The 71,476-nt window shown below is 43.7% G+C and overlaps 5 protein-coding genes across 5 annotated transcripts in view; 4 read left to right on the top strand and 1 right to left on the bottom strand.

Moving 5' to 3' along the window:
* Positions 1-12,463: 12,463 nt before the first annotated feature.
* Positions 12,464-31,985, top strand: ikzf1 (IKAROS family zinc finger 1 (Ikaros)). Its single transcript, XM_083657979.1, has 8 exons — positions 12,464-12,791; positions 17,719-17,763; positions 17,927-18,040; positions 25,168-25,446; positions 27,678-27,845; positions 28,904-29,029; positions 29,600-29,734; positions 30,264-31,985. Exons 1-8 carry the CDS (start codon positions 12,491-12,493, stop codon positions 30,974-30,976), a joined length of 1,881 nt encoding a protein of 626 aa, XP_083514105.1. The 5' UTR covers positions 12,464-12,490; the 3' UTR covers positions 30,977-31,985.
* A 4,406-nt stretch (positions 31,986-36,391) lies between these two features.
* Positions 36,392-40,384, bottom strand: fignl1 (fidgetin-like 1). Its single transcript, XM_083658059.1, has 3 exons — positions 40,341-40,384; positions 38,057-39,687; positions 36,392-37,659 (listed from the first exon to the last, which is right to left on the bottom strand). Exons 2-3 carry the CDS (start codon positions 39,668-39,670, stop codon positions 37,384-37,386), a joined length of 1,890 nt encoding a protein of 629 aa, XP_083514185.1. The 5' UTR covers positions 39,671-39,687; positions 40,341-40,384; the 3' UTR covers positions 36,392-37,383.
* Positions 40,385-41,603: 1,219 nt separating this feature from the next.
* ttl (tubulin tyrosine ligase) lies at positions 41,604-45,797 on the top strand (the record flags this gene model as incomplete). Its single annotated transcript, XM_083658047.1, has 7 exons — positions 41,604-41,775; positions 42,046-42,124; positions 42,280-42,512; positions 42,668-42,815; positions 42,913-43,182; positions 43,986-44,129; positions 45,593-45,797. Exons 1-7 carry the CDS (start codon positions 41,607-41,609, stop codon positions 45,795-45,797), a joined length of 1,248 nt encoding a protein of 415 aa, XP_083514173.1. The 5' UTR covers positions 41,604-41,606.
* Positions 45,798-53,519: 7,722 nt separating this feature from the next.
* On the top strand, positions 53,520-55,140 carry LOC310796047 (N-acylneuraminate-9-phosphatase-like). Its single transcript, XM_083658204.1, has 2 exons — positions 53,520-53,669; positions 54,172-55,140. The coding sequence occupies exons 1-2, from the start codon at positions 53,580-53,582 to the stop codon at positions 54,811-54,813; spliced, it is 732 nt and encodes a 243-aa protein (XP_083514330.1). The 5' UTR covers positions 53,520-53,579; the 3' UTR covers positions 54,814-55,140.
* Positions 55,141-57,095: 1,955 nt separating this feature from the next.
* Positions 57,096-71,476, top strand: part of LOC310795915 (proteasome activator complex subunit 4B-like) — a 48,314-nt gene continuing 33,933 nt past the window's right edge. Inside the window, exons 1-6 of the mRNA XM_083658021.1 lie at positions 57,096-57,453; positions 59,048-59,188; positions 60,866-60,982; positions 64,006-64,062; positions 65,591-65,635; positions 69,585-69,734. Coding sequence (XP_083514147.1) covers positions 57,257-57,453; positions 59,048-59,188; positions 60,866-60,982; positions 64,006-64,062; positions 65,591-65,635; positions 69,585-69,734 — 707 coding nt within the window. The 5' untranslated portion in view covers positions 57,096-57,256. The remainder of the gene's footprint in view (positions 57,454-59,047; positions 59,189-60,865; positions 60,983-64,005; positions 64,063-65,590; positions 65,636-69,584; positions 69,735-71,476) is intronic.

The following is a 71,476-nucleotide window of genomic DNA, read 5'->3' as shown; positions in this document are numbered from 1 at the left end:
AGAAATGGGAAACATTTATCATTTGCATGTGCTATATGTGTAGCATTTTTTAACATCAATATATCGTTGTTTGATTAATTGTGATAACTTGCTATAAATATTACTTACGATAATTATTAAGAGGATTGGTAGCCTCTATCTCTGTGGTAGGCTATCGCTGGTGTTTCTCAAAATTAAGACTACATTTCCCATAAATCCCCTTGCTTTCTGTCACAAAGAGGATTCCATGTAGCTTTGAGGAAAACAATGTTGGAAATGATTTTTTCATTGGACGTTCAAGTTTATGTGGATATTAGAAAAGACAAAATGTCTTAAGATGCTTAATAAATGGATATAAAGTTGACCTGTTGTCACCGTCCCTTCCTAGTCGATTGGAACGGAGTGGAACAGAGAGCAGCTTAGATCCAGGAGCAACGCCAGGAAACCCGTTTCATTGTGAGCTCTTTGACAGCCGGTAGATCTACAGTACTTCTGTTTTTCAGCACCAATCATGTTCTTGCTGATCTCTCATTTTAACACGTGCCTTCCTTCTCTGTGCAGCTGCAGTCAATTTTCAAGATCAGGTCAAATCCCACTTTACAGGCAAGTACAAGATCAGTTCAAATAAATCCCACTTTACAGGCAAGTACTGCATGTTTGAGAAGTCAATAAAAGTGTCTTAAGGGTGCTTTGGCATGAACTGAGAAACCCAAGTCCCAGGCATGTTCCCTAGTTGTTGACCATGTGTGTGTGTGTGTGTTCGCACGTACGTACGTGTGTGCATACGTATGCAAATGTGTGCCTTTCCAGTGGTACGATTGGTTCTGAGAACATGGACAACATCGACAACATTGATGAAGACTTCCATTCTCTGACACTGCTGAGGAATACCATCCCTCCATACATGCCCACAGCCCGGTAAAACACGCACGCACGTATACACACACACACACACACACACACACACACACACACACACACACACACACACACACACACACACACACAGCGGATGTCACTCCAGAGCTCTACTCAATCAGCATGAAATTGAATTATCACTTTAAATGTTACACATATACACTTGCTGTAACGTTAAGAGTACCTAGGGCAGATTCTGCAAGAGTTGATCCCGTTCAGTTAGCTCAACGCTGTGGTATTCAATCATTCATAAATCACTCCCATGTAATTCCTGGAATGGATCTTTATAAATAGTGTGTAAACTTTCTCTCGTTTTGTCTTTTTTGTTTGTTTTTCTTTCTCGTCAGCCGTACCACCATCCCCGGCTATACAGGCAAGGCTGCCTATGCTAATTCAGCTGCTGATGCTGCGGTCTCTATACCAGCGCTCTCCAGTCTAGCATACTCCTCTGGGTGAGTCTTCACAGTGCCAATATCTCTCAATACCTCTAAAATATACCACCCAGTCTGTAAAGGTGGCATCAATTGGACAGTTAAGGGCTTGAAATGAACACTGTTTAATTCTTTGCACATTTTGTAAAGAGTGTTGTGTTCAGATTGTAACAATATATATATTTTTTACGTTCTCTAGTTTCCACTGTCACACCCTTAGTTTATTTCTGATCCTTAACTCATTGAGTGCCAGCCACTTTTGGAGAACGGACGCTCCCAGTGCCAGAGTTTCAGAGCGTTTTCAGTGATTTCTCGAGGCCCACAGAATATTGTGTGATATTACTATGTAAACACTGAACACGCACAAAGAACGATGAGACTCTATTCTATCATCTGCAAAAAAAAGTTTATTGATCCCATTTTCCGTTCTTTAGTTATGAGCCGGAGAAGATAGCTTGATTCATCCAAAAAAAGCAATTTTTTTCTAGAAGCTGAGATAATTGGCCTTTTGTGAAATTAATCATTTCAAGCACATCACTGACTCTGAAGCTAATCTTTTCTAATGTAGTCACACCTCAAAAATAATTTCCTTCAATAAAACAGTTTAGGCCAGGGAATTTTGTTTGGCAGAATAATATTTTTAGCTACAACCAGCAGCGCTGGCCCCTGCGTGCGCTGCTGGTTGCAGCTTCTTGCTGGTTTTGATTTGCTGCTGGTGGGTATCGGATATTCTGGCTTGCGTTTGTCAATCCTGTCCTGCTGCCTGGGTCTGTCTGGGTGTTGCGTGCTGCTCTGCGTGCTGCTCTGCGTGCCCCCCCCCCCCCCCCCCGCCCCGCCCCGCCCCGCCCCGCCTCGCCTCGCCTCAACTGCACACTCCTCCTCCTGTCTGTGGTGGCTCTCTGCTGAGTTTGCTGTGCGCACAGTGAAGGGTGCGGAACAGCCAGGCTTTTTTACAGCGTTCCGCGTGTGTTTGTCACCGGCAACGATGCTTCCAGTTGAGAATAATAACTCCACGGTGTGGATGTGCAGATGTGCTGTCGCAACCGACACGGAGCGGCTCAATTGTGGGAGCAGATTGGCTGCTGCAGGCACAGCTGCAGTAACGTGCTTCAGCATATCGATGCATACGGATGCGATGCGATTTCCGTTTCCATAACGACTTCTTCTTTGTTTTTTCCTTGCCTTTCTGTTATGTGGAGAGCACTGTCGCCACCTAAGGGTTCTGTAAAATAGGTTATAGACCTCCAATAGCTACAATAGTTGTACCAGAGATGTATCAGGGATTGATCCACGTCCCACCGTCAAAAAACGCAATTGACGACAACCGTCGTCATTGGCACTCTACGTCAGTATTTGAATTGACGACAGCTGTCGTCATTGGCATTCAATGAGTTAACACCTGCTCATCTCCTCAGTTCATGACTGCTTTACAGGTTTAATTTACAACATCTGTCCAGTGGAGGGCAGTCTAATGCACTCCACCAACACACTACCTCAGGTTCAATGCATATGGTCATATTCACTGCCATTCCTACAACAGGGGAAGAAAACTCAAAGTAATCATCATTAATACTAACTCTACTAATTCTACAGTGTGTTATTTTAAAATGAATAATTTAAGTTTGATACATTCCCAAGCTTTTATTTAACTACTGAGATCAAGAACCTATTTGTCCAGAGAGATCTGTCTAAAAAAAAGTAGATATAAAGGTGTAGAAAAAAATATATATATATACAAGATACAAGCAACGTCACATAAAACACAGAGTGAAGTAAAAACTGCTGGATAAGGCAAGGCAGTAGTCCAATATTAAACCAGTAGCTCATGGCCAAATGTATGTAAATATTGACTAAACAATGTCAAGGCAGAACCTCAATGAGCTGTCAATAATAGTTTAAACTCCAGAGCAGATTTTTCAAGTCATTTTGCAGTAACCTGAGTCTGCCAGATGGGGGCGGTATTAGAGTCAGGTTAATATTGCAGTGGGATACAATGAAAAGAGCAGGAGACTTCATTCATGGCACATTTGGTTCTGACCTGAGGCACATTACAAAAACAACTCCTGTGAGAACTAGAAGGGCACTCGAAGTGCGCAGACCTTCGCCAAGGCTAATGCTATTATTGCAAGGAATCTGTATTTATTTTCAGGGAATGATGGGGCACGGTGGCGCAGTGGTAGCACTGTCGCCTCACAGCAACAAGGTCCTGGGTTTGATTCCCGCCTGGGACGCTGAGGGTGTGTCCCCATCCCCATGTCCTCAGTGCCTACGGGCCCAGGTGGGGTCGTCAAAAAGGGCCTTTCTGTGTGGAGTTTGCATGTTCTCCCCGTGCTCCCCTGGGGTTTCTTCCAGATAGGAACCCCTGCAAAAAACACATGAAAAAATGTACATTTAAATGAGAAATACCAGGAATGATATTTATTTAAACTCAAATACAGTTTACCTCACTGTAATTATGATGTTATTATTAACACCTCATTCTAGTGCTTAATGGTGCTTCTTAATCCAGTTTAGTTGCACTTGTTTATTTCCTTTGTGTTTTTGACTCGCATCACTTCCGAGCTTTGTAGGTGTTTTGCATCAGCTCAATGTGTATCTTCTTTTTGGATGAGTGGGCTGGTGAAATACACGTTGGTGGTCAGTTGATAAAGGCTGCAGTAATTGGAAACGCTACGACACGGAAGAACAAATAATAGGTGTCATTCCTGAAGATAGAAAGTGAGGAAATCGGAACTCTTGGAAAACCATGGAAGAAAAGAACAAGATCTTCCCTAATGTAAAGTGGAGACTTTGGTGGGACTATGAACGAAAATGGTAAATACCTTTAATTTACTTTTACCTGCTCCGCTGTGCGAAGCAGACTCAAGCAGTGTGGCCTCCCTGTGACGAGAGCAGCAGAGGCAGCAGCTCCCTCTGCCCGGGAGGCCCCGGGAGCGCTCTGCCTGCCTGTGTGTCTGTTGAGGATGTGAAAAGCTGTTTCCTAGTCGGGCCTCAGTTGAGCGAACTTTACCGGCTTTTGGAGCAGGCATCTCCAGATGGTTGAATCCAGAGCAGCTCGCGGTATTCGTGGTTTTCACAACCCAGATCCATTTTCCTGAGTTCCCCGACCCCTCCCCACACACACCCCCGCCCCTAAGATCTGTTTCCTCTGCTGATTAGGCTGGCCTCCCATGTTTTCTTCCCCAAAACCGAAAAAAGACAAAGTACTTGGATTGATTGACTATCTGCTCCAACGGTCCAGTTTTCCTTTTGTTCACAGCTAACTTCCTCATAAAATGTCTAGTTTTAATCCCAGGAACAATATCTCCTACAAGCACTTCATGCAGCTGGTAATCACGTAATATTGAATGTCAATAATATAATGTATGTTTTCTTTTCTTTTCTTGTGTCTGAGCGCGTTCGTTTGTCTTGTTTTATGCATTGGTTTGAAAAATTGAAAATAAAATATTGGAAGAAAAAAAAAATCTAGTTTTAGTTCTAGTTTTCTGCTATTTTTTTTACAGAACAAACAGAGGATCGGGAAGCGGTGTTTCAGGCCGCGCTGCCCCCCTCTCCAGAATGGTGACCACGGCGGCTCCCGGGAACCCCTTCCTGCAGCCCAAGCCCCTGTAAACGGAACACGGAGGAAATCTCACAGCCCAGCAGATGAGAAAGTTTGGAGGTGTCCGCTTCCTTTTTATGCCATCCAATCTGTTTGTATGAATACATCTATAATGATGTGATGTCAGTGACTGATTCGGAGGGAGTTGGAGAATAATGAGATGCCCCATTAGCATAATTTCCCTGATTTAGATGAGTGGTTTTCTAACTCCGGCTAGTGAGCTCTCGCATTGTCCCCTTAAACATTCTCTCTCTCTCTCTCTCTCTCTCTCTCTCTCTCTCCCCCCCCCCCCCTCTCTCTCTCTCCCTCCCTCTCTCTCTCTCTCTCTCCCTCCCTCCCTCCCTCCCTCCCTCACTGCCCCTCTCCCTCTCATAGTATATAGTCTGTGTGTGTACACGTTCTGTATTTCGGTCATGAAGGGCAAAGAGAGGGACAAAACAAGGAGGAAATGGTGAGAGGGAAGTTGAGAAAGGTGATCTTTTGCATTACTCTTAACATATTTGACATTAGAAAAAAAAATGCGGCAGATATAATAGCCGCATTAAAGGAATAGTTCGCCCAAAAATGTAAATTCTGTCATCATCTTACCCTCGTGCCAAATGAAACACAGGTGAAATGTGTTAGTCCAGATAACACACAGGGAGGTTGCCAGCACAACTTCTGTGAAGCCTTCTCCAAAACAACTGAAGTCAGTAGTCAACCTGTGTGTCAGTCAACTGGCATGAGGGTGCGTAGATGACGTCTGTTCGCTCCATCTGCAACGTATACGTCTTTTAGTGCCGTTGAGAACGTAACGTAAATAGAGATGACTCTGCAGGGTCTGCCAGCTACAGCTTTAGCTCTGTGGTTAGTGCAGCTTCACGCTTACACAGGAAATAGGGATGAGTGGGTTTCCTGTCACTCTTCATCTATATTTTCTCTAGATTTACATTTCCTGAGGATTCAGGGTTTTTTTTTTTGCTTCAACGCAGCGTTGTTGTGATCACTAATCTGACACGTACAATTATCTTCTAAGCAACAAATCATCCTATTAAATGGTTTGTTTGGAGTTATCCTAGACTTTGCATTGCAGTGAATCCAGCGAATCTAGTTGGTGATTGGCGTCTTGTAACCACCAATCCATGTGCTGGACAATCTGACTATAGGTCTTAAAGGGACAGCTCACCCTGAAATCCAAAATACATATTTTTCCTCTCACCTGTAGTGCTATTTATCCATCTACATCGTTTTGGGCTAGTCCCCTGAGTTTTGGAGATATCGGCCGCAGAGATGTCTGCCTTCTCTTCAATACAATGGAACTGGATGGCACTCGGCTTGTAGTGCTTGAAGCACCAACAAAAATACATTTGAAAAACTCAACAGCGTTGTCTCTTTCCAGAAATCATGACCCGGTTACTCAATATAATGCACAGACTTTGTTGTGAGCAGTTTCATGTAGGAACTATTTTCTTTTGCAGTCTCATGTAGGAACTAGCTAGCAGCTAGCGGGTGTAGTTCAGTCAAAAGAAAATAGTTCCTCCATGAAACTGCTCATAACAAGGTCTGTGGATTATCTTGAGTAATGGGGTCATGATTTCTGGAAAGAGACATTGCTGTTGAGTTTATCAAATGTATTTCTTTGGCAGAAGAAACAAAAGGAGGGCTGCAGCGTTTCAAATGGTTAAAATAGAAGGTGCTCTTTGGTCAAAGGGACATAATAGTGTAAAAAAGACCGGAGGACCAAGGCACTTCTTCTAGCAAAGTTAAAAAAGCTTTATTATAGGCTTAATTCATAATGAATTGAATTGAAACACCAACATGTTTCGGTCAAACAGACCTTCGTCAGGGTGTGCATGAAACTGCTCATAACAAGGTCTGTGGATTATCTTGAGTAATGGGGTCATGATTTCTGGAAAGAGACATTGGTGTTGAGTTTTTCAAATGTACTTCTTTGGCACTTTGAGCACCACAAGCCGAGTGCCATCCAGTTCCATTGTATTGGAGAGAAGGCAGAAACTCTGCGGCCGATATCTCAAAAACTCAGGCAACTAACACAAAACCATATAGATGGATAAATAGCACTGTATTTTGGATTTTAGGGTGAGCTGTTCCTTTAATTAGGGATGCACCATATTGGAGTTTTTGCCGATATCCGATATGCTTTTATGCTTATTTCCCAACTCTTTTGGCCGATTGCTGATGCCGATACTATTATATATACGTGCATCTTTTCCCCACCTCATTTCAGAGAACATCAAGTCTCTCCTCTAGTGGAATTAACACATCATTATGCCCACTCTTATCATGATGGCCCACTGGCAGACATAAATACAATGCTTTTCAAAATGTACACATTCACTGGGCAAAATATACATGGCGTCAAGCATTTATCGAGTATTTGGGCATTATTAAAGCCTCATATATTGGGCTGATGCCAAGATTTCATTTTAAATCCATCGGCCAATAGCGATTGACGTGCCGATACCATCGTGCATCCCTAGTCTTAATTTAGGAAGCCTGCATCCATGATCGATCACATGATCTAATGATGGAAGGGATCGGACCTAGCTAACTGTGAAATGAACCATTTCCAAACTAATTATCGTCCATTTTTAAGCGATTTACTGTTTTGGGAGATGTTATTTTTCATTAGTTTCATATACTTAAGAGGTGGTATTATATATCTAGAGGATGCTGCTGTGTTTGTCGCTGCATTTAAGACCAAATAAACCGAGTAAACCTCCTCACGCAGCGATCATAATTCTATTTGCTAAGAAGAGTTCTCCCCTTCCTCGCGTTTTCCAGCGTGGCTGCCCTGTGGTGCGCGTCTCATCACTGGCTCCCTTTCAAAACAGGGTCACAAACATCGTGATTGATTCAGCTACTATCCTGCAGGATCTCTCAATGCCTGCCTCCTCGGCTGGAGAGATTAATTTCCCTTTCCTCATCTTAATTTTTACTCATCGCCTCTCCATAAAAAGGCTAAATGTCAAGCATGCCTGACTCCTTCTAGTGACACGTCTATTCCAGCAGATAATTACCATAAGGAAATTGATGCTTTAGTGTGCAGAGGGGAATTTAATTTACTCTGACATCCCCACAGCATAATGCATTCCTAAAGAAAAGAGTTTCTCAGTTTGCAATTGACTTTTTAGATAAATTGGACTATTTAATGTGATTATCAGCGTTGAACGTCTTTGACTTATTAAGGTGTTGAAACCAATTAAGGGTTACATGCTGCCCGTGCTTCCAAATGCGAAACAGTGAATACTGCTTAAAGATCCATGAAATAAGAACCAGGCGGAGTCTATTGTTCAGCAGTCGGGCGGCTACGTCGCCCGATGATGTTATGAGACTTGCCAGGTAATGATATTAATTACAGCAACATACCGTGTGCAAGGTTGTGGATTAACCTGAAGGGAGCAGGAGATCATGTTTAGTTTGATGTGCAGTCTTTTGGACTGTGGACTATGTGGTAAAAAAAAAAAAAAAGTGTTGCGGCTGTGTAGTGTAGAGAGGTAAAAGCTACCACCATGGAGCCGCGGGTTCGATTCCCCATAGCGGTACTTCCGGCTTGGTCAGACGTTCCCACAGCACAATTGGCCGTGTCTGCGGGTGGGATGCCGGTGGGGGTATGAATCCTGGTCGCTGCACTTTAGCGTCTCCTCTGGTCCATTGGGGCACCTGTTCGGGGGGGGAGGGGAACTTGGGGGAATAGCGTGATCCTCCCACGTGCTATATGTCCTGCCGGTGAAACTCCTCGCTGTCAGGTGAAAAGAAGCAGCTGTCAACTGCACATGGATTGGAGGAAGCATGTGCTAGTCTGCGGCTCTCCTCACTCAGTTTGGTAGAGGGGGTGGAGCAACGACCGGGACAGCAGGGGGATTTGGCCAAGTATAATTGGGGAGAAAATGGGAGAAAAATCTGAAGAGAAAAATAAATCTGTATTATACACAAAACCCTGTTATGGAAAACAAGAAATATGTTTGGAATTGCTTTCATGTGAATAATCCATAGACTTTATGCAGCTTTTACATATTCACATGATGATCAATACAGCAATTGGGTGGCCCAATTGCTGTAGGAGGCAGAGGCAAAACCAAAGATGATGGGATTTCAAGCAGACACCCCAACTTCAACTCACCTCCTGTAATTCTGTCACGTGGGTTTTGCCCATGGTTTTCCATGAACTTTTGGCAGGTCTGAGTCTATTGGAGTCAATCGGAGAAGTGAACATGATCCCAGATTATGACAGATTCTTTCGCCCCATAGTTATTAAAGTAAATATACGGGCCATTTTCCGAAGCCACATATCTTCTGAACATTCTGACACAAAAATTTTTTTCAGACAGACAGATCAGGATAAAATTGTAATTGTTCGAGACCTGTCTCTGTCTCAGCAACACTCTGGTGAGATTTGGCAACAGGAACTCACGTTGGCAGGGAGCGCTTAGCTAATGGCCTGTTCCTTTATCGCAAAACAACTGGGATGTGGAGGCTAAATGACGTTTTGTTAGCCTTCCATTTGCAGAAAACTGGAGCTGGGAAGTTCACTGTTGAATTGCGTCAGCTCTTGGTCAGATCCAGTCGCTAGCCAGGCTAGCAGTTGTTAGCAATAACAGTTGATAACAAGGCATTTCGCTGCATTTTGCACATACAAACACTGCAGCAACATGTCCACACAGATAGTTAGGCAGTGATGTGTGTGTACAGCTGATTAATGAGACACAAACAAGACAGAAGTGCTAATAAACAACATTTACTACGATTGTAGCGTGAGGCCGCTACGAACTCGGGACCTCTGCCTTGCGAGGCTTAAGCAGGCCACACCATACACTGCTCAACACCTTAACCTCTCGAGCTAAAGGGCCAGCCGATAGCTCGAGCGGTAAGAGCCGTGCCATTTCTGAAGCCTACACGATTATAACTACTGTTGTTGCGCGGAGCAGCCATCTTGGATTTTTGAGGTTGGGGATGCTGAGGCTCCTACGAGTTTGGAATGGGAAATACCAGCTCTGGTGACATCACTGTCCCAGCTCATGACCTTTGAACCATAAGATTACCCGTTCCCAGCTATAAAGGAATGCACGCTACATGTGAAGTTTGTTGATGTAGTGGCTAAATCTGGTTGGATTTTTTTTTTTTTTTTTTATCGAATATTTTAGTTACAACTTTATTGAGCTAACAAGGGGCAGCTTTGTGTTATATGTGTGGTTTGTGTGGAGTTTGGGAACTCACGATGACACGATCTCTATTTCAAGTTAGCTTGCTGCACCAGGGTCAGCAGCACAGACCTGCCGAAAGTCTCCTAAGTGGGCGTGTTCGTGGAAAACCATGGGCAAAACCCACGTGACAAAATTACAGGAAGTTTGTTGAAGTTGGGGTTTCTGCTTGAAATCCCATCGACTTTGGCTTCACCCCTGTGCCTCTGCACTTGTTTCTGTTATAAACTCGTCTGAATCATGCTTCTCAATCCGTTGTCCTCATACAACTCTCGGGGCGCACACAGACAGTGGGTGAAGCTGCTGTGTCACTGGGACAGGAGGACAGTAGCCTATCTCTGGGACATGGAAGACCACATGCCTCTGCTGGCCACGATTGGACGGCTCTGCCTGCCCTGATAGCGCCGCGACACGCTGCCAGCATTCCCTCTGCCTGGCGCTTAGGAAGCCGGCTATACTGGAGTATGTCCTAAGTTTAATATCCTCTATCACACCTGCAGCGCGTTCCGGTCCGCTGGGCTTTGAGGAAGTCACCGGGCATTGCGGCAATCCAACATTACGGGCCGTGAAGACACTCCTCCCAAAGTTCCTCCTTTTGCACCAACCGCCCGAATGTGGTGCTTCTCGGGAGATAAGGGGCAGCAGACTCCCTCCCGCGAAAGGTGACTCAGCAAATCCAGCAGCGCGCAGGCAGGCAGGCAGCCTCTCCTGAGATAAGAGCGCTGCGGGGGGCCTGGGGACGATGGGATACTGTCTGGGAAAAACAGTCACGAGAGAGAGGAGTGGAAGGTTCACTAACAAGAGTATCTCTTTTCCTGTATAACCCCCCTGTAGTGTAAGCATGATCACCAGTGAAATATACATCAGAATATATGCCTTATCTATTCACACCAAGTTAGTCAACACATGTTCATTCCCATGGTCACGAGTCACGACACTTTAGATTGAAAAAGAGATGGTGTCATTCTTTCACACTAGTTGGACCAGAGTCAGACAACCAGGTGCTTTAATAGCCTACCTAAAATCAACCTGGGAATAACCCTGGTTGTGAAAGGTAGTATTATAGGCTATCATATCCCCCTTCTTCAACTGCTGTAGGCCTACCATCAGACATCACATCACCTTTTAGAAACGGGAGCTCTAGCAATGATCCACTCTACAACATGTTCGAGACGATAATGACGGAACATGATTGAAAATGAGAGACGTGTGAGAGAGGTGTGACTCATAATTTATTTAGAGGTTCCGTCAATATTAATCCACAATTTCTACTTCTTTGAATAATTCGAGACAAGATGTGTGGGCACTCGGCGGCACCGCAGTATAGTGGCATTAACTAGTTATGATGACGCACCTCGTGATTGACACTTCAAATTGGCATTAGAAGAAAATTGGAAAAGTAAGGCCAGTTATTAAACAACTTGAACATAGTGGCACGCTGTTGCTGCGGCACTCAGCTGCACAGTGAGTCTGTGCGCGTCATATTCATATCAGGCATCAGCAGAGAGGTGGGAGCGAGGTGAAGTGTCGTCCCCCATTATGTGCTGATCCATGGACAGTGCGCATGGTGGGAGTTTGCTCATTTTAACTTGTGTGCTTGGGCCTTTGTGATTTCAGTTTCAAGTCGGCTTTAGATGATCAACGTCACAGCAGTGTTAATAAGTGTTGGTTTTTCTGTGACATTGATTCTGAGTTGTCAAGTGATAATTATCATAAAGGTGACTTATAAAGGTGATGTGGGTGTTCACAATTAGCCAAAGTGTTAAATATTAACTCTGGTGATGTAGCCTAAACATTGCCATAGTGTTGATTGTTATACCCTGAATGAAGTTAGCTTTGATGATTCTGCTGTGTATTCGTGTGTAAAAACAAAGTGGGGAATTCAAATTCCGATAGGCTAATTCATGGCTGTCCATCTACAACAGTACACACATATCACCTTTTTCCTGTAAACATGTGAGCAGTGGTGTGACACAGTGAGAGCAGCCAGTGCAGAGGCATCCCAAATGACTAACTATAAAGAAGTAAATGGAAATAGTCTGTATAGAGGTTATGGTTCAGACATGTGATGCTGGATACCTGTGATAAGGTCTAAGAGAGGCAGCTGCACTGTGAGAGCGCAGCAAAGTGCACCAAAAGAAAAAAGAAAAGAGGGGGAAATCTCATTATAGGAAAGCAAAGAGTTGTGTTAATTTCATGGACTGCTTCAGCGTGCCAGAACAGGTGACAGAAGGGGAGCTGCCCAATATGCAAGTGAGGAGAACCCCCCCACCGCCTCCTCCGCGAGAATGAAATAAATAAACAATGAATGGTCCACTCTCCTTGCGCGCCTCATCCCATCTCATGCATGGCTGCCAGTAATGGTCTACTGGGTGTCAGCTTTTATTGGCACGGTACAAAGCAAGTGCCAAGGGCTTGGTGCGCTCTCGACTCCCCGCCTGTACCCGATCCCGCGGCCTGTGGATAAAAGCAAAGCAAATGCCTCAGACGAGCACAGAGACTTAAGAGACATGATGATGTTGGGCTGGAACGAGGAAGTGCAGTGGAGAGGGGAGGGACCCAGGGCGCAGCTCCATGGGGCCGCTGCCGCGCTGCGACCTTCCTCACATGGAGCCGGGGAGAGTTGGAAGAACTTCATACTACAAACTCAAGGAATAGCAGGTAAAGTGACTTCCACCGCGCTTTCAGCTGCGACCGCTTCTGAATTTTGGCGAAGGGCTTTGGTTTGCGTCATGCGCTCGTTTAGACTTGAGAATAGAGGATTTTGCCCATGACTGGAAAACACTGTCCTTAGTTTCGGTGCAGGTGCGCCACAGCATCAGATCCTGCTGGGTAATTCTCTACTGGTAGCCGACACATAACGGATTGACATGCGGGAGTATTTTCCCCTTTTAATATCTAAAGAAAGACATTCAATTATGTTAACTCCCGGTTTTATTATTTAATAGCCAGCATTTTATGGAAAATTTTGTGGAATGTTCCCAAATTTCCATGCGTATTTTTTTCTTTCTTTTTTTCCTTTGGCAATGTAGGAATATTTATTTCACGCACATAAATATTTATTTTAAATTATCCTATTTCTAAACGAGCCTACATAATATCCAGTCAATCCCTCAACTCAATTTTAACCAGTTTCATCGTTTTTCTACTCTCCATAGCACCTGTTGCAACTGATGTGCGCACCCGAAGTGCTTCAAAGTTTACAACAATATTATTAACACTTTCAAACTTTCAAAACAATTTGGAGTCAGTAGCCTATCTTCGCTAGATACACATTTGCCGGATGCCTAAATCAAAAGTGAGTAATCTTCTAACCAACTTAAACAGGAAATAAGCACGCAGAGAAATGTGTCTAAGCCTGAAATCCATAACCAATAAACCTGATATTGTACCATGTCGTTAAGGAATACCTATCTAGTTTCAAATGTAAAGTCATGTGTGGAGGGAGAGAGAGAGAGGGCGAAAAACACATTTGTAGGCAGGACTCTTGAAACTTTTGACACTGCTGACAGGTGCAAAGACAAGTTGTTCAGCAACACCCATTCACTGTGAAACATTTGAGGAAATAAGACTCCATGTTCTGCTGTAGAAGTCTACAAAATACACCAAACTGCCCACTGCTTGCTTCTGCTTAAATTCGCATATATACAATTTAGACATGTATAATTTTGTAAGCTAATTAAAGTCTCTTTTCAGTGATGCAAAGCATTGAAGAGTTGTCATTAATGTGATCAAATCTTAAATATTGGATTGTATTCCATTAGAGAGCAGGTTGGTGCTGGTTTTTTTGTTTTGTTTTTAGCATAATGAATGTATATTTTGGGGTTTATTACAACTTCAGAATGTCAGTTTGCAGCATTTAAGGGAAGTTGGTTTAATCTTGAACAAATCGGATTTGAATACAAAAACTGTCACTTTGCAGAATATATGCATATAAAGAAATCCGTTTGATATTAGATCAACTTTGAAATAAATCCCAATACCTGCACAAATACGACTTTTTTTCATAGCTGAGTTGGAGAGAGAAGTGCTGAAAACCTGTCTCCAGATGCCTCATCTATCTTGCCAGTGTAGAAACAAGAGTGGGAGGGGGCAGAGGAAGAAGACAGACAGTTATTAAAATGATTGTACTGTGTGAATAGCAGAGTAGTGAAGTGTGTCAGATGCAAATGAAGCCAACTTCTTCTCAGCGCACCTCTAGCCTCACCCTCACCCCCCCCCCCCCCCCCCCCCCCACAATAGGCTCCCAGAACACATCCGCTAACACACCAACACTATCGACCCGCTTGCACCCATATATTTCATGAATTACTGATGAGAATCTCAATATGCATATTTATCCGAATTGAACAAAGGTGACCATGCATCACATAACATGGTGCTGTAGGACAATGTCTTTCCCTAATGGCTGATAAGGAAGCACCCACAGGTTGATTATTATTTCTCATAAGCTGATGGGCTGTGACTGAAAAATAATTAATTCACTTAATATGTGATGGATTGCTATAAGTCGACTTTGTAACGGCTAAACCTGGAAACTTTATATTCCAGGGCTTGTATACGTAAAACAATAATTTGAATTATGATTCATATGATTTGCTTGTAATCATAATAAGCTCAACACCGGGGCTAATACACACTGGGGCTATACGACATGTATATATGTCCAATCTAAACATAACTGTTAATTACAATATAAGATGTAAAATTAAAATATACATAGGCTATATCATGTGGGCATCTGTGGCTTTGAATCCCAGTTATATCTTATATTTATTTATATTCCAATACATGTAACAGACACCATCCAAATATTGTTTTTGTTTTGTTTTTTAACAACTTTACAATTTGTAATGGCTTAAAACAAATTAACTTCATAATTCTAATTGATACACTGAAGCCCTTGTGTCACTTTCTGTTGCCTCCATTTATTTATTTTCTGTGAATTCCCTCATTTATTCATGAGTGTGTTTGGTTCATGTATTCCAAAATGTGACTATTTCTCCTAAACCAGCGTTATGTTATATTATGATACGGAGTAGCTCCCCCCCCCCCCCACCCCCACCCCAATATCCAAACTTTGCTGGTGTGGTCCTTTGTATCTGTAACGGTTTCTCATCTCCACCCTGCTCCCTCTTTGCACCCTGCTATGTGTAGACACCTCTCCCCCCCCCCTCCCCCCACCCCACCACCAGCCAGCCACACACACACGCACACACGCACACACACACACACACACACACACACACACACACACGTACACAAGCGGGAGGACTGAGAATTTTGTCAACCCACAAGCCTCTTCCTGCCTCTCCTCACTCGATGCACTAAGAAGGCCAACACTTTTCCAGTCCTTCAGGCCCTCTGCGCTGTAATAACTTCCACGGTGCTGCTGGGTGAACTGGGTGAAAGATTCCACTTGGCCCCCTCAGTCAGTCCGTCAGTCACTCTGACACATCATCCCCACTTCCCCTCCTGGTTACAACCTGGACGTCTTTGACACGTCAACAACAAAAAATATAAATTTTCCTGCTATTTTCAACATTTGAGTTTATATATTTATATCGATGAGCTAAAATTAAGAACATGTAAAAAACAAAACAAAACAAAACACTGTTGACAGGCTGATTGCATAAAAAAAACATCTGCCTTTGTCAGAAAAGTGTGTTTAGAATATCGTGTTTTATAAAGCAGAACTTTAAAATCCCATTTTGGCCAAGCACAAAATTATCCAATAGGCTACAGGTATATCTAAAAATATCTGAACCTAACGCTATAGAAGCGATATTGGGGTGGGGGGGTGGGGGGCGCTGAGATCCTAAACAACTGACTTCAAAGGAATCTAAAAAGACTAGGTCACACCTAAAAAGCACAGGGGGAAAAGTTTGCTAAGTAGCGTCAAAAACTTACGTCACACGGAAAATAAGAACAGGGTGAAAGTAGCGTCACTGCTCGAACAGACTACTTCCTGAATCATCTTTGTGCACCTTAGTTTCTGCATGCCTAGTTGCCTACACAAGTGTGGGTTGTGGTTGAATGTAGGAATTGTCTTGTTTTTCCTCTGTGCGAAGACCCCCCGCTCGCCCCCTCGCCAACACATCCGCATTTCCCCTCTCACATCTGCCCAGAAAAAAGGGCAGATGAGAGTACCCCCACCACACACACACACACACACACACACACACACACACACACACACACACACACACACACCTCCAAATACTCCAGATGCTTAAGAACGGGCGGTAGGTTCGGCGCAGTAACACGCAACAATCTTCTGCACCAGTGACCTTTTAGCCACCCCCCCCCCATCACCCCCGTCACACTCTTGCATCCTGGGAGTTCTGCGGCCGTCGCGAGCTCAACGCCGCCCCGCTGAGCAGTACCCTCTGCGTTGCGACAGAGCGCCACCATGCCGCTTCCCACTATTTGTTCCAAATGTGTGGAGCCATCTGTCAGTAAAACAGGAAGGCCCAGGTTCCCCTTCTCCCTCGGGCTCGCTTCGCTATTTTCGGGAGCTTCACTTCTCCCTGTGTGGCTCCAGGGACCAGGGCGATGCCGCCGCGCCCGGGCCCCCCGCCGCACCCGGGCCCCCCCGCCGCACCCGGGCCCCCCCGCCGCACCCGGGCCCCCCGCCGCACCCGGGGCTTCTTGGAGTGGCAGGAGCCGAGGGCCGAGGCTGTCGGGTCCATCTGCTGCAGGCTTGAGGGCCATCCATTATTAATGGGGCCACGAGCACTGCCTCAGACATGCAGCCCGGGCCAGAGGAAGGCTTCTGGACTCAGACAACAACAAACAAAAATATGGGACTCAAAGAAAAAAACAGATTGTCTTTTTGGCTCACTCCTTATTCTGTCTCGCTCTCTCTCTCTTTCTCTCCTCCTTCCTGATGCACTTGCTCTTGCTGACTTTCTGACCTTGCCCCCCCTCATTGCTATCTACCTCTCTGCTTCTATCTTTCTCACTGCCTCTGAGGCCCTCCCTCTCCCTCTCCCTCTCTCTCTCTTTCTCTCTCCTCCTCTCTTTCTCTGATTGTGCCTCGCACGCGCCTGTGCTCGGGCGGCGGGCTCAGCGATGCGTGCTCAGTTAAATTAGAGAGAACACGAGCGCCGATCAGCTGGGCACGGCGGACGCCCGCGTCTCCCGCTGACCCGGGGGCCAGTTAATTTTCTGCTTAATTTTGCGGCAGTCAGTTTGCATTTTGGGATGATTACGTGGCAGGAAATTAACAATAAATAACAAATGCGGTCTGAAAGCTAAAACCCACCCCCCACCCACCCACCAACCCCACCCAACCCCACCCAACCCCCACACCCCCCCGCTACATCAGCAAGGCCCATCAGACAGCGGCGCCCGAGCCGCGCTCCACGGGACTCAGTCTCTCTCTGTCAGACTCGTAATGAAAACGTCTGTAATTCTTTGCAATGTAATGTGGGGGGACAGTGTGACAAGAGCCATCTCACCGGGGTGAGGGACTCGCGCGGCGCGAGAGGACGCCCTTTACTCTGCTCCGGCGTTTTATAATGTTGTTTCCCCCAGCCTGCTCTTGATTAAACTTAACACCCGTCTCCCTCTCTCGCCCCATTAGAATACCTGCACCGAATGGAGACAGAGGAGGCCCAGGAGATGCCAGGTAAAACACTGCATGATTGAGCTCTCACAGGGGCCGAAAGTAGATACAATAGGCCCCCCAAAACAGCCTCTCACTCTCTCAGGTAATTTTGGTGGGTCCTGCTGAATGGGACACGTGTGATGGGGGGGGTTTGATGGGTGTTTGCTGGTGTGTGTCTCCCCAGGCAGGGACAGCCCCCCCGCCAACGACACCTCCGAGGAGGCGGAGGAGCCCATGGCCGTCCCGGAGGACCTGTCAGCCGGCTCCACCCACCAGCAGAACAACAGAGGGGACAAAGGTATGGGCCAATTAAAAGATAGCCGATCAAAAGATCATCGTTATGCTGGTGCAAAGTGACAAGTGAATCAACACATACAGTACACACTGTGCCACTGCTACATATACATCTGTCAACTAAAATCCCCCAGTTTGAGTGTCTCCCATGAAGCAACAAAAATGAATACATTCCCAAAGCATCCAAATCGGCGTAAAATTGCTAAATGAAAGTAAATAAATAAATAAAGTAAATTAGTAGGCAAGTAAAATTAATTTATAGCTGCAAAGAGGCACATTTAGGTCATTGGCAGAAAAGGTAAAAAAAATAAAACGGTCTTTGATCCATGGCAAGTCGTTAATAGGTGAAATCTTAAGGAATTGCTAATGTGGCCTTGATGTTGAGTGAGTGAACATCCAGCCAGGGAATATCATGGCGAAAGCGAGGATGAAAGATCACAACTGTGGCAGATAGTTATCTCCACTCTCTTCTCACTTGGGTGGCATCATGTCAGAAAGCAGGAGACGTTATAAGATGGAGGCTTGGAGTCATTACGGTCCATTAGAAGCTAATCGGTTTTACATGTACATGACAGCAAGAGGGATCAGACGTGACACACAGCGCTCATACGATATAGTTTTGTTAGTTTATGACACTTAATTTAATCAAGTACACTGATGATGAGGAGAATCCAGGTGAAGGCCATTATCCCTTATTGATTTCCATGAGTAAATTTATACCAAACACAGAGGAGGAGATGTCCATAAAGGGAAGGATTTTGAAGCTCTAGATTGATCATAATAATAAAATGTTTCCATGTTTTACTGCATGGCCAAAACCGAGAGCGGCTCCTTGACTTATGTCAGTGTTTTTCCACTCCAATCCAGATAACGGTACAGATTCGCCGCCGGGCGCTTTGAAAGAGCAGATAGTCGGAAATCAGATGCGAGAGGAAACTGAAATAGGATGTGTAAGAGTTTCCTAAGAAGAACTTCAGCCTTCAGGCAGTTTCAACACTCCTGGAGATAAAGTGTTCAGGAACAGAGCCAAGCTCACACAGATCATCACCGCGCCACATAGGTCACACACCTGCACACACACACACTCACACACACACACACACACACACACACACACACACACGTGCTCCCGGTTTTACTTTACAACTGTCGAGCTGCCATGCGCAGATCTCAACGCACGCAAGGATCTCTGAACACGGCATCTAATTCAACACTGTTACGAGTTAGTGAGCGTGCATGCAGCCTCATCGTTCATAACAACATGCTTTTATGTGACAGTGTTACTGTTCATCTCATCTCAGTCGATCGATGGAACATCTAGCATGAGCTGGGAGAAAAGGGGGAATAGTCAAAGGAGAAACCTTTTAAATGTACGAACAACTCTCATTGGCTGCGAGGAATACGTTTCTAGTAAAACTAAAATGAGTTTGAGAGAGGAAAGGGGCTGGTCTGACAGAGTGTGTATGTGCGTGTGTGTGTGTGTGTGTGTGTGTGTGTGTGTGTGTGTGTGCGTGTGTGTGTGTGTGTGTGTGTGTGTGTGTGTGTGCGTGCGTGCGTGCGTGCGTGTGCGTGCGTATGTATTTCTGTCCATTTCCTATAGATACAATCACCTTTGTATGTGTGTATAGGCTACATGGGGACAGAGAGAAGAGAGCAGTGTCTGGTGTATCTATGCATCGCTGGCTCTGTGATAAAGCCCAAAATGTGAGTTATAATTATCAGGCAGGATCATGTACTTCTGTCGTGAAGAAGGCGAAAAAGCAGAGGGACTATATGTGGGACACGGGACCTCAAAGTACCGAGAGCTCGAAAACCACAAAGCCAGGTTGTTTCCTGTTCCAGATAAGTCCTCACAGTCTCGCAGTTGGGGATTGCGAGAAAGAATAAAATTAGAATTTCACACTTCAGCTAGAAAGTAGGCTTGTTGCATCTTATTCCACAGTATTCCTAGTCAACCTGACGCTTATTGTATTGTCGTGTGTAGCTTTTAAAGCGCCTATTTGACACTCCGAGCCAGTCAAAATCAGCATTGAGTATCATTTTTACGTCATCATTTTAAGTCACATGGGGGGGTTAAAATGACCCGTCATCATGGTATGAAAAGATTTCTCTTTCACTTTGACTGAATCAGGAGGCGCCATCGCTGTTTCAGAGACATGAAAGCTAAAAGCCGTCTAGTTCCCGAAAACGTGGAGGCAATAAGTTAAAAGAAAGAAAGAAAAAACACACACAAGTAGACTTTTTGTGTGTGTGTGTGTGTGCATGCGTGTGTGTGCGTGTGTGTGTGCGTGTGTGCGTGTTTGCGCGTGTGTGTGTGTTCCTTATCGAGTGCGAGTCGTGTCAGGGGTGTTGCTGGCGTGGTTTAACACATGTGGTTCCACTACCTTGCACAGTGGGCTATTTTCAGGCAGTGAGAGCAGAACAGGAACCTCCACCGGGCTCCCTGCATTTCCACACTGCAGAGACAACACAACTAACTACAAGCAGCTACCTCGCCTCCAAACTGTCGCCTACCTCCCTGCTAATTTCCTCCTCCTCTTGTCAAAACTGCTTGTCTTAACCAATACTATATTTGCTATATCTTAACATTCGCTGTTATCTCATTATTTGTTACCTTTTAGCTACACTGCTAGGTTAATAGTTACCTTATTATCAGTGTTGGGGGTAACTCATTACAAAAGTAACATGTTACATGTAATATATTACTTTTAGCAGTAACTCAGTAATATAACTTATTACTTATAGGATTTCAGTAATATTATACCAGTTACTTTGTCAAGTAACTCAAGTTACAAATTTAGTTTTTTTTTTTTTATCAAAGCACTTATTTTAAAAAAAGACAATAATTTCCTAATCAAACTGTGTGTTTTTATGCAAATAACCACTATAGATGACAATAACAAAGGAAAAGAATAACATTTAGAATTTTGTACAGTTTACATTGACTTCAAGGTGGTTGAAATTATTTTTTGGGATGGTTCCGGGGCGGCCATGTCATTCTGCTGCTGCTGTTGTTTTGGTAAAAGTAATCCAAAAAAGTATTGTAATAAGTAACGAGTTACTCTACACAGACAGTAATATTGTAAAGTAACTTATTACTTTCAAATTAAAGTAACTAGTAATATGTAGTATATTACAATTTGAAAGTAACTTGCCCAGTAACTGCCTATTATCTATAATCTGAGGATAACATTCAACATTAAGCCATTTTATTGCAACCGTTTTGTTTGTCCTCTATGCGATCAGAGACTTGCTTCCCAAAACCAGCAAATCAGGATGTGTGAGCGTGACAAACATGATATAAAGTAAAAGCTCTTCTTCCTATTCCCGATTTAGTCGCAACTTCCCCATATTCCCTGAGAAGATACAGGCCAGCGGTCGTGCTTCCCTCTGCCTAGTGCAGCGAGAACACTGCAGGTCACACAACACCCAACTGATGGTCGGCCAGTCAGAGCTATTATATTAAAAGCCTCGAGGCACATTCGCTTTCTCTGCAAGGCAATAGTCTGACTAAGTGCACCCAAAAATGAAAAATCCGTCATTATCGACTCACCCCCATGCCGATGGAAGGACGGATCAAGTTTTTTAGTCCACAAAACAGTCGTGGAGTTCACAGAAAAATATCGATGTCCAGCATTCTCCTAAACAAATGAAGAGGGTGATGACTGACTTTCAAATGTCAAAAAAATAAATCAACAAATCAACACATGAATAAATACAGAGAAAAAAAACAGGAAAAAATGCTCCATACTGCTCGTCTGGCATTACTCAAGTCTCCACTCCAGAAGCCCCGAGATGCCAAGTTGACTTGAACAGACGTCGTTTACAAAAGAAAATGAGCCAAAAACTTAACTGGAGCTTGTAGCCCTTCTTGGAGCACATGGCTACAGTGAAGATTTCAGCTAAAAACAGGGTGTAAATTATGTCTTTTCAAGTCAACATGGCATCTCGGGGCTTCTGGAGACTTGGATTACGCCAGACAAGCAGTATGGAGCCATTTTCTGTTTGTTTTTTTGTTTGTTGTTGTTTATTTGTTGTTGTTTTTTACGCTTGAAAGTTGGTCAGCAACTCTGTTTCCCTGAAAAACTCCACAAATGTTTTATGGATTAAAAAAACGGCATGGGGGTGAGTAGATAATGACTGAATTTCATTTTTGGGTGAACTTATCCTTTAAGCCATTTTACATGATACCATAATTTGATATGTGCCCAGACCCATAACAATCCAACTTTTTTTTTAATTATCCAGAGGAGAACTGTGTAAATCAGAGAATTTATTGCTAAACCCTTCTACGTACCATCAACTCTGTATTTTCCATACTCCGAAAAGTGTCGACTGCTGCCAGTCCATTTCCCCTCGACCTCCACATCACACCATGAGCTGGTCTCATGTGCAACTTGACCGATGTTCAAGAAATGGAACCTAACCACTGTCTATGAATGCACATAGTATGTCACTGTGATTACACTTAGTTCAACTAGAAGAGCAGAATTGCATTAACATAATCAGAGAATGGTGTTTATTACTTGCCTTATCGTCTTCACGGCAATATAATAATAATTTGATTTGCATGTAAATGTAACCAGTGATTACCTAATTTGCCACAAGTATATATATATATATATATATATATATATATATATATATATATATATATATTTAATGGGACCTTCTCTCTGTAATGGAATTTTAGCAACACTGTGACTGTACAGTTATGAGGAGAATCCAGGTAAAATCCATGATCCCTTATTGATCTCTCTTATTATAAGACTACACCGATCACAAAGGAGGAGATGTAGGTAAGGAGAAGCAGACGGGTTAGAGAGGGATCTTATTATAGGACTATACCGATCACAAAGAAGGAGATGTAGGTAAGGAGAAGCAGGATCTCGAAGCTTTGACACAACATGAGACGTGGATTGTGCAAAAAATGGCTGCAACTCAATGCCAGGAAGACGTCCCCTCATGCGTTCTGTTGTGTGTAGTGTGAAGCACGGCCTTCCCTTCCCCTGTTCGCTGTGTCACTTCTGCAGCGCCGCCGGAGCACTATTGACACATGGCCAGTGTTTCTCTTATCTCATCTGCTCAGCAGAAAGATACAAGAGTTTTTGTCCCAACACATGTCAACAGGCAATAGAGAGCCACAGTGGAACGTCACTTCCTGCTTCAGCACTGTACCAGAGATTTTCATCCGCCATTTATTTTCCCATAGACATTTCGTGTAACATGCGTATAAAAACAGTTTTACGTGTTCAAACCAAACGGTTCAGATATATTTAGAAACAGGAGAGACCACGTGACATTTCACTATGGTCACTATGGTCTCTCCTGATTCTAAATATAGCTGAACCATTTGGTTTGACCCAGTAAAACAATTTTTTATAAGCATTTTACGAAATGTCTATGGGAAAATAAATTGTGGAAGAAAATCTCTGGTACAGTGCTGAAGCAGGAAGTGACGTTCACTTTGCCTCTCTATAGACGAACACATTGTTGTTTATGCGAGAGCAAATTAACCTGTGATTAGGTGAATATTAAGTATGAAAAAGCAATAATGAGCATCTTGTGATCCCACGCCATTAGCTCTGACATTTGTGCCCCCCCCACACCCCCCGGCTGGTTGAGGGAATGATGCATCATGGGAGTTATGCGACGTTCACTTTGCCTCTCTATAGACGAACACATTGTTGTTTATGCGAGAGCAAATTAACCTGTGATTAGGTGAATATTAAGTATGAAAAAGCAATAATGAGCATCTTGTGATCCCACGCCATTAGCTCTGACATTTGTGTCCCCCCACCCCCCGGCTGGTTGAGGGAATGATGCATCATGGGAGTTATGCGCCCGCCCCCCCCCCCCCCCTCCACAGTGAAAACAAGCCTCCTGCAAAACGCCTGTTTCAGTTACAGGCTGTTTTACAATTCCTTGCCTGTGCTTCCCTTTCTGTCACTTCTCCATAATTCTTGGTGTTTCGGTTAGGCAGGCCCTCTTTCTGAAGCTTCCCCTTTTCCATAGATTCCTATATTTCATGATCTCACCTTCTTCCTCTTCGGCTGGAGGAAATGGGGAAATCGGGCTGCTGCCGAGACACGCAGACCACAGGCTCGGCTCATAAGTTTGTTGGACTCGCAATATTTCAGCTCGGGTTAGACATTAGTTCCCTGGCTGGAAAAGAGGGAGCTGACAGTTTGACACACAGGCCACTTCTCTATTCAGATGAAACTGGGAAACATGAGCAAATAAACACAGACAAACAAGTTTTTATCATAGCTCCACAGATAATAGTTATCGTAATCATTCGGTATTTACTTATATGTACTAGTATTGTGCTCTAAAAAGTTGCAAATTTCAATAATTAGGGGAATTAAGCCCCTTTAAAGTGATGAGGCGTGTGTTTTTGTGTGCGTGTACTACTTTGCTCTACACCGCTGCTGCTGTCCCTAGTTTCACACCGTTTCCTGTGTCTCTTTCCTGTTTATCTTGCTGTCATTTTTTTTTGTACAAAAGTGTGATGGTGTGACTGAGATGCTCTGTGCGTTTCCTCATCCCATCGCCGACATGTACAGCTCTGCACCTCTGTATCCTTAACAGACACACACACACTTTTGCATTGGAAAGCACACAAAAAAATGAGCTTCTCCAGTTTAAACATGCTGTGTGATATTTGGTGTGTGTGTGTGTGCAGTGATCTAATATCTTTGTTGACCTTGCTCAGACTTAAATCACACAAAAACACACGAAATATCATGGTAAAATGCTGCAGTTTTGATGCATAGCACATGGAACTGTCTTGTCTGTAGTCGTAGTGATATTACCAGATGGTTGCAATGCTAATACATGCAGGTTCGTCCCTGATAACGGCAGCACATTAAGAGGGAATGAACAGAATCACATGTGTACAGTTCATAGATAAATACAGAAATTGGCACATTGTCATGTGGATTTTTTTTAAATTAATAATAATTGTCTTTTTAATCAATAAGTCAATTAAGCAAACTGAAAGGGAGGCACACCCAGGTTCCCCAAAGCATGTCACAAATTCACATGTAGCAGCATTGTAACCTTACAAGAAGAACAAACCAATGCCTCGTATTCTAAACCGTGGCACCTCCCCCCTGCCCTCTTTTCCAGCCTGTAACATTAAAGTTGAGGCTCGCAGTGATGAGGAGAATGGGCTGGCCTGTGACATGAATGGCGAGGAGGAGGAGGAGGAGGAGGAGTGCGCGGAAGACTTGCGCGTGATCGATGCCTCGGGGGCCAAAGTGAACGGCTCACAACCGAGTCCCGAAGCCAGGGCCTACTCCGCGGCCGGCGGTATCCGGCTGCCCAACGGGAAGCTGAAGTGCGATATCTGCGGGATAGTTTGCATTGGCCCCAATGTGCTGATGGTGCACAAGCGAAGCCACACCGGTAAGCCACCTGCGATACTTCTTGCCCTTAATTAACCTTTGCACACCATGTTCACTGTTAGCAATGATGGAGGGATGAGCATCTGAGGGTGGGTTAGAAAGCGGCCCGAGAAAACTGGAAGTCTGCTGTGGCTCCTCCCCCTTCAGCCATTTTTACAGCTTTCTCATACCTTCATTGGTCGATTTTTGCCTTTGGTGTAACTCCCTAAAAGGCGTTCCCCCAAGTTACACCTCATGTTAAGTTTAAGGTGATTAAAACTACACATTGCAGCGATTTCACATCATCAAGATGGTTGTCTCTACTGCTATTGTTTGGCATTGACGCAAGCAACAGTGTATATACCCAACTATAAGCATAGCCTCTTTGTAAGTAAAGCCCACTGTAATGGATTCTTAGAAATAACCCCAAACTTTAGAGTTTATACTTACACTGAGCTGTAGTTGCCTTGGCATCCAATGCAATTGGCTGCATATAGACCTCTCTATGGTGCGTGAAATAGACTTTGAGAATAGCAGATTAGCAATTATTATTGTTCTCAAAATGATTTAGAATTACCAGACGACAAGCAGCAGTAGATGTGACGGAAGTAGAAGAGACGAACTCGGTCCGGAAAGAAAAAAAAAAACCAACATGCCCTTAGCTGAGAAACAGGATATCTGCCGCAATTAAAATGGGATCTCCATGAAATGACAATTATCTGACTATTAAAAGTTTTTCAAATTTCAAAATTGATATTCTATTGTAATGAACCCAAACCAGTGGTGGGGAACATTTTTGAAAAAGGCACTTAACTGTCAAGCTTTAGAAACTAATGAAACCCAAAATGGAAGAAAGGAACACTAGACTAATGTAAATGCAAAAGAATGTACAATAAAAGATATAATGAAGTGCCTCCTATTTAAATCGAAAATTTTCTGTGGTGAGTCTTTGCTCCTGAAATGCATTTTTAATGAGTTTCCTTTTTTATTTATTTTTGCTGCTTCACTGGTGACTCTTATTTTATGGGGGGGGTGGGGGGGGGTGCCTTTGAAAAAAAAAGAAAGACGACACATTAAAACCTTCTCACAGAATGCCACAACACTCGGAGAGAGAGGCTGGATATTGGTTTTATTCCAGAAGCGCTGATCAGGAAGACTGGCTCTCAACACAAAGTGTTTCCTTCGCTTTATTCAAATGAGGGCTGTGAATTTGCATTGTGATCTGCCGCCTCTTATTTTAGAGACGAAGAAGAGGAAAAAAATGAGATTTTCAGATCAAATTGACCTAGGCAATGGTGCATTACGGAGCTGCCAGGCTGCCTCTGAAAGGCTCTTGTTCGATCAGAGCGCTGGCAGCCGCCCGGGCAGGAGGGGGAGCAGGGAGCGACTCTGTCACTCTGGCTGTGCTGTGTGTGAAACCTGCTCCATCGTGCGCCTTGTTCTGCCACTTGGGATCTCTTGTAGCGCGGTGACCCCCACATTCACGTAGCATGGGGCACCCTGCTTTCTCTCTCGCTCTCTCTCTCTCTGTCTCTCTCTCCGCATAGGCAAATTAAAACTAAGGCTTTGCGCTGCTGTTGCTTTTATGTTGTTGTCAGTGGGGGGATTCGTGGAGATTACGGGAATGTAGTGGCGGTGAAGAGTCTTAGCGTTCATGATGATAAGCTATATCACACTGCTTGATATAGGAGTCATGAATAACAAAAATAAAATAACAAATTGGGTGCCAGTATTAGAAAATAATTTAGACTTAAAATAAAAAGGTAGTGTAGTACAGCTTCAAGATTTCTTCAAGTGTTCCCATCGCATTCAAAACAATTGGATGTGTGTGTTGTTGCCATAGACTGTATGTTGTTGCACAGCATTTTACCCGACTTAAAGGGCCACATTGCCGATTTTCAACTAGCTTTGTATCATTTAGGAATTTGGTAGTGTATTATGCAAATGAACCATGTTTAACCTCCCTCCATCTTGCCTGGAGTGAAAGCTCCCCCGTTCATTCTCGGAACTTCCTGGTCTAAATGATGTCATTATGACATCATTTGGACCAGGGAAATGAAAGTGGCCCTTTAACGCACACACCTTACGCACACGCACGCACACACACACTTTATATAATTATAAGTTTTGTTCATATTCAATCTAACTGTCCAGCCTTTACAGCCTGTGATACTGCTTATATATATATATATATTTTGTGTTCGTTTACAGTGACGTGTGTTTTCTGTGTGTGTGTTGTGTTCTTGTCCTCAGGAGAACGTCCTTTCCAGTGCAGCCAGTGCGGCGCCTCTTTCACCCAGAAGGGCAACCTGCTACGTCACATCAAGCTCCACTCGGGGGAGAAACCCTTCAAGTGTCACCTGTGCAGCTACGCCTGCCGCCGGAGGGACGCCCTCACCGGTCATCTGCGCACCCACTCTGGTGAGCATGGTGTCACCCAGGCTAAAAAAAAAACACATGCACTCATGGGAGTGTTAGGAACTCTGGATTGAAGTGTGAATAGAGAGCCAAAGTGAACGTCACTTTCTGCTTCAGCATTGTACCAGAGATTTTCATGTGCCATTTATTTTCCAATAGACATTTCGTAAAATGCGTATAAAAATTGTTTTACTTGGTCAAACCAAACGGTTCAGCTATATTTAGAATCGGGAGAGACCATAGAACATTTCACTCCAAAACCAAAACTTAAAAAAAAAACATAAAAAAATATTTTCTTTAAATCCTCAATCTTTTACGTTTTGGTCCGAGTGAAATGTTATGTGGTCTCTCCCGTTTATAAATATGTCTGAACCGTTAGGTTTGAATTAGTAAAACTATTTTTTATAAGCATTTTACGAAATGTCTATGGGAAAATAAATGGCGGATGAAAATCTCTGGTACAGTGCTGAAGCAGGAAGTGACGTTCACTTTGGCTCTCTATGGTATTACTTCCTTTCCTCTGTATTAGGAGCCAAGGGGAAGTAGACAGGCTGTAGATATGGGTGTCACTTTATTTGCAAATGCTTTGCAGAAGTTTCTGTTTGAGTGGAAAGAAAGGACACCTACAGTACAGACTGAGATCACCTGTCAACAGTGTGTCCAGTATTGTGACGTCTTTTTCTTTCGATTTTCTATTGATGTAGTTCGAGTTTCTGTAGGTGGCGCACTTTTCTTTGTCTGTTCAGACATTGTGGCCATCACTGCTCATGCAAACTACCCAGATCTTCTTCTGTTTATTCCAAACAAACCAGAAACACAAAAACGCTTCACTTTCTGTCGGAGACTCCCCCCCCCCCCCCAGAAAAGACACTGGATGTTTAGAACTGCAAAATGCAAAAGCTTTCATGAACTAACTTCAGGTTGAATCACTATTGTGTTCAATCAGCAATATAGAGTAGCAAAAGAGACATTTATTTCTGTCAAAATGTCATAGATTCAAATCTTATGATTAACGGTGTATCATACCGCTCTGTTGACGGATGTGACATTCTTTTTTGCAGTCGGAAAACCCCACAAGTGTGCTTACTGTGGGCGGAGTTACAAGCAGCGCAGCTCTCTGGAGGAGCACAAGGAGCGCTGTCACAACTACCTCCAGTGCATGGGGCTGCAGAACAGCATCTATACAGGTTGGTGCCTCGCGGGACGACGCACACTTCTGATGACCTACTTTTACCCCGAGCACAGGACTCGCTATGCATGCAGCGTCAGTCTACCGTGTCGACAATGTTGCAATTACAAAATGCTCCAACAGGTCAGGCTAAATTAATCTCATTCATATTTTAAAGTCAAAGTGTTGTTGTTTTCTGATGGACGCTGGTTAGTGGCTCATCTAAATAACTGTGCGATAGTCGTGAAGTTTGTTGCCACATTTCAACGATTCAACACTTTTTCATTGTTCATATTTTCAAAATAAAATGAACCCACTATAGACTCATGATTAAAAAACAAACAACAACAACATGTATGGTATAAACTGCTGAGCCGAGGCTGAGAAATACATTTACACTCTGTCTGTGATCATGAACAAATACTTATCGACCAAGTGCTTCACATGTGTCAGAATAGTCCGACCTGTGCTGTAAGCACCGTTATCGCTGAAAAGACAAGGCCCTCTTTACACCAATTCCTCACTTTTGAACAGATCAAAATTCGAAATACTTTGACTCTGAAACCTACTTCTCTGTCTTGCTTTCCAGTAGTAAAGGAAGAAAGCAACCAGAATGAGCAGAGGGATGACTTAAGCCAGACGGGATCTGACAGAGCCTTGGTGCTAGACAGACTAGCTAATAATGTAGCTAAGCGTAAGAGCACTATGCCACAGAAGTTTGTGGGTAAGGGCTGACGTCTGCTTCCTTTGCATATCAACAAATGACATTTCCTTTGACTGAAGAATACGTGTAATTGCACCTGTAAGAACTGTGTTGTATATCAGATAGTGTTGCATTTCCCGTGCCTCTGCAGAATGCATGCAGTTTAACCTGATCATCAAATTTTGTGCCTTTAATTTGTCGACACTTAAGCCATATTCCTTTTAACGTGTGTCAGGATTTCCCCCCATCATTTACAAAAGTGTTTAATTGTTTTAATCCTTTATATTATAGACAGCCTATAGATATATATACAGAGGGAAATGATGATATTATGAACCAGGAAGAAAGATACATTTTACAGATAAAGATACACACAAGTGGCTGAGGATAATGCATTTATGAGACCATTCAACAGAAATACTCAGTACCAGAAAGTTAACTACCGGTAATTAAACTCAATCACACATAGAGAGCAGCAGGGACTCTATCAATTTGCTGAGGTCACATGACAAGTGCATCAGTCTAAATGTGACCTTCATGTGTCCCTCAGGTGATCGGCGTCTGTCGGACCTGTCGTTCGAGGGCGGGGCGGGCGAGCTGATGCAGTCTCACGTCATGGACCAGGCCATCAACAACGCCATCAGCTACCTGGGGGCCGAGTCCCTCCGGCCGCTGGTACAGACCTCCCCGGCCTCCTCGTCCGACGTGCCCCTGGGCTCCATGTTCCCGCTGCACAAGGCCTCGTCGGAGGGCCATACGGGCCCGTCGGCCAAGGACAGCGCGGCCGAGAACCTGCTGCTGCTCTCCAAGTCCAAGTCGGCCTCCAGCGAGAAGGACGGCTCGCCCAGCCACAGCGGCCAGGACTCCACCGACACCGAGAGCAACAACGAGGACCGGCCGGGCGGGGGCGGCGGTGGCGGGGGGGCGTCGGGCCTCATCTACCTGACCAACCACATCACGTCGGGGGTGCGGAACGGCGTGCTGCCCCTGGTGAAGGAGGAGCAGCAGAGGCAATACGAGGCCATCCGGGCCAGCCTGGAGATGGCCTCCGAGGGCCTCAAGCTGGTGACGAGCGACGGTGAGCAGGTGAGGGCGTACCGGTGCGAACACTGCCGCATTCTCTTCCTGGACCACGTCATGTACACCATTCACATGGGCTGCCACGGCTTCAGAGACGCCTTCGAGTGCAACCTCTGCGGGCACCGCAGCCAAGACCGCTACGAGTTCTCCTCCCACATGACGAGAGGGGAGCACCGCTACTGAGCTGCAGCGCTCAGAGAACACACACACGCGCGCGCGCATGCGTGCCCGCATACACACACACATGCACACACACACACACACACACACACACACACACACACACACACACACACACATGCACATTCAATAAATACATGAAAATACATATTGTAAAATACACTGTTAATCTCTGAAAGTGGTGATTTTTTTTTATACAAAATATGCATGTTTGTAGAAGACCGATAAAAGAAAACATCTAGTTCCTGGTAGAAAACAATATTCAATTTCAAATGCCATGTTCAGGAGGAAAATGAATTTTTCATGTTTTTTGTTTACCGTAGTTTTTTTAAGAGAAGAATTATTGTTCAGTGAAGGCAAAACAGTGACTGTGCCTCAGTACCTTTGAAGTCATTTATTTACAGTTGCCACCTGTATAAAGTGTATAAACGTGTCTCTTCTTTTGGATATCCAGGCAGCAACATTTTCTTTTTCTGGTTTTAGAATAATAATAAAATATTTTAATCTCTACATTAAAGTAGCTCTATACTGAACTGTCTGTCTGAAATGTTAATAAAGGATTTTGATTATTTTCTCCAAATGCTTGCAGCGTGGGTGAATTCATATAAATATTGTATTATGGAATACAATCAATACGTTATTTTTATTTTTTGTACAATCAATGTAGAAAAATGCAAACCCATTTAGTATTCATTCCATTACCAACTTATTCCATTGCAACCTGTTATTCTATTTGTAACAACTTTCCTATTATTTATATCACAATTACATGCCTGTTTGTTTTTGTATTTATTACAGTGTTCAATGTTTTGTCTGTAGAGTAGTTCTAAAAACTGCATCCCTTTCTGTTCAACTGTACTAAATGTGTTTGAGTTAAAAACATGACTGCTGCTGGAAGCTATTTTTGGTTTGATAAAAGAAAATGTTTTCCTGATCTTTGTTTTATACCTGATGGCTGAAAATTGTATTACTCACAGAATATGAGCCATTTGAAGGTCCATGGGAGTTTTATGCTTGCAAAATATCAATAAAAGATATTTTATATATGCATCGAGTATTCACACTTTTTTCTTTTTTCTCATCAAAATAAGATTGCAGTAATAAGCAATAAGTAGCAGAAACTTACTTATTGTACTTTTACGTGCATACTTTAACGGCATTTTTACAGACAAACCTAAGGCTACTTGTAATACATACAGTACAAAGGCATTGTGTTACCTGTATACATATGGATATTTAATAGCAAATTTATACATTTTCAAATGTAGGGATCTTTACTGGATAGGATAAACCAGTTGCCAAACTATACTTTATCATCTACATCTACATTATAATTATTGGCTGTTCACACTATATCTGGGCCAAGCTCAGGAAAATGTTTCTTGGAGTTGATGGAAAGTTTCTTTGTTTCATTTTGCTTCCATTTTACATTCTAATATTCTAAAAGTGAAAGAAATATGGAAATGTCATTTCACACTCAAACCCTGTGAAATAATTATGCTTAGACGTCATTCAAGAGGCTGCTCGCTCCTACCTGTCAAGGAAAAGTCCAGAGAGAGAGAGAGACTGACTGGCATTTTGCAGAAAAAAGAACATAGTTTAGGAAAAACAAACCACTTAATTTGGTCTGAATAAATGAATACATCTTTATATAAAGTACAAATTGATTGCATTGGGGGTTGGAATATGCAATGCGACGTGAACATTTTGCAATAGGATACACAAAGGCACATTACCATCAAATAGTTATAGTAATTCTTTTTGTCTTATAGTTCTAAAAACCTCCATAATTTAACAAGGCTGCCAAACAGACAATGGAGTAGCCTACCACATTGGCATTTGTCTAGAGACCACAGTGTTGACCCGGCACACACACACACACACACACACACACACACACACACACACACACACACACACACACACACACACACACACACACACACACACACACACACACACACACACACACACACACACACACACACACACACACACAGAGGGGAGGGAGTGCATGTGAGTGTGCAGGCCCAGTGTGTCGGGTTCCAGCACCAGGAGAGCGATGGAGTGGCCGGCCGGTCCAGGCAGCAGAGAGCTGGGACAGTGAGGATGGTCCTCAGACAGCAGAGAGCTGGGACAGTGAGGATGGTCCACACAGACAGCAGAGAGATGGGACAGTGAGGATGGTCCTCAGACAGCAGAGAGATGGGACAGTGAGGATGGTCCTCAGACAGCAGAGAGATGGGACAGTGAGGATGGTCCTCAGACAGCAGAGAGATGGGACAGTGAGGATGGTCCTCAGACAGCAGAGAGATGGGACAGTGAGGATGGTCCTCAGACAGCAGAGAGCTGGGACAGTGAGGATGGTCCTCAGACAGCAGAGAGCTGGGACAGTGAGGATGGTCCTCAGACAGCAGGGACAGTGAGGATGGTCCTCAGACAGCAGAGAGATGGGACAGTGGGATGGTCCTCAGACAGCAGAGAGATGGGACAGTGAGGATGGTCCTCAGACAGCAGGGACAGTGAGGATGGTCCTCAGACAGCAGAGAGATGGGACAGTGAGGATGGTCCTCAGACAGCAGAGAGCTGGGACAGTGAGGATGGTCCTCAGACAGCAGAGAGCTGGGACAGTGAGGATGGTCCACACAGACAGCAGAGAGCTGGGACAGTGAGGATGGTCCACACAGACAGCAGAGAGATGGGACAGTGAGGATGGTCCTCAGACAGCAGAGAGATGGGACAGTGAGGATGGTCCACACAGACAGCAGAGAGATGGGGTAGTGAGTGTGAGGATGAGGCAGTGGAGCATAAGGCTGGGGCCGGTGCTCAAAGGCCAGGCCAGAGACAGTGTTGTCCAGATGGACTGCTACTGTGTGTTGTGTAGGGACAGTGGTGTCCAGATGGACAGCTGCTGTGTGATTCGGCATAAACGGGAAGCAGCTGTGGCCAGCGCCGAGCCCCCACGCTTCACTGGGACCCGGCGGGGGAGGGAGGGAGGGAGGGCATTTGCATGAGAGGGATAATGTGGCCAAAAGCATCTCCTGCCCTGCCAGAATCCCAAATCTCACTTCTCCTTTTCAGCCAGCCCAGTTGACTGAAATACCCCTTTAAGAATGAGAGTTGAGCAAATCGGGAGGATCCAACCATTTTCAGATGCCCTTACTTCAAGACACCCTAAAGTCAAACATCTGTTTTTCTTCTTGTTCCTACGGCTGAGCTTCACTGTGCAGAATGATGTCTGTGCAGAGTTGAACACTAGAAGGCTGTTTTCACAATTGTCTGCTAAAAGTGGAACGTTTCGGTTTCTCTGAGCTCACTGAAGAGGCGATTTTCAACGTGCATGATTTGTGATATTGCAAATACTGGAGCCAATCCCTGTCCAGTATTCAGAAGTTAAAGCCCCACCAACACATTCTCACTCCCAACTCATCATATACTGCAGATCGGTCAGGAACTCTTCTTTGCCACAAGTTGGGAGTGAGAATATGTTGAAAGCCCGTGTTGTATGCTGTGATGGGCTAGTTAGCTTCCAGGTAACCCTGATTGGGTGCTTTGTCTTTTTAAATGAGGGAGAAGGAGGGGAAGTCATTGTAAGCATTTTAACAAGATAATATAACCTTTTTTGTGGGGGAAACCATCAGACACAAATTATTATTCAAAGTAGAGTATTTTATATACATCTTAAAACATGACTTTAGGGGGTCTTTAAGGTATAGAAGAAGATCAAACCACATTTCTTCACACTCCGTACATGTCCCATTAATGGATGGTTGGTTTGTGATCAAATAACCCTAATGGTGTAAAATGCGTTCATTTTGATACTTCCTCACACAGGATCACAATGAGCATGAATAAATTCACATGAGTAGCTCTCCGTTAAACTGATGCTTTGGACAATAGACACTAGAGGTAATGTAACCTGAAACTGGGCTGAGTATGAGACAGCATGGATGTATTTCATATAGACCCTTCTGATTGTAAACTGCATGAAACAATTAGTCCAACTGCCAGTATGTAACATTATTTGTGTTAAATTCAAACCTTTAATGAAATAATTATTATTATACAAATGGCCAGTATCTCCTGCATCCTCTCTGGCAAAGATGCCTCATATCATATTAAGCTTGGAGCTCAATTTCATATATTGATGTTCCAAAATGCAAGCAGTAATACTTTTGACTATATATTTTTTGGACAAGTCTTCAAAGCATGTGCTTTTGGCCACACAACCTCAGATGTGACCACAAAATCATTGCTGCACAAAATTGAGCTATCACACACAGTTATCAGTTCATGGAGCCGACATCCTGGGTGGGTGGCACCAGAGGAGGCCTGTGCATCTGTCCCGGTCCAGCTGTGATGAGTCCTGTGTTCTGGTTCTGAGACAGTCCCGCCGGGCCTGCTGGGATCTGTGACTACTTCCACTGCTGGCTAATTCCACAAAGTTTCAACGCTGTGGCCAACCACACAAACGCTGAAATATTTATCAGGGACTGGACAAAAAGATGAAAAATGAATGAAAGTCTTTTTTCATGGTCTTCCAGTTTTTCAAAGACTGTTTCATGAAAATTACATGACAATTTCATTTCATGTGTGCACAATCTATAATGGTCTCCTCTTTCAACAGCACAGTATATGACCAGTGAGGCGTTGTGGGGCCAAAGACATCAACAGCATTAAAATCCCTGCTGACCAGAACTAGCAGTTGGTGCTGGAGGAACAGTTTTGTGCTGTACGTGGACAGGTAGTACTCTTGCATTTACTGTATTGAGACCAATAGCAAAGACATCAACTGGACAGAACTATTCAAGATAGCTGTAAACTTACACACCTTCAAAGCGGTCACTACTAGGCCTATAAATCAAATACTAAAACGATAGCAATTAGTTGGCACGTGCTTACTGTCGTAACATAATCTAATAAAAGGCATGTATTGCTGTAACACGTCCCTGTTGTCTCCACTGCTGTCTTCATCACTAACAGGAAGGGAGGCAAAGTGTGTTTTTATCATGAGGCCAGGATACTGTCGGCGTTGCCCAACTTCCGCGGGTATGATTAGCACATATAGCTCCAGGAACTTTTCAGGACTATGAGAATTAAGGCGAAATGTTGGGTGACACCACAGACAGATGTTAGTCAACCTCCCAACCAGTGACAGATCAACAACTCTCTCTCCCCACTCCCAACAGAGTGAACACTGCCCTCTGTGGATTAGAAGGGCAGGACCGAGTGGGGGGGAAGGGGAAATTAATACACTGCCTTTATATTCTTCTCTGCTGCAATGTTTTGTTCCTGTGGTATAAAAGGAAAACATTTACAAAGGAGTTATTTGGCGATTTTTTATTTTATTAGGAACAAATTACGTAGGAAATCCAGTAAAGAACAATATTGAAACAAAACTAAAACCTGTGGGTGAAGTAGAGAGATGGCATGAATGAAGGAGTGAAGAGAAACCAAAAGAAAAGAAAAAGAGAATGCCTCCGGGAACAAATACTACCCTGCAAAGAATGCATTTTGAAACTTGTCTAAAAGTGATACCACTATCTATTTCTGAGTTTATAAAGATCATGACGAACCAAAAATGTGTATCAACTTCTGAAACTCTCAAAAATAAACTAAATCATTACTGGCACAACGGGCATGGCCAGAAGCTTCACCTTTGACCATCAAAGCCATGACTGTGGAGATCAAGTGTTGGACATAGTGAACCTGGTTGGAACAAGCTATTGATCTAACATCAAGCATACAAGAGTGTCAGAGAACTTCACACCAAAAACACTGGGACTCTTGGCAACCTTGTTGACAGGGAGATTAGCAATGTAATTTGTCTTTGCTTTTCAAGTGGAGGAAAATCCTCCCCTCCTCCCATCCAAAAAGCCCTCATCAACTCAGGTGTCAATGAAACAATTCCCACTTCCTGAGAACATGTACAGTACACAGCGCACCTGTGCCTGCTGCCCACACTGAATCACAAAGCAGTCGTCAAGAAAGTAGCATAAACACCTGGACATCATTTGAATGCAATATGCAAACTGCTGGGAACAATTTGTGTATTTTGAAATATGACTGAAAGTTGACAAATCCTTCACTTGTCTCACTACAAAGTGCATAAAGATGATGATAAGAACTAAATGGCTGCATGTCATAAGGTCTCCAATGGCAATAAAGCATATGTGCCGAAGTGCTGACAATGTCATGACCTTGTTGTGTCTACGTCTTTGTCCAGAGGAAATCAGTGCAAGTGGTTCTGAGACTCAGTGAGGAGTTACAACAATGAACCGGCCATCAAGAGGAAAAAACAACAACAGAGAAATCAAACATGTCAAATGGGACAAATTTAACATTTTGCACTAGTAGGAAACAAAGAAACGGGTGAAGATTTTTTTCCCTTCGATTTTTGAGAGTCCTGTTCAGCGTCCGCATCCAAAAGTCTTGTTCCACTCCTCGTACAGCTCCAGGTCTTTTGAAGACACGCTGGGCCGCACGGTCCTCAGCGCCTCCTGGAAGTCGCCGTGCAGGATGGGGCGCACCTGATCAGCGGTGATGGTGGCGATGTCGCTGAACTGGATGCTGCGGATGGGGCCCAGCGCCGCCTCCCGACACAGCTGAGTCATATCGGCCCCCGAGAAGCCCTCCGTCCCCGACACCACGGTCTCCAGCTCCTCCTCTCCCAGATGATGCCTCTCCTGAATAGGATCATCATGATTTACACAATGCAGAAAAAAAAACAGACGGAATCATGGAATTCTGTAATAAAATTTGAATCAACTGTAAAACATGGAACATTGCAGAATTTTCCATAGTTTTGGCTGAAATTGATACAAGTAGGCCTAATTATCAGAATCAAAAGTAGACCTAATAATTGTAGCAACCTAAAAATGAACCTAAATGATTTCATAATTTTAACAATAGGCCTAGAGAAATAATTCAGTTTTCAATTGGGGTGTTTTGAGTCACCTCACAACTTGGTTTTCCCTTTGAGAAACAACATGTCGAAGAGGCTGTCTGAGAGAGCCAAGTAATAAATAAATAAATGAATGGAATTTGGAAAATCAATAGATTTCAGATCATGGCCCTCCCTACCTGAACCATGAGGTTGGTCACTATCTGCCGTCGGGCGGCAGCTTCCGGCAGGGGGATGTACAGCCTCTTGGACAGGCGTCGGCGGGCCGCCTCGTCTATCTCCTGAGGCCGGTTGGTGGCGCCCACCACCAGGATGCGGTCCTCGGCCGCCGTGGCCGCGCCGTCCAGCTGGACCAAGAACTCCGTCTTGATCCGCCGCGACGAGTCGTGCTCCCCGTCCGTCCGCTGGGACAGCAGGGAGTCGATCTCGTCGATGAAGATGACCGCTGGCTGGTGGCAGCGGGCGATGGCGAACAGGGCGCGCACCATTTTCTCCCCGTCGCCCACCCACTTGGAGGTCAGCGATGACGCGCTGATGCTGAAAAAGGTAGCGCCCGACTGGCAAGCTATACACTTCCCGATGAGAGTCTTGCCGGTCCCCGGGGGTCCGAACAAGAGGATGCCTTTGGGTGGACCACGCAGGCCAGTGAAGATGTCCGGTCGCAGCATGGGCCAAACCACGATCTCTTTTATGGTGGCCTTGGCAAACTCCAGGCCCGCGATGTCTTCCCAGGACACAGGAGGGCCGTTGTCCATGATTTCGCTCATGATCAGCTCAATTATTTTGGGCTCAAAGTTTTTCAGACGCTCATCCAGGAGCTGCGTCTCTTGGGCGGAGCTGTAGCCGGCCCCGCCTTCCTGCTCCTCCTGCTTCGGCATCGGTGACACAAAAGGCCTGTTGGTGCCCAGGGACTTCTTCATGGCCGCCGCCATCCCAGGCGCCTGACCTCTCTGGTGCTGGTGGGAGTGTTTTTTGTGCTGATCAACGATAAGCTGCTCGTGAGCCGTTTTGAAATTACTGCCGGCTCGCGGCTCAGTAACCGCCTGACCGCGTTGCGCCCCCCTGCTCCCGCCTTCCCCTCCGTTTGGGGTGTAGAAGTTCTTCCGCTTAGTTTGGTTGGAGGTGGGGAAGAAGGAGGCCTGGTAGTTTTGCGTGCCACCGGCAGGTCCTGGGTTCCTCTGTGGAGGAACTGAAGACGTGGGATCAAACACAGACTGTGGCCGCGCTGCTGGGGGCCGGGAGAACAGTAGATTACCGCTGGTGCCGCTACCACCCTCTGTTTTAGGCTGTGGGGGTGCTACTGCAGACTTGAATAATGGAGGCTCTGCCCTGACCCGCGTAGAGGGAACAGACAGGGAGCTGCCACTGCTCTCTGGTCCAACAGATATGTCAACATCTGCTGGTGCCACCAGGGAGCCTCCTCCTCCTCCTCCCCTCGTCCCTGCCTGAATCATCTTCTGCACGCACGGCAGCTCCAGCACGCTCTCGGCGGTCAGGGACGACTCCCACTTGTCGCTGTGGTTCTTCTGACTGCGGGCCAGGTGCAGCGCGCTCTCTGCATAGTTGTTGAGCCCTGTGTGAGGGTGGTCGGAGTCCACCACTGCGGCGTAGTGCTCCGTGTAGGTCCTGAACAGGCTGGCCATTCCGGGCTGAGAGAGCTGGGAGCTTGCCCATGCATACTGAATGGAGAGGATGTGCGCCCGGTAGGCGTCCGCCGTCTGTTCAGGTGTGCAGGTGCCAGATGAAATGTCAAAGGACCTCCTCTGCCACTCGTCCAGGTGTGGCCCGCTCATGCCTGGCCTGCTCCAGCCTGTTTGAAGGACAGGGGGATGGGAGACATTAAAAATAGATGACCCCAGAAACAGCCAGGGCAGATGTACATGACACACTATCTATCCCAACACAAAAACATAACATTAGATACTGTCTGCAGCAGAGAATATGATTTGACATGTGACTGAGGCACGTGACTTAGAGATCATATGAAACGAGGCAATATGGTATTCAGTAGGATAGACAGGAACTGAATTACCCCGGAAAGAAATTCAGGTATAATTTCAGTTATAATGCTGCTGCAATGTCCAGTCGATCTAGGTTAACACTCCACTGACAGACTGGAATGGCTAACGATACAACGATACAAAGCAGCGCCTACAAGCTAGTATGCTGCGATATTCAGAAATGTCAGTTAGTTACGGTTAGTAGTGATAAAGCAACTTTATTGTGAGTTTAGTTATGACAAAAGCGAATGCAGGCGAGCTAGTCCTGTCTGACTTGTTCCCGCCAGCTGCTTGCTAGCCGTAAAGTGAGACGTACTCTGCTGAAAATAATTGGGACCCAGTAGCAGGATTCACAGCAATTTAGGAGTGCTCGTAATCCTGTGCGTTTCTCGTCAACCCCTTTTTTCGTAACTTTGGCGTAGCCCTTTTTGTATAAATTGGTAATAGTACGACACAGACTTACCCACTGCGAGATCCTTTCTCGTGAGTTGTCTCTGTTTTAATGTGTGTGGAGATTTGGTGGAGAGAGTGGAGAGAGTGGAGTTAGTAGCAAAGTCTAGGACGCCACCTTGTGGCCATAATACAATAAAGCAATGTAATAATGATCGCGTTGCTTTCTGGGAAATGTAGTATCTTCGATACTACTCGAATCAGTTGTAATACTGAATCGAGATATAATAAACACTCTTGAATAATATGTATTTGTAAATGATTTGTATTTAGAGGCGCGATGGACTTTTATTGCACATATAAAAGAGTTTTGAATAAACTAGACGACACGTCATTTTACGCGTTGACTACACTAACCACAACCCCGGGGGTAACTGTCTGCCTTTCCGAAGCCCTGCCACTCCGAACGTTAACTTCCATTATTCGGACTGGCGGTCGTTCACCTTAGAAGCCGCAATGCCGACCTTAGGTTTAGGCGTGGGGGTGGGAGAGGTTAGGTTTTGGGTTAGGGTCTGGGGGAGGTTAGGTTTAGGCATGGGGGGAGGTTAGGTTTGGCGTGGGAAAATGGGGAATATAGAACCCGGGGAACATAGACATGATCCCTTTCTGAGTGCCGATATTTCGGAGTGGCAGAACGTCGGAGTGGCAGCACGTCGGAGTGGCAGCATGTAACCAACCCCGGGGGCGTTGTGTTTATGCTGCTGTCTGTCGATTGAGGATGACAGCAGCGGCTGCTGAGCTCAGAGACGATGAGCTCCAGAGAATAAAGACACAGCCCGTGGGAAAAATATATACGTGCTTACCACCATTGTCTAGCTAGCCAATGTTAACGTTACTTACCATTAAGTGTTTAGTACTCGTCTTTGAGGCTTAGTAGACTACCAACAAAGTTCCTGGATAGCTAGCTGCTGACTTTGGTAACGTTAGCAGTTAGCAAAGCCGGAGAGAGGCTCTGTCCAGACAGGACACTGGGCAGGCACACCCTAATCTGGACACACTCTGAAGGAAACTGTCTGCTAGGCGGCATGAAGTAGCTAGTATTCGCTGTGTTGTTACGCTGGTCTTTGTCTAACGGTAGACCGCTGAATTGTAGCGTTGCAGCTGTGGGTCGTTGGATATGACTGATTTATCATCATGCCACCACAGACAGAGGAGATAACCCCGACCACCAGTCTGCCTGCTGCAGCGCCAACCAGACAGCCAAGCGACTATAGCCAGAAAGCTATCCACACAGTCGTGCTGTAACTGCTCACCCCTCCGTCAGTATTGTGGTGTCGTGATGAATGCCGCGATGTACACCTTTGTCAGCCGTGACGACAGCAGCACGGTCTATGCAGAAGTTTCCAAGATCCTCGTCTCCACCGGACAATGGAAGAGGCTGAAAAGAGACAATCCCAGATTCAACTTGATGCTGGGTGAACGGAACAGACTGCCCTTTGGACGTCTAGGTAAATCATCACGATTGCCTCATTTCACTCACAACAGACTTGTTGTTATACAATTGTGCTATGTTTGGTGTCCACCCACCCGGGATGAGACAGTGAGTGGCTGTGCACAATGATGCTGCTATAGCTCTTCCAGCATGCTGTGGGGAAGAGATAATAGATAAATCCCTGCCAGCCTGCACTGCAGTGTCCCTCATCAACATCTGCAGTCTAGGCCCAGGCGGTTCCGCTATTTGGATGTATTTTTGTAATGTATTCACTTGCTCTCTGCAGGCCATGAACCAGGACTGGTGCAACTGGTGAATTACTACAGAGGAGCAGACAAGCTTTGCAGAAAAGCCTCCATGGTCAAGTATGTATACCAAAGCCGTTCAAATGTAAAAAAAAAAAAATCATTCTCATGTTTTGTCAATTCAATTCATGCTGCTGTTGTGTTTTCTAGAAGTAAATTATTCACTGGATGATGCATTAGCTGACCATTGTTCCATTGACGTGACCATTGAACAGGCTAATAAAGACAAGCTCGGAGCTTTCGGACTGCTGCGGCTGGTTCCCAGAGTCCTACATCATCTACCCCACTAACCTCAACACTCCTGTCGCGCCAGCCAAGAATGGCATTAGCCACCTGAAGAACAATCCCAAGACGGATGAGCGGGAAGTTTTCTTAGCCTCCTATCACTCTAAAAAAGAAAGCGGGGAGGGGACAGTGTGGATAGCTAAGTCGTCCGCCGGCGCTAAGGGTAAGCTGTATTATCTGTCATGTGACTCATGTGTCTCAGCTGATCTGTAGAAAGAGTGCCAAAAACGTCTTGTTATGATGGATGGATAAACTCTGTTGTGAAATGGTCTCATGGTCATGGTGTGTTTAACGTATGATTTATTGTTGTTGCAACAGGTGCTGGGATTTTGATATCGCATGATGCAAATGAGTTGCTGGAGTACATTGATAATCAGGGACAGGTTCATGTTATTCAGAAGTACCTCGAGAGACCTCTTCTTCTGGAGCCTGGCCATCGCAAGTTTGACATCAGGCAAGTGTTACTGTACCTGGGCTTTTTACATGTCGAATACAAACCCAACAGAGGATTATGCTAGTTTGTTTGGACTTTGTAACTGAGGAAAATGCAATGCCGTTGTTAGGAGCTGGGTGCTCGTAGACCATCAGTACAACATCTACTTGTATCGGGAGGGTGTGCTGCGGACTTCCTCGGAGCCCTACAACAGCTCGGACCTCCAGGACATGACCAGCCACCTGACCAACCACTGCATCCAGAAGGAGCACTCCCAGAACTACGGGCGCTACGAGGAGGGGAACGAGATGTTCTTCGACGAGTTCAGGCAGTACCTGCTCGCCACCCACAGCGTCGCCCTGGAGACCACCATATTACCTCAGATCAAGCAGATCATAAAGTAGGCCCTCCTCTGTTGTTGTTGCTTTTTGACCACAGCTTATAAAAAGGTTACAGCGGTTGTCTACTTTTTGCAAATCTGCCGTTTCTTTAAAGGGATAATACGTATGATTTTTTTTAACCATCCCTTAGCACAAAATGACATAGTATATCAACAGGGGGTTGATAGGGGTTGTTGATCGATAAAATTAATCAACAATTACTTCACTAGGTGCTGAGATTTCTGGCTTTCAAAACTCGCTCTCCAACATACTGGCATTTTCAACTGCTCAGTGATGGAATTCGCTGCTACGAGCATCTGAATGGCGCTGCAGTGCAAACATTTGAGCAACGAAAGCTAATAAGCCTAAAAAGGCAAATCACAATGCAGTATTCTTATTCCAGTATTTCACATGGTGTCACGTGATATATATATATATATAGATATATGTATGTGTCTTCACTTGACATTTATGTTGATCTCTGCTCTAATCAACTAGCTTATTGCTTTCTATTGTGAAAATTGAACTTTATTATTACGAATAGTAATAATAAAGTAGTTATGAATACAGGCCACGGGGGCGGGGCTTGTGCTAGAGACTTGTGTAGGATAAGAGGTTTATCAATGTTGTTGCAATTCCTATTGGTCAGCGTCACCCAATAGAAGTCAATAAAGCTCACAGATGACTTCATGTCCCTTTAAATTGTTCTAAATGAATTGTAGCACAAGACCTTACGTGGCCTTCACAGTAGCTGCAGTAGCTTTGGTGTTGGTTACAGAAACGGTGACATGCTTAGCAATGGCTTTGCTGTGTGATCTGCCAGGAGCTGTCTGACATGTATCGAGCCGGTCATCAGCACCAAGCACCTGTCCTACCAGAGCTTCCAGCTCTTTGGCTTCGACTTCATGCTGGACGAGAGCTTCAAGGTGTGGCTGATTGAGATCAACGGAGCTCCGGCCTGTGCACAGTCAGTACCGTTCTTCTAATCAATTCATCGTGCTTCACATGTCTCTTTCTCATCGGTTTTCCCGTTCCTTTAGCAAAGCCCTCTTCCATGTGTCATCTGGTAGCATTTATCGCTTTCTACTGCTCCTGTTCACATCTTATTTATTAAGTCTATATAGAGACACTGCGGAGCGCGTCACAGTTGGAAAGCCACGCCCACCGATGGGGAAACTGGATCGCTAGTTCACAGGCAAAGGCGGCTGTCGAGAGGAAATCTCATCAGATATGGTCCGGACAGTCTGACGAGGTTTTTCCTGTTTTCAAGTAGATACATCTGTCAAAGAATTGTTTCAGCACTCTGCCTCTGTCAGACAGGAGAATGTACAGTATATCGAAAAAAACAAACTTAATGGCCTCCGTCAGACGTCCTTTCAATTAATGTTACTCCAATAAAGCTGGATAATAAATGATCCCACACAGTGGCCTGACATGAAATACTTTGAGATTTACCAGTAATGTTACTTGATTTAATCATCAGGTAAGATAATATCTATTGATATTTAATCATTTCACTTCATATCTAAAAATCTGAAATACAGCTACAAATACTGATACAGTATGAGTATGCTATTCAGCCTAGTTTGAGTGACACTGCTGTTAAAGTGGATTGATGCGAAGTTAAAACTATCATATCATTAGATAGCAAGTCAGTGAGATTTCGCATTACTTTTGTACCCTGTGTGTAGCCTACTGGCAGTCAATGAACACAACCAACGCAACCCATCTGTTTTATAGAGAGGAACTGGCTAGATCCACATTTTTCTTCTCAATGGCTTCCTTGTTTTGCTCGGGAGTACAAAAAAATTATAATTGGTGATTTTTTTATATTTGTTGTCTGCACAGCCCCACCACACAACAGCTTTTAGCCAGGTTTAATTCAAGGCAATTGATGCTGGTGTATGGAAGTGAATAGGGAGCTTTCCCCTGTAATGGGCGTGGCCTATTTCATGCAGTGTCTCTTATTGGAGAATGTTTTTGGCTAGTTTTTAACAATATGAGGAAAGCAAGTTTTGAATTCTCTTTTTCCTAATGATCTAAAAAATGATATTGTGTTGGGTGGCATGTGCTCCACTGTCTTCAGGCCAGCATTAGCTTGTGCTCGCTTGTCTCCCACGGAGGGTCAGACTCCGAAATAGGAAATCCTTTGAAAGTTTTTCCATTGTTCAAAACTAAGCTATTGTGTTTGTTGTGCTTTGCTCCTAAATGGACATTTTATTTTTGGAACTTTGACTTTATCATGAAGTTGAATGTCTTGCGGTTGTAAACGTGTCAATCGCAATTGATTTTCCACACTAGATAATGGAATCAGTCATAGTTAGCGGTGGCTTGTGACCACTTTCTAATGATTCTGTTTGAGCTCATCAAATCAGTTGAACAAGCGCGAGAGCAAACAAATTCCTCTGTTGATCTCTCCCCCTCCTCCAGGAAGCTATATCCGGAGCTATGCCAAGGTATCGTGGACGTGGCTATCTCCAGCGTCTTCACCCTGAACAACAGTGGCGGCGACTCGTCGTGCGCCTCCTCTTCCCCGTATTCCTCCTCGCCCTCCTTCTCCACGATCACCACCAACTCCTGCTCCTCTCCCAAACTGAGAGCGCCGCTCCACGTGGGCCCCTTCACCCGCCTGTAAGCGCACGCCGATGTTCCCCTCCCTCTCCCCCTTGCTAGATCTTACTAGAAGCTCCCTTCACGCTCCGTCCATCAGTCCTAAACTGTTCCCAAGAGGTAGAACATGCCAGCAAGCCTAGCCTTTAATCGCCCTTTGCCTGCAGAGCCTGGAGGGAATCGATGTATTTATGGAAAATCGCCCGATCCGCGTCAAAACGATGCAGTAGATTCTCTGCTCCCTCTGTGAATGAGCTTATTTGAGACGGCGTGGTGGACGCAGATTATGAACGTGAGGTTGAAGGTAAAGTATGAACCGACGGAGCAGCAAAACATCTGGGGGGGGGGGGCTTTCAGAACGATGGTAGATGCCCTTCCATCTCAGTGGCATCCACCATTTCCCCCCAAGTGGATGGATGGTGACAGAGGTCTGGAGGATGCGACCCCTGACACTGTAGTGCCTTACATCTCCACCCATGCTCCCTTAAAAAAAGACTTGGCTTGCTCTGCTACCATTGAGTCGTGCGTGTCCTATAAGCCTTTGCACTGTTGATGGGCAAAGTCCGTGTGTCTGCTGTGCGCGCGCTGTCGTTCTGATGAATCCGCGGGAGTCCACAAACGTAAAAGAGATGCCTTTCATGTTTTGAATTGTAGTCGATTTTTTTTAGAATTTCAGATGTTATTTTCCTCACGGTCTCAAAATGGAGGGAAAAGAAGTATATGTATAAACGGCAGTATATGTACTGCTCTACTGTATTGATTATCAGTGTTGGGCAAGTTACTTTCAAAATGTAATATACTATATATTACTAGTTACTTTAATTTGAAAGTAATAAGTTACTTTACAATATTACTTTCTGTGTAGAGTAACTCGTTACTTATTTCACAACTTTTGCATTACTTTTACCAAAACAACAGCAGCAGAATGACATCGCCGCCCCAGAACCATCCCGAAAAATGATTTCAACCGCCTTGAAGTCAGTGTAAACAATCCAAAATTCGAAATGTTATTCTTTTCCTTTGTTATTGTCATCTATAGTGGTTATTTGCATAAAAACACAGTTTGATTAGGAAATGATTGTATCTTTTTTAAATATGTGCTTTGATTTAGTAAAATGTAACTCAATTTGTAACTTGAGTTACTTGACAAAGTAACTGGTATAATATTACTGAAATCCTATAAGTAATAAGTTATATTACTGAGTTACTACTAAATGTAATATATTACATGTTACTTTTGTAATGAGTTACCCCCAACACTGTTGATTATACAGTAGATGTACCCATTTGTTTCAATGAGAAATGCTCACAACAATGGTAAGAAGCGAGAGAGAGAATACTGTATGTAGAAATGTGTAAGGACTGATGGTGATGCTCCCCCCCCCCCCCCCCCCAAATGTGATCGACGAGGAAAAATAATGTAAAATTTGAAAAATGTCAACATTCCTCCTACCTTGCTGTGTAAACAATAGCACTGAATTACATTTGGGGCAGCAGGGTGGCACAGTGGGCAGGGAGAGCGTGGGTTTAAGCCCCTGTGTCTGTCAGCCAGTCATCCGTCCTGCTGAAGTGTCCTTGAGCAAGACACCGAGGGACATATCTTAAGCCCAGTGCAAGGAGGTCAAGGTCAAGGTTTTCTTTATTTGTCTCCCTTGGGAGAAATTTGTCTTGGAGACAGGGCCACAGCTGCATACATAGAAACATCTTACAGAAAACACCAAAACCATGGTGGACATACCCATGATCTTCCCAGCCATTTGTGCTAGCCTAGCAATTTGAGATTTGTATTTAACAGTCAGGTTGCCAAACCAGCTGGAAATACCATATCTCAGGATGGATTCTATACTAGCCCTGTAGAAAATCAACATAATATTCACACTGACTCCAAAAAGCCTGAGTCTTCGAAGAAAGTGTAGACGCTGAGGCAGGGGCGGTTTTAGCATCAGAGCTTTGGGTGGGCTCAGCCCACCCAAAGGTCATGGACCACTGAACCCCTAGGGGGGTCCGGGGGCATGCCCCCCCGGGAGAAAATTTTGTACAGTTTCAAGTAAAAATGGATCAAACTGGCGCACTTTGAGATCAAAATGAAGAGACTAGATCTATGAAGAACTACACACATCAATATCTTCTTTACCGTTCTGTGGTTTTACAGCAATGAAAAAATAATTGTTTCCCTATATATACTATATATATTCTGCATACAGGTTACTATATGGTAGAATTATGCTTGCATAAATAATACCAAAATCACTTCAGGGGAGTTTCAAGTAAAGTAACATTTTGCTTTGTAGGCAAAACAAAAGTAAAATTAAATCAAAAGGGAACTTCCTAACTTATTGGCTGGAATAATATTCAGACAAGATAATAATATACTGTAAGCACTAAAGCAGGAGTTTGCAGTCGACTAGTTGAAATTAATATGTGGCAGTATTTGTGGGGGTCAAAATCTATGTAGGGTGTACCACCACAAATAGATCAGTGTATGGGAAACACTGACTATTAAATTGTGTGACTAGAAAGACACCAATAAATCTGAGAAAATGTACTTTAATTTTGAACAACAGCACTACAACGGTGGCATTACAAATGGTATTATGAAATTATTGTGTGAAAAAACAAGAATGCCACTTTTTTCATGAACTTTAAGCAGAAAATTAAAAAATAGTTTTAAAGCAAAAATAAATAATAAATAAAGATAATTTTAACATTGGCTCAACCAGCCCATCTTACTGACCACCAGGGGTCCTGGTCCTTAATCCCTTTTTATTACTCCCATGCCACTGGTACTGTACACAAACAAGGCTGTTTAAATATCTGCCTTGCACTCCCTTAGAGCAGGGGTGTCAGACTCATATTAGGTAGAGGGCCGGATTTGTTCAACTGAGACCTCATGAGGGCCGGATTTTTTTTTTACTAAAATCAATTCGACTCATTTACCCATTTACTTCACAAAAGAAATACTGCTCTTTCCATTTCTCTTGAAACTGCCTGCATTCCGTGTCAACCTTTCTCTTTTTCGACAGCATCTTGTTCAGGGGCGGACTGGGATCATAATTCAGGCCGGGCATTAAATACCAAGCAGGCCAGGCCGATACGGGCCGACGCGCGTGCCGGCGTCAGAAAAATTTGGGCCGTTTAAAGCTCAATTTGGGCCGTTTGAAGCCAGATGTGGGCCGTTTGAAGCCCAATTTGGGTCGTTTAAAGCCAGATTTGGGCCGTTTGAAGCCCAATTTGGGCCGTTTGAAGCCCAATTTGGGCCAAGTCCAATTTTACAATGAGATGCACCCACTTTAATCCTGAATAAAGTAATAAAACCACTAGTAAACCAGTAGGCGGCGCTTGGCCTGCTGTTCAGTGAGTGGCCTGACTGCGGCACAATTTTTTTTTTTTTTTTTTTTTGCAGGCCAGGCCACCGGGCATTTGCCCGACGTGCCCGATTATGCAGTCCGCGCCTGATCTTGTTGATTCTTTTGTTTTTTGGTAGGTAGCTGAATGCGCGATTCAATTCCAGCGTGGCATCATGGCGGCTTTGTTTACACCTGATGACCTACTGACATACTTCCTTGTAGTGCAGGTTAATTAACTTATGAATGAACTCTTAGCTTGCTTATTAGCCACACGTAGTTCATGATAATGGGGTGCGAATTTAATAATAATAATAATATATATATATATTTTTTAATATTCCAAAACATCTCGCGGGCCGGATGAAACCTGCCCGTGGGCCGGATCCGGCCCGCGGGCCGTATCTCTGACATCCCTGCCTTAGAGGGAAATAACAAGCCTGTAAGAACTTTTATTGAGATACTGAACTAACATCACAGCAAGACATAAGTGATGCCATGCACGCATGTTAAGCTATCATCATCATCACATCAGACAGGCTGTGTAAAGCAGCCACTTGCGATTCTGAAGGGCTTAATTTCATTCAGATAACAAGGGACCCGTTTGAAAATGTTTGTCACTTATGCCCATATGTTTCTCAAAAGACATCACATCCATTTACACCCGCTTACTGCGAGCTAGCATGACATGGCTGGCTGGTGCCATGGTAGCCTACCTACCTTCCTCCAGTCCACATGTTTGTCTGGCAGGCACAGCGACAAGTTCTTTTGTTTAGCCTACGACAACGTTACGTGCTAATTTGCATATCAATATGCGCTAATTAAGTAACTACTAACGACTCTGACTGCTCAATGCTCACCTCAGTTTCATTGATCATGAGTGGGGAGAACGATTGTGTGGACTGTGGAGGACCACTTCGCTGCTGTACTGTGTGTGTGACCTGTGTGAAGTGATGTGGGATTAGGCAGATAGATGGAGGAGGGAGCGCCTGCGCAGCCGCGGTTCTAGAAACTTTTCGGGTGGGCTGAACCCCCCTAAATTTTTGTCTCAGCCCACCCTAAGAACATAGAGGGGGTGGAGAAACATGCACACAGCGCATTGAGTGTAGTCAGAAACTGCTACTAATGACCACCATGGATTTGGAGAGGGATTAAAAAAAAAAAAAAAAAAAAAAAAAAAAAAGTTTTTTTGCCTCTATTTTTTTTGGGTGGGCTGAGACTATTTTTGGGTGGGCTAAAGCCCACCCAAAAACGGCCTAGAACCGCCCCTGCGCTGAGGTATCTTTGCGCAAAAGGTTGTAACATGCGTGTGCCAGCTCAAATCCTGATCAATCTGCACTCCTAGATATTTATAGGAGGAGACCTGTTTGATGTTATGGTTGTGAACACTGATGATAGTGTGGTCTCCTATGGACCTGGGGTCTACGATGACCTCCTCTGTTTTGTTTACATTTATTTTTAAATGATGCTGATCGCACCATTCTACGAACCTGTCCACTCCAGATAGAAGTGTCCAAGGACAAGTGTTATCTTTGCTAGCTTCTACTCAAAATCTCCCTTTTCTTCCTTTTAATACCGGTGGGGTCGCTGAAACACGTCCGTCGATGTACTGACCCAGTGGTCATTAAAAGAAAAAATTAGATTAGATAGATTTTGAAATTAGCAAAGATAACGCTTGACCTTGCACCTGACCTTGACCTTGTAAAATATGGTGCCGAATCCCTACCAGCTCCAGGGCTGCTGCTCTTTAGCTGACCCCTCTGACCTCCCTCTGGTGGGGGCTGAGAAAAATATAAAGTCACAGGTCGCGGCACGCACTGGATTACGATTATAAGCCTACTGTACATTATTCTGTTTTCAACCAATTCTTTACAAACCTTTTCCAGATAATTATATAATTAGAGACACGTTGACGTTTGATTTTCCATGTGAAGAGGGCAGAGCGTGTTAGTGTGGAAGCATGTTGTAGGATACTATGTCTTACTAAGACAGTCTTAGGCATCCTTATACAAGCCCTCAACCGCCCCACCACACCCATCTTTTGCCCCAAATCCTCAGTTCTTTTTTTAAGAGCTGCCCCGATGTTTATGTTGTTTTCATCCTGGTTTATAAAAAAAAAAGACAATTATAATTGTAAATTGTTCTCGACAAGTGTGTGGGTTACTTTTTTTTAGAATCGTGCTTGAGTTGAGTGTAGATTGTACAAAAGTGTGTTCTTGATTATTTAAATTATTTCGAAGACCTCATGAAGTGAAAAATGACCCGAGTAAGCAACATACTACTCGTCTGTAAGATAACTTAATTGGAAGGAGCTGATCGAGACCAAAAACATGCCCCCAAATCAGATTTCCTACACTGGTCCTGTAAACAAAATTTGTCTTTTACCAAAGATTAGCATGCTAACAATTTCATTGAGTGCACAGCCAGTGGGTCCCATAGTTACAGAATACAAATATACAATTTGTCCTCAATCATATCTCTACGGCCTCTTCACATTTAATCATCACTTCTTCAAACTTTTACCAGTTGCGTTACGGTGGTGGTGGTGGTGTTGTTATCAGACTAGCACTTACTGAATAAGCTCTGATGTTTGTTTCATGGGGTCTTTCAAATGTTTTGTGGAAGATTTCTTTTTTCTTTTGACCAGATCTCTTTATAAATAGGAGAGGAACCTTAGAGTAGTAACTGTCCAGTTTGCCGTGTGTCAGATGACATTTTTAATCGTCTTTTTTTTGCCCCAATTTGTTTTCTGTCACCGGAACTGTTGCAAAGTATTTTTTGTCAAATGTCCTCGACTCGAAACTTTACATTAGCTTGGAATTGGTGACAAGTGTACGCTGGGTTGTTGATTTCACTCTCCTTGGTTTGTATCTTCTCACTGTGGAATTCTACATGGACATTAGTCTGTTACGTTACGTTCTTAGTGTTAATTAGTTTTGACCCCTAGTTATTCGCAAGTAGTTTTGAATATCATTTACCCTGTGTATGTATGTTTTTATCCCTGCCTTTCCTTTTATTTTAGCCTCAATTCCAATGCGTGCCGCTGCACTTCCCATGTTTTGAGTATGAGAAATTAAGGGACACCATTGGAGCATTTATTTATGTTTTTAAGCATAGTGTGTTTATGTTTACAAGATTGAGGAATGAAGGACAAGGAAGTGTGACTGACAGCGATGAATAGTCTCCATGTGAGATCAGAAAGAGGGAATACAGGACAGGGTTACACTGACATAGATTGAGCCTGGTTCTTTGAAAGGAACTTGACTGTTGTCGGATGAATTAATGTCTGATATTTACGAAGCCCTTGCTGTAGCTGAAATGTGTGAAAGTTTGGCAAGACAATATTGCATTCAGAAAATTGGTATTTATGTCAAGATTGTGTTTGGCAATGGGTTGCATGTCTTTGATCCTGCTTATTATTTTGTTTGAAAATATCAAAAGGAAGCTATCAGTATTTTTTTTAATTAAATTGGTAGGGAAATTTCTTTCCATTAAAGGGAAGGGGTGCCTTAGAGGGAATTGCCTATTGATAAAGTTAAAAAGAAGCAATGGCCCTCCTGCATTTAAATGCACCTTCATTTGTTGTTTGATTGTAACTTTTTATGTGAAATTTCCACGTCATTTTCCTCTTATTCTAAATTTCTTTGCATATGTGATCATTTCAATCTGTTTCCCCCAAGAATGTTTCATGTTCCAATTTTGATATGTCCTGGATTCCTCATCTTTACCAAAGATACATTTCCTGCTGTTTTCCTTCTAAATGGGTTTCAATATTTTATTTTATTTTTACGTTTTTTTGTAGTATCTGACATGATCATTATCACATTAATTGGCCAACATGATCTAAAAGCAAGTATTCAATTCATATGAATATCTGTGTTGTGTTTTTATTAGTTGATGTTTTATCAAAAAGCTTGCATGGAAAGTTGACTGTCTTTATCAGAAACAATGTAGAATAAAAAAACATTGCTATCTACTGTCTATTATCGAGTTCTCTTGTCATCTATACATTGTCTGTACCACATAGGCTACTTGATGTTTTATATCAATTTAATTGTATTTGATAGTTGTCAGAAAAAAGTTGATTGAATTACATAGGTGTATTACTGTGCCCTTGTAACCTGACGCTGCCAGATGGGGGCGGTATTGTTTTCACAGGAGGTGCGTGTCGCGTGTCTTGTGAAAACATCCCATCTGCCCTTCTATGGACAAACGTAGCCCACACTACACCACAGTTTTGACCATAGACTGTAGAAAGAGACGCAGGATAGCCAAGCGAATGTGATTGGATGAACGTTTGACGCTAGGCCAATCACAGGCAGAGAGGGTGCCTCCAGCCTTCGCCATCATCCGAAAGAAAATATCGCGTACAGTAACAGCCAGGCGACCACTTCCGCATAAACTACAGTACACGAACCACACACGGAACCACAGCTGGTAACCTCATAAACGTGGTCCCAGCAATGGATGAGGAACATGTGAAGGCGATATTGTTCGACTTGGACAACACACTCATTGAAACATCTCGTGCTGGTGCAGTGGCGATACAAAAGGTGAGTTGATTAAAAATCCTCCGTATCAGCTCAAGTTAACCAGGTGCTCATTCAACTCTCAACTACACAGAATAGTACTAGCAGTTAAATGGCAAATTCAAATGTGTTGAAAGAATGATAATATTTCAGCTAACGTCAACTCAAAGGAAAGGTCCAGACCAGAGCCACGTAGATAGAAGACATCTCCATTCATTCCAATGGACCGGTTTTTTGCTCTCAAGAGTTCCAGGAAGTAAGGTCCTGGATTAAGCAGCACTGTCAGGTTGCAGCGAAATAGACAGTTTGTGTTGTACTTTGTAAGGGGTTTCCCCCCTTGAATCAAATTGTACTTTATCAGCTTTATTTTAGCATGCAAAAGTAGCGCGAGGCCCTTTCCTGGCTGTTCATTGGCTAATGAGTCTCGCATTTTGGCTAACTTTAAAAATGTAGCTACAGCCTCTTGTGGTTTATTGCTTATACTGACTGCAATTTGACAAGGTCATGTGCTGTTTGAATCTTACAGACGTGTGAACTTCTAAGGAATGCCCTGGGCCTCGATGACACCACCATCAGCAGCATCTGTGATCAGTTCAAACACAAGCTTCTGCATGAGACATTTGACCCCGCAGCTGGCAGATCCATAGACCAGGTGCGTGTGGGCCACTGGCAGGACGCCATCCAGGACATCCTGGGTAGTTGTCCCACACCCTCTCTGGCAACCGACTGCTACCACCTGTGGAAAAACAGTCGCCTGGAGATTCTTGTTCTTTCTCCTGAAATATGCAGCCTGCTGAAGGAACTCCGGAGCAGTTACAAGCTACTGCTGCTGACCAACGGGGAAGCTCAGACCCAGAGGGAGAAAGTGGTGGCGACTGGATGCGAGGAGTTCTTTGACGCCGTGGTGGTCGGGGGAGAACATGCAGAGCAGAAACCGTTGGTGTCCATCTTCAGACTGTGTTTCCGCCTGCTGGGGGTGGAGGCCCAGGATTGTGTTATGGTTGGAGACTCCCTGGACACAGACATTGAGGGAGGCTTCAATGCTGGGGTGCGGGCTTCAGTTTGGATCAGCACCACAGGAGGCCCTCTGCCAGAGGGTTCAGTTAAACCAGACTATACCATTCCAACTGTGTTAGACCTGCCAGGTGTTTTGACAGAACTGAAATGACAACTGCTGATTTAAACAAATCATGTGTGGAGCAAGCATGATATCATTAGAAAAACTGGGATGTTGTGGGAACTTTCTATGCAAGTCCAGAGATAAATAACTGAAATATCTTCCAACTCGAATCATATTTGCAACAGGTGACAGACCTGTGATTTTACTTTTTAAAGGACAGTAATGAATGACTAGTTGATATTGAATGATGGACTCATCAGGTCAATTATATTTTCTTCTCAAATATTCATTAGTTGCAGGTTAATTTGGTGCAGAACATGAAGTGGCATTTCAGTCATTACACACACACGCACGCACACACACACACACACACACACACACGTAGACTCTCTCTATAGTCTAGGTGTGTTGGGGCAGCATGATATACACACTGGCTGCAGCTAGAGGGAAGTAGCTTGTGCAAAGCTGATGTGAGCAATCAGTGTGAGCCATGAAGAAGAGATACAGATAAGGTGAATAGATAGTTTCATTTCTGTCACCCAGCCAAAGATCCCCAGCAACAGATTGTGTCCTGTAACAATATCCAGCAAAAACATATTAAATCCTCTTCTCAACATGGCTACCTGTCCTGCTCACTAATTGCAAGTCAATGTGGATTGGCGCATCAGCTAAATACTAAATGTGTATAGCCTATGTAACAATGGGGCAGTGGTGGCTTAATGGTTAGAGAAGCGAGCTTGTGACCGGAAGGTCGTCGGCTCAATCCCCGGGACCGGCAGGATAAATCTAGGTGGGTAAAGTGAAAAGGCAGCACTTGCCCCTCCCTCATTACCAACACCGAGGTGCCCTCGAGCAAGGCCCTTAACCCCAACTGCTCAGTGGCCAGCAGATCAGACTGTGGTTGTACTGGGCAGCTTCCAGGTATGAATGTGTGTGTGAATGTGAACAGGATGCTCCTGAAAAAGAGCATTGCTCTGTGAGACCCCCTGTATAAATAAAGGTAAAATTGAGTTAACCAGAACATGTTTGGCTTGCACAGAGTGCCCCCTAGTGGCTGTGAGGTGTCAAGAACAGGTTTCCTAAGGCATTTTAGCACACACACAGTGTCCCTTTTTAACATTGCCTCAGATGAAAGCATCTCATTCGTCATGAGACAGAATGGGCCTGCTCAGCTGTGTTGTGCTTTTTGCCTTTTCTAGCTAGGCCTACATCTCAATCTAATCTGATTTGTAGTGACTCAGTGGCAGCGTCATCAAGTATTAAAACTGGAGCAGGGAAAAATCATCAAGATTTAGTATACAAACGGTTGTTTGTTAATTCAAGGTTAGATAGGCAGGTGAAAACTATAAAGTTCATGTGGGTGCCAGCACATGTAGGAATCTCAGGTAATGAGAAAGCAGACAAGGCAGCAAAGGAGGCGATCTGGAGAGAACAGGTGGACATTGACATCAAACTTTCAAAATCAGAGGGGAAGAGCATAGTATGGAGCGAAATAGTTAAACAGTGGCAACAAAATAAAGTGGGAGTGGTGGGGAATTAGTGGGGCTAATAGGAGTGAACAGAGAGTCATAAGTAGATTGAGAATTGGTCACAGCAATTTAAATGGAACACTTAGTAGGGAAGCACCCAACTGGGCATTGTAGTCAGTGTCAAGTAAGGGAGACGGTGGAGAATGTACTGATCTCATGCAGGAGATATGAAGCAGAGAGGGTGATGACTGGATTGCAGAGACTGGGACAAATAGAGGCCAGTGTGAAGGGTATAATGGGATGTGTGGGGGTAATGGAGGGGAAGAAACTAGTTGTCAGTTTTTTGAGAGGAACTGGACTGTTAAAGACTGTAAAGGATTAGGGGAACATTGGGTGGATTAGTCCAGAAGGAGGCGGTAATGCAACATGTTGGATGCCAACCCCCGTAAAACCAAACAGAAGAAGAATGGACAGAGGAGAATGTTGGGAAGTGTAGTTCTCATGTTACTAGCGGATATCACGTGTTGTCCAGCTGGGTCAGGCTGGGTGTCGTCTGCGCTGAGTTGGACGAATCATTCGACGTTGACAGTCTTTGGAGTTACATTACTTTGTTTTGTTGTTAGCAAGCTAACTTTAGCTAGACAGTTAGCAGGTTATGAGATTCAGCTGAAGGAAAATCATTCGAGTGCCAACGCGTTCTGTGGATGTAACGTTACTTGTTTTTCCGTTAGCTTATGCGATGTCATTGGGGTTATAATACAGTCAATGTGGCCATATTAGCTGGGAACGGAAGCTAACAACTTTAGCTAGCTAACGTTAGCTAGCGTGACACAAGTTGTTCGCTGCATAGCCACTGTGTGGGCCATCTCACTAACGTTAACGTTAAGCTTAAGATTGCCATACGTTACTGAGGGTAGCTAGCTGGGCAATTGCTAGCTGTTATATTAGCAAAATAGCACAGCAACGTGCAGTAGGAACCTAAGAATTAGCCAGTGAAGCTAGCTACGCTTGGAATTAGTAATATGAAAAAAGCAGCGTCTGACACATTAGGATTTGTCCCTCAAAAAGACATCGTGTACAACAAACTGCTGCCGTACGCGGATAGGTTAGACAGCGAATCCAATGATTTACTGAGTAAAATAAAGGGGAACTTGAGCCGAGCAGTCCAGCTCAGAGAGATATGGCCCGGGGTGCTGTTCTGGACAAGGAAACTTTCCACGTAAGTAACTAACGCTAGCTATAGCTACTGCCTGGGTGCTGCTTTCATTGTGTTCTCCATTTGAGTCTTGCAAGCTAGCCTGGCTCCAGACTAGAGTTGACGATTCAGTCTGAATATCAGGCTAATGCAAGCTAATTGTACCCTAAAACAATCAAACTTATACTTCAATGGTTGATGTTAGTGTGTGTGTTTGACTGCCGACGACATTTTTAGCTCTACAATTTAATAATATTGATCATCTTAATCTTAATAAACACTTAATAAAACACTTTTACCTGTCAAAATAGCCAATTGTAATGTTACGTTTAGCTAACTCTTCAGTTAGATTAGTAACGTTATTGCAGTTGCACACATTCATCACCCATCAAAACCTCTATGTTCAAAACTCTAGTGTTAGCTTGCATGCTAAGCCAATGATATGCTAGCCCATAATATTTTTCGTAGCCCGGCATGTCATCATGCTTGAATGTTGGCTATGTGTGCAGGCAGATTGCCCAGGACATCTTGTTAGAAAACAAGCGGTTTAGGTTCCATATTCAGGAAGCAATAGCGGTAGAAAATACACAATCAATGACCCAGGCAGTGGAGCACAGTGCCATGTCATGGTCATTCACACTCCTCCTGACGATGACTGGGGGGTGGGCATTTGTTTTTGTAGCAGAGAGCCAAGCTACCAGATATTTCACAACGAAAATATTTTCTTGAAATAAGCATAGCTTTAATGAGCTGCTATCAAGTTACAGTATCAACTGAGTCTCATTTAAACTCAGCTGCCTTTTGACGTGTTGGCACTGCAGGCATTACATGTTCTTTTTAGACTCATACACGTTTGATCTGATATGCTGTGTTTGTGTCCCTCAGCTGGAAAATCAAGTGACAATATTGGTTGTGGGCATTAAAAGACAAACAAATTGCAGATCAGATTTCTCACTTAATGTTTTTTTTTCATTCAACATTTGATTATGTTGTAATAGAATTACATTACACATTGCTCTAGCACACATATTATAAACATTAACAGTGGGTTGCTTTGGGTGTGCTGAGCTGTTGTTAATCCGTTTCAGTCCTCATGCTGGCAGACAGACTGCTCTGTCCAAGAGTGAGTCACTGCCGGCTCAGAGAGATGGAAAGTTTGTTCTCCAGCTGACCCAGATTGTGTTTGCTGGTATTTTGGTGCTCCAGTAGAGATACAAACACTTTATATGAGTCAGGGGCTCACCAAAGCTTATTCAGTGTAGGTTGTGTTATTTTCAACAATGTTGCCTCTTTTGATTGAAGATACATTATTTCTTCTGACTGATTTGAATTCTGGCCTGTTTGTAATATTCCATATTGTCTGTTTATATTACATCAGAGGGAGCACAAGCAGCTTGTTGAGTTGGTGTTGTGCATGCTGTCTACTGCTGCTTTCAGCGCTTCTCAGATTATGCATGTAGAAATGTGTGAAATGATCCCAATGATCTCTGTACCCCTTATCAATGTACATGCGTCCGTATGATCTCTGTACCCCTTCTTTAGGCACATGTGCCTGTATGATCTCTGTACCCCTTCTTTAGGCACATGTGCCTGTATGATCTCTGTACCCCTTCTTTAGGTACATGCGGCTGTATGGACGGAAGTTCAGCAAAGAGGACCACGTGCTGTTCATCAAGTTGCTCTATGAGCTAGTGACAGTCCCTAAACTGGAGATCAGCATGATGCAGGGCCTTGCACGCCTGCTTATCAACCTCCTAAAGTAAGAGTGGGCCTCCGGCCTCAGTATGACTCAGTCAGCGCTCAGCACATACAGTATACAAAGTTCACCGCAAATTGTTTACCCCTTCAATGCTTATCAGCCCCCTAAAGTAAGAGAGGGCCTCGTCACTGTTAGTCAGCAAACTTGCACAGTGCACACATTCCATTTAGGGGTGGGGTTGGGGCGGATCGATACAGCATAGTATTGCGATATTTTGTGTGGCAATATATAGTATCGCAGGAATGCCAAGTATCTCGATATTTGATTATAAATTGTATATAACATTTATGACAGTTTTTTATGACAGTGTTGGTCAGTCTGTCTACTTGACGATGTTGCTGCAATAAAAATGATTGAAGTGAGATAAACAGACTGGGAACTTTATCTTAGATAAAACAGATGTTGACAAAGTTTTTGTTTGGCCACATCATTTGCTGTGGAAAAAAGGTAATAAATCACAATATATTGCAATACTCAATATATCACAATACTAGCATATCACAATACATGTACTATCGTATTGTGACTTAAAGAGGACAGGAAACATTTGATCATATGACTAGTTCTTTTGTATTTCACCTCAGACAAGACAGGACACTGCTTTCATGTCTGAAATTTACCTTGATTTGCTAGAAAGATGAACATTTAAATAGTGCTGCACGATTAATCGAATCGCAATCATGAGGTCAGCAGGTGTGATTACATAACCGCAAAAGGGTGCGATTATATAAAAAAAAGTGTGTGTGTGTGTGCGCGCCTCCTCTAACGTTACACGCGACGCAGCAAATAAACACACGTTTCTCTGCCATCACACTGGACATCAACACTAGCGGGAGACTTCTCCCACCTCCGCAAATATACAGTAATGTTATGTTAAACATCTTACCGAGGGAGAGACGTCACCCACCGCTAACAGCTAAGCTAAGTAACTAGTAGCCGATCAGAAAAGAATGTAAACAGCCGTGTGATTAGTGAGAAAGTGTCCACAGTAATCGCTAATCGCACCTTTTCCCCAAATCGTGCAGCACTACATTTAACCTTTTCGCCAACGAGGGCACTGCGTGATGATGTCACTAGGTCGACTGTACAGCACAGTGTAAGGATTTTAAACGTTTTGATGAATCAAAACAACCACAATCCAGAACCACAACATCATATGCTGTGAGCCTGTTGGAATTGAAAATTCTTAAAACCAACACTTAACTAGACTGTACTCCACTGTACTGTACTGTACAGGAGGCAACCTATTGACATCAAACAGCGCCCCAGTTGGCGAAAAGGTGAAATGTGTTAATCTTTCTAGCAAATGTAGGTACATTTCACACTTGAGAGCAGTGTCCCGGTCTTGTCTGAGGTGAAATGCAAATGAACCAGACTCATATGATCAAATGTTTCATGTCCTCTTTAAGTATTGTGATATCTTAATCGTGGGGCATCTGGGGATGCCCACACCTAATACAGAGTTCAGCACAAACTGTTTGCTCCTTCAATGTTGCACATTACAATTTTGTTCAGTTAGATTGTAAGAATCTGCCCTAAATTGGCCATCAATAATTGCCAAGATATTGTGGTTTCTCTTGTTTATATGGAAGAAGTGTGTGACACATAAAGACAATGAGCCAGAATGCTTAGTCTGGTCCTTACCTGTGTGTGTGCTCAATCCAACCCGTCTAACAGGAAAAGAGAACTACTCTCACGGGAGGACCTGGAGCTGCCTTGGAGGCCGCTGTACGAGCTGCAGGACAGGATCCTGTACTCCAAGACCGAGCATCTTGGCCTTAACTGGTTTCCAAAGTATGCCTGTTTGTTTCATTTCATTAGCCTCATTCTCTTTTACCTTGAACTTTGACGTTCGTCGATCATTCTGAATATATTCAGCCTGGAATTAGCATTCAGTGGCATCCTAACGTTAGTACTTTTAAATTGTACTCTAAAGCGCATGGTTCTGCACAACCTCGACAGCGAGTCTGTGCATACTCGAACGTTAACTCGGCGCATCGGCTGCGGTACACGTCCAAAACGTTATCGTGTCGTTTACCAAGAACTTGCAATCATGTCGGTGGGGGGACATTTTATTGTCCCTCCATTTCAAAACTCATTCCGGTGAGCCTGCAGAAGGCTTTGCTAGATGAGGGACAAGCACGTTAAATGAGGAAATGGCATTTCCTCATTCCTCACAACAAGGAGTTGACGGCGCAGAGTCACATTTTCGAGGAGCTGCACGCCCCCTCCGCCGAGCTGCGCCGATAGGACGCCCAGCTGCGCCGACCCCCTCGGCGCAGTCAGCGCCGGCGATTTCGCTCGAGCATAATTTGCGCTTTAATGCCCCCTCATTTGTTTGGTGAGACATTAGATAACATTGTTTTAAGCCAGGGATTTTATTGCTTAACTCTTTTGATGTTACAGTTCGTCATAACTTTCCATCTGGAGTGTGTGTTAGTCACTGATATTTTTATTTCCCCAAACCCTATTCTAAAACCTTTGCTAATAGGCCAAATTAGTCATTGAAAAAAATATCCCAGAACATAGAATAAACATTTTGGTGCATCTGTACTCCACTGTAAGGAATACATGTTATCAAGTGACGACACTCCTGCTACCGGAAAACCAATTGTTGATGGTTGACTGCGCAGGAACTTGAATGAGACTAAAGAAAAGTACTGAAAACTGTAAAGGTTATACAGTTAAATATCTCTGAAACCTGGGAGCTGTGTGTGAAGAAGGTGGATAGGGGAGGATTATAACCTTATTGGGCTTTACATTATTCACCAATACATGATTCACCATTTCCACCTTGTTCACATTGCTTTTAGATTAGTAAACGAAAGCCTACCCATTTTAGTTGGGGTTAGTGGTCTTTCTTTTTAAATGATCGTTAGTTACCCCTATTATACGTTTGTCAGATGTTTTCACAGTATCCATCTGCTATTAATGATTTTAGTATTCATGGATGATTCAATGTTTATTATTATAATTATTAGTAGTAGTAGTATTTTACTTTCCTTTATAAATTACGTGTGGTACAAGGCTAGCAATAATACTGATTGCTAACAGAACATTGTGGCTTCTCTCCTGACTGAACAATTGTCCCTATATTTTTTTTACATTGACATTTGACCTTCAGTGAAACGTAAACAATGTATTGTAGTAGGGCATAAATGACAATTTTCTTCTCAATTAATCTAGCGACTATTTTTTCGATTAGTCGATTGATTTTTTCAAAATATACTACTGAACCTCAAATTCAAATTGCTGATAGATGAATGTTTAAACTGGAGTAATATGCAGTTAAGATAATCAATGGCAAGTGGCAAATAAATGCGTCCATTAGTGTGGGGCAAGGAAAGTAATTGAAATGATTTAACATTAATTAATTAATGTGTCAATTAATCTATAAATTAATTTATCAATTAATTAATTTGTCAATTAATATATGATTTAATTGATCAATTAATTAATTGATTAATTCATCTTACATTAATTTAAGTGCAGGGATGCAAATCATGGGTAGTGAAAAAGGTGACCTACCAGGGGAGACTTTAAACCATTCAAAAATCCTATTTTAGGAGGAAAAAGGTGACTGTCATCTAAAGGTGACTAACGTTCTACTAACAAACACATTCAGCGTGTTGATGATCCTAATATGCGTGGCCAAAAAGTACATTAAACAGGACTGACTTGGTGGTGTCTGCTGCCCAGACACGCTCCGGGTGTACATCATGTTAGGGTTACGTCAACTCCAATTCGCAGTGTTTAACGTTACAGAGCAGTGCATTGTTGGGTCTCGGTCTAAAATACTCCCACACTAGATGATCGTGGACGAGGTTTTGTAGCTGCAGCTTGTCCTATGGCTTGGGAATACCATTCCATGCTTAGACGGGCACAGCCATTTTTACTACCTAACATTAGCTGGCTGGCTTCCACTAGCGAGAACAACAATACAACTTCCAGTCTGATTTTTTCCAAAATAAAAAGCATTCTGCAGAAGTCTATAGCAGACGGAAGCCATTAAAAATGTTTATTTTGAAATCTGTTATTGGAACGGAGCTAACTAGTGTATTAATTATCTTTGCTTCACTTAATTTCGACGTATCGATGCACGTTATGCAAATCGATGCAATTATGTAGTGGATGTCATGGACGCGTCGGGACAGCACTATCTTGTAGACATCATACTGTAGTCTCTTTCTTTGTATAACAAGATGGTTTCATAAGTCAGTTTTGTCCAGTTGATTGCTCTTCTTAGGTTATGTGTTTCATATTTTGGATGAAATCTAATTGCTTTCAAATTATTTGACCAATTTGAGGGTAGAACACATTTGGCAAACTCTGTACTCTGCAACTAATAATAATAATAATATAATAATACATGGCATTTAACTACTTGTACTCCTAAGTAACAGTGTTGGCTGAGAACTGTGCGCTCAGTGCAGTTTGGGAGGCAAAGTTAAAATGTCTGACCAGTGACCACCTACCCTATGTTACACCCTTGGACAATATGCCATTCTTACAGCAAGCAGTGCGAGGTGCTCTTTTATGGTGCTATGGCAACATTGTATGTTTCTCACAAAAATGCCTTGCTAGCACATCACCGTTGAGTTACAACTGAGAAAAGCAAGCTGCCTTGGCTGATTGCCAGCTCATTTTCTAATACATATGTATGAACATCATACATTATAGTCTGATTGCATAAGCTGAACATGCCGGTGACAGTGAACTGTATAAGTAGATGTATAAAATGTTCATATTTGGAGTGATTGGCGCTATCGTCATGTGCTGAATGTGTTCTTTATGCCTTTGTCTCCTTTCACATTCAGTTCTCCACGGCCTCGTTCATCCTATAAACTCATAATGATAAAATTGGTTCAGAGGTGGTAAGGACAATACTTCTCTTTGTGTTTGAATTCATCATTTGAGGCACTTTTTTTTTTTTCCTTTAATACATTGCATGTGAAAATGACAACAAAAAATACACTGGGCACCCTCACGCAGCTTGTTTGATGTGATAGAAGAACGATCAATACAATATATCAATGTTAACATTCCACTCATATTGGAGACTGTCGCACTGCAGCTAATACCCTCCCCCTATCCCCCCATCTCAACTGTGTCAAAGTCATATTTTATACTCTATGTGTTAGTTTGCTTTTTGTTTGGGTCTCTTAATCTACTATCAGGTTGTTTTCCCAATATGTCGCCAATAGTTATTTGTCAGCAAAGTAGTAACAAAATACAAAGAAATTACTATATTCGGAAATAATACAGGATATTACTACATAATGCTTTAGCACTAGTGTTGTTATTTACATTCATTTAATGATCTCAACCATTTACCTACTGTATCTATCCATCATCTGACCCACTTCCAGGGAGGTTTTGCTCTTCACACCCGTCTTTCTGCTGTAGCTTCTGAAGTTAGCCACCTGTGCACCACTACATTTTCACAAGTCACGTTTCCTCCCCTTCTGGAATGTAGTCCAGTTCACTCCAGCTCCAACACTAAGGTCATAGGTCATAGGTCATTAGGCTTCCCTCTCCCTGGGGTTTTGAGTGTTGGTTGCACTTTGCAGCGGGGCACTCCGTTTTAGCCTCTGATCTGGTTGATGTTAGATTTTTGCAGTGCATGAGTTTGATGCTGATCTGTGGCCTGTGTGCTGTGGGCTTACAGTGTTACAGCTAAACCCTGCATTTAGATGTAGCTACTTGCAAAATGGACTGGCAATGGGTCACCCACCTTGATCTAGCCGTTAGTTTGACTGAATTACATCTGTAGTAAGTTGACTGACATGACAACTGCTTCGGAGACAACTAAGTCAGCAGTCCAGTGGCTGAATGGGACTGGCAGGCATGGGGAGTTCCAGTAAGGTGTGAGCGGATAGGTGGGATTGTGGGAGGGGAGCTCAAAGGCTGCGCTTATATTCGTCCAGAGCTTTGGACACGGCTGTGTGACCACAATGCAGAGCATCTGTGAAGGGAGACATGGCAGGAGTTGCTGACGCAGACGAAAGCTTTCGCATTTTCACACTATTGTTCCAGCAGTGGATCAATAAATGGGGGCATGCATAAGGAATGGGAATCCATTCACACTGCGGCCAGCCAGGAAGGTTAGCCACTATTGGCCACAGTTATTAATTACGCTTCTGACAGTGAAGTCAATGTAGTCTATGAATGTCATTGTGTCACAGTTTTTCCTTACTATACACCAGCCCCTTATCATTTTTCTATGAATGACTGTTTCACTGTACGCCAGTCAACTGTCTCAAGCATCTGCTGTGTGCATGCAGTCAGACTAAGTCTAATTGCATTGCTGTGCAAAATAGTTTTAACTGTCACCCTAACATCAATGCTTCTGTGTTTGTGTTGACAACTCACCACTTTTCTTTCTCACTTCCTTTATTCCAGCTCTGTGGAAAGTGTGTTGAAAACGCTTGTGAAGAGCTGTAGACCGTAAGTACACTTCTGTCTGTCTGTCTGTGTCTGTCTGTCGGTCGCTCTTTTTTTGATTTAGGTGACTGAAAAAGGTTTTTAATCTGCAAGTGAAAGATTAACTGAAGAACTGTTTTGTCAACATCAGAGATTTCCAAGTCTGTGTGTGCATTGAAATGCTTGTCTCAGCAGTGCTTTGACTAACTGGATAAGAGATGTCATCACCAGAGGATGGATGCATAGAAACAACGATTTTGATAATCGGCGAATAGTTTTGAGAAGTTTTGTAAGAATAAAAAGTCAAAATGATCTGCTTCCGGCTTCCAAAATGTTAATAGTTTCTTTACTCCTCTGATGGTAAACTGAATATCTTTGGGTTGGGGACAAAACAAGACATTTGAGATTGTCATCTTGAGCTTTGGGAAACACTGACATCATTTTTCACCATTTTCTGACATTTTATAGACCAAACAACTAATGGATTAATTGAGAAAATAATCGACAGATTAATGGATAATGGAAATAATGGTTAGTCGCAGCCCAATATAGCATAATTTAGGCATCACTCACAAGCCTTATCATGCTGATGCAAATATAGCTTTGGCCTCAGCAGCAGGTCCTTGATTGTGCTAAGTTGTGCGTGTGCCCATGTCTGAGGTGCGCCAGAGCTCAGTCCCTCAGTTTGCACCTAGGCTGATAATCCTATTATCTGGTCTAATTCTGTCTTGTGTGAGAGTTTCTGTTCCTGTGAGAAGAGAGTGATTTGTCGTCACTGGTGAGGCAGGGAAGCAGCAGCATTTTCTAGTCCTCTGGAGAATGGTGTGGACTAGGGCTGCACGATTAATCGTATTTTCATCGTCATCGCGATATGAAAATGCGCGATGAACACATCGCAAAAGTCACATGTTATCGCAAAAAAAAAACATGCAAGATACCGGCTGAATAAGTGTCCAAATGTTCATGTCATTCTGGCCAATACTCCACTTCTGTTATAAGATTTCAGTCTGGAATATGGAATATCTTTCAATAATCGTTATGACTAAAAGGCTAAAAGTAATCTCATGTGTAAGAGATGACTGTTCTACATTGAAGTAAAAATGTAAATAATTAACTTGTTGGTTTTGGATTTTTTTTTGCTTCAAGAGTGCATTTTTGTTCGTATGACCCTCAACACAGGCTTTGAGAATCCCGTGCCACTTACTGATACGTATGCTTAAATTAACACACTCATATTGCAAAATGAATTTAGGCCCTCACTGTAATACTTCAGAAGTTGAATTTGAAGTCCAGCATAAATACATTTGTCATTTTTTGTCTTAGATTTACCTTTGTGTGTTATTGCAATATAAAACTACATAATTGAGAATCAATTCTAGATTCTGGAATCGAGAATCGATTCTGGAATCGGATCGTGACCCCAGGAATCGGAATCGGATCGGATCATGGCTTAGCCGGATCGGAGCACCCCTACCCATTAATATTTTTGTTTATAGCATTTTTTTATTTATCGCAGGTCATATCGTCATTGCAACATTGAACAGTGTTATCGCACATCGCAGCTTTTCCTCATATCGTGCAGCCCTAGTGTGGACCAGTGATTGCCGAACTGTGGGCCGTGGCCCACTAGTGGGCCATGGAGGTACTGCAGTGGAGTGGTCTGCCAACACTCCCGATTTTTGTGGGCAATCTAATGGCTGTAGCAGGGTCATTTTTGAAGCTACAGTGGATATCCTGTTATCAGAAGAAACTGGAAGACCTAAGGCATCCATTGGTGTCAAGGATAATATGCTAGCTTGTAGGGAAGGGGGCTAAATAATGCTCCAAACATAGGAGGACCTATAGGACCCCTTTGAAAAACTATTTCAAAGGGGTCCCTTGACCTCTCAGCTCAATTTATCTGAATGAAAATTGGTTCAATGGGTACCCATGAGTCTCCCCTTTACAGATAAAGTAGCATTTTTCACAGCCTAGTAGCATAAATAGATTAGATAGTAGATTTAATAGATAATAATAATAATATAATAATAGATGTCTTCTGTTGTTGCTCATCACATTTTGTCTCAACAAATGTGTTATGCATGCAAATACTTCTGATGAGTAAGCGGGGAGAAAATGTTGGCAATCTTGCTTTTGGGTATTTTGCCGAAATGTTTTTGTATGGGATGGATTATTAAATTCCCTTATGCCCAAATTCACATGCTCTGTTAATGAAATAAAAAAGATATAAGTACCGGTAATAAATAAATAATATATAAAAAAACATATAGTGAAATACATCATCTTAGTCTTGTGTGTTGATCAGAGTTGTCCGGCCCCGGAAGATTTTCAGATTTCAAAGTGGGCTTATGTTTGGGACCTCCTCGTGTGGACCATTGAAACAGCAAAAAATGTGTCACTTTCACACCAATGATGACCAGGGTCGGACCAGGGTTACTTAACCCACGTTCAACCCAGTGGGCAAAATGCCAGCAGGGGGCGGCTCCTTGGCTTCAGCAAGAGATCAGTTAACATTGAAGTGAATGGGAAAATGACCCGACTTCTCTCTTGATTTCAGGTCTTAAATAAACACTTTCCCAATGAGTTTATGGTCTGAATCAACAATTTCAAGTCTTTTTCATGCTGTCATGGTCCTCATTTTGTAAATTATGGCCCCATTTAGAGGAAAATAGAAAACTGTGAATTTGAAAATGTCAAATGTTACAAAACATTTGGAAAATGCATTACTGTTCTCAATATGAACATTTTGGCCAATACAGATAACTGATATAATATCATGTGAAGATGTGATTTGGTACTGTACAGAGCTAAGAGTTGTCAGCTTCTTTGCAGCGCGCTCTAAGCCGCTCTGCTGGTTGAGTTGCTTTAAGTGAACACAAGCTGATCATATTAGTTTGGCATAGCTCAACCCGCATTAGGTTGTTAGTGTGTCAGTAAAACGTGTGTTAAATTATCTTATCCCCTTTTAAGGTCATCACCTGTCATGGCCTCAATTAAAAACAAACAAACAAACAAACAAACGGCTAAAGTCCCGTTTAGATTGGCCCAAAAACCCAGTAATCTCCACAAACTACCGTGTTTTTTTCTGTCTAAAAGTTACAAAGGTGTTAGTGACAGTTGATTAGAACAACCGCCGAAACACATGGCTAAATATCAGATCAGCTGTGAACGGCATGCGATATAAATTGTACACCACTTGGAAACGATATATTTCTCACCTTGATAACGTCAGTGCATTCCACAGGCTGAAATTCGACTTTGTTAACCGTTAATTACTTTAAATTGTCTGTACATTGTGTCCAATGGAACCCAACTGGTGGAATATGCCAACCAAAAAAAGTCTCTCCTAGGATGAGACGGTCTTCCGCTTTAAGGCTTTCAAAATAAAATCCGTATTGTAATGTTAACCTTGATATTCATTTTGAGTAATGCTTTACATCCACCGTTTCACTCCTTATGTAATCTTAACATCACGAGTATTTTGATACAAGGTTTGTTTCGTTCATAGAAATACCTTTTTTTCTCTCCAAAGGTGAGAATGTGAAAGCCTTTATTCTGAAAATAAATCGCAGTATTTCTGTTGCTAGTCTGGCTAACTGTCGCTGTTTTGACACAGCCCAAATATTACTGTTGTGTGTTTCAGAAAGGTAACGTTAGTTAAAATTTCTATATAGCGAGTACATTGAGTGACTGTTTATCCGGCCATGACCATATGGTGACTCTGCCTGCCAGAGTTTATGTAGTGGAGAGAATGAAGACAATCTACTGGTTTAGTGTCCAGGTTGCTGCAGCCTGCGAGTGACAGTGAGTGGATCCCTTGAAGCGCCCGCTCCGCGGGATCAGCTGTAAATGTGTTAGGAGGCGAATCATGTGAAAGGGTCAATGGTGTATTTCTAACGTACCTCGCATATAAGTGGTAAAACATTTCATATAAGAAGGTATAAGTCTTGTGATTCTGTTTCTTTTCAAATAGATATTTCCCAGAGTCAGCTACTCAGGAGATGCTGGAGGAATGGAGACCACTACTCTGCCCCTTTGATGTCACGATGCAAAGAGCGATCAGCTACTTTGAGCTCTATCTGCCCACCACCCTGCCCCCCGAGCGCCACCACAAGGGCTTCAAGTAAGAAAGCCCTCACCCTCTCTACTTTAAGCTCTATCTGCCCACCACCCTGCCCCCCGAGCGGCACCACAAGGGCTTCAAGTAAGAAAGCCCTCAGCCCCTCTACTTTAAGCTCTATCTGCCCACCACCCTGCCCCCCGAGCGGCACCACAAGGGCTTCAAGTAAGAAAGCCCTCACCCTCTCTACTTTAAGCTCTATCTGCCCACCACCCTGCCCCCCGAGCGGCACCACAAGGGCTTCAAGTAAGAAAGCCCTCACCCTCTCTACTTTAAGCTCTATCTCCCCATCACCCTGCCCCCCGAGCGGCACCACAAGGGCTTCAAGTAAGAAAGCCCTCAGCCTCTCTACTTTAAGCTCTATCTCCCCATCACCCTGCACCCAAGCTGAACCACAAGGGCTTCAAGTAAGAAAGCCCTCAGCCTCTCTACTTTAAGCTCTATCTCCCCGTCACCCTGCACCCAAGCTGAACCACAAGGGCTTCAAGTAAGAAAGCCCTCAGCCTCTCTACTTTAAGCTCTATCTCCCCGTCACCCTGCACCCAAGCTGAACCACAACGGCTTCAAGTAAGAAAGCCCTCAGCCTCTCTACTTTAAGCTCTATCTCCCCATCACCCTGCACCCAAGCTGAACCACAAGGGCTTCAAGTAAGAACGCCCTCAGCCTCTCTACTTTAAGCTCTATCTGCCCGTCACCCTGCACCCAAGCTGAACCACAAGGGCTTCAAGTAAGAACGCCCTCACCCTCTCCACTTGGACTGACTGGCCGTTAACACCATGGCGATTTTCACAGATTCACGTGCCGAGATTACACACAAAGTCAATGCACATGCACGAGTAGATTTGATTTTGACCGCGAATGGCGCGAATGAGGCGAGTGACGGCAATTTTCGCAGTGCGAATGACGCGACGTCGCTCCGAGAGGCGCGGAGGGAGAGAGGGGGAGAAAGAGAGAGGAACAGTATATAGAGAGAGGGTGGCGTTCCACGCAGCGCTGCGCTCTCAAATGCTTGACAAAGACGCTCCAAGCCTCCGTGTCGGTGTGCTTGTAAATAGGGGGTACGAATAGCAACTGCCGAACGGGGAGGCTAATCGTACCCGGGTACGAATAGACACTCAGAATTTTTCAACTTTGGCGAATAATTCACGTGGCCAAACTTGCACAAGTGAAGCCTTTTTCCGCCTTGATGTGAACGCATGGTGAGAACCCAACCGAGATCTGATTCCATTGAGCAATGGGTTCCAATATTTTCTTAAATGACTGGAGCAAAAACCGTTTTGCCTCATCGATTTCCATTATTAATTACCTTTTCTTCTGCTCTTTCTTTTTTTCAATTAACAAAATGCACCATTTTAAATTCACTATCACACATGTCCTGCTTTCACGACTGTAGTTTGTAGTGAAGCTTGGGGGCACGAGTGTGTGTGTGTGTGTGTGTGTGTGTTCAGTTCTCTGCGGCTGAAGTGCATAGCATGGTAACACGAGAAAGAAGATTGAAAGTGTCGCTACTCTTTTCTAAAGAGTCTGGTTAGTCCTCTGTGCTGTGATGCACTTCAGCTACAAGGAAACAGATTGCTTTCCATGGAGAACTGAATTGAACCGCAGTTCTCGCCAAGTCCACACTCTGTCCTCGCTAAGATATGCCACAACCTCAGTCACACACAGTGCACTGTTGTGTGAAGTGTGAATAGTTTTGTTGCTAGACTCAGGCTAGTGTGACTAGCGCAATAATCAAAATGTAGTGT

Source organism: Poromitra crassiceps (assembly GCF_964638095.1).
Source record: "Poromitra crassiceps genome assembly, chromosome: 22".
NCBI lineage: Eukaryota > Metazoa > Chordata > Actinopteri > Beryciformes > Melamphaidae > Poromitra > Poromitra crassiceps.
This window is presented reverse-complemented; position numbering and strand designations above follow the sequence as displayed.

What these genes read in the sequence shown, in the direction of transcription:
- LOC310796047 (XM_083658204.1), top strand. Translation starts at nt 53,580, where the DNA reads ATGGATGAGGAACATGTGAAGGCGATATTGTTCGACTTGGACAACACA. An exon ending in GTGCAGTGGCGATACAAAAG is followed by an intron (nt 53,670 to 54,171) that starts GTGAGTTGATTA and finishes TGAATCTTACAG; the next exon opens with ACGTGTGAACTTCTAAGGAA.
- fignl1 (XM_083658059.1), bottom strand. Translation starts at nt 39,670, where the DNA reads ATGAGCGGGCCACACCTGGACGAGTGGCAGAGGAGGTCCTTTGACATT. An exon ending in TGACCAACCTCATGGTTCAG is followed by an intron (nt 37,660 to 38,056) that starts GTAGGGAGGGCC and finishes GATCCTATTCAG; the next exon opens with GAGAGGCATCATCTGGGAGA.
- ikzf1 (XM_083657979.1), top strand. Translation starts at nt 12,491, where the DNA reads ATGGTCTACTGGGTGTCAGCTTTTATTGGCACGGTACAAAGCAAGTGC. An exon ending in GCACAAGCGAAGCCACACCG is followed by an intron (nt 25,447 to 27,677) that starts GTAAGCCACCTG and finishes TCTTGTCCTCAG; the next exon opens with GAGAACGTCCTTTCCAGTGC. An exon ending in GCAGAACAGCATCTATACAG is followed by an intron (nt 29,030 to 29,599) that starts GTTGGTGCCTCG and finishes CTTGCTTTCCAG; the next exon opens with TAGTAAAGGAAGAAAGCAAC.